The 56,214-nt window shown below is 32.8% G+C and overlaps 1 protein-coding gene across 1 annotated transcript; it reads right to left on the bottom strand.

The window, feature by feature from the left end:
* Positions 1–531: 531 nt before the first annotated feature.
* Positions 532–15,735, bottom strand: LOC132746739 (charged multivesicular body protein 3-like). Its single transcript, XM_060735984.1, has 6 exons — positions 15,583–15,735; positions 11,637–11,697; positions 10,419–10,598; positions 9,334–9,455; positions 7,916–8,030; positions 532–5,666 (listed from the first exon to the last, which is right to left on the bottom strand). The coding sequence occupies exons 1-6, from the start codon at positions 15,625–15,627 to the stop codon at positions 5,533–5,535; spliced, it is 657 nt and encodes a 218-aa protein (XP_060591967.1). The 5' UTR covers positions 15,628–15,735; the 3' UTR covers positions 532–5,532.
* Positions 15,736–56,214: the final 40,479 nt, after the last annotated feature.

Genomic DNA, 56,214 nt, shown 5'->3' with positions numbered 1-56,214 from the left:
GATGCAATTAGCCCTTAAAACCTCCTGAATTTCTTAAATGGATTTTGCCCAGCTTTCATATTTGGGACTGTCCATCAATTTTGGGGATATCTAGATAGACAACAGTGAAGAACTTGGTCTGAGACACCTCATCAATTGAAACAATGGCAGAGAACAAAATTTTGAGCCGCGCCATGACAAAACCAACATAATGGGTTTGCACCAGCTGTTCGCTATCAGTTTCAATACTTGTTATAGGGTTTGTAAGCGATCAGCAAGGATCCTGATCAGACTGCGCGGATGCGCAGGCTGGTCTGGATCCACGCTGGTCGGAGGTTTTGTCGTGACACAGCTCAAATGATATTAGGCATATTATTGCCAAGCAAATCCATACAGGTAAACATCAGCCTTACAGTGGACTTACACACATGACCCAGGAACAGAAGTCCATTTGCTTGCCCTGAACAGATGGCAAAACTTGTATAGTCATATATTCTATACGTATTTCTTATAAAGATAAAGTCTAAGATTATGTTTGCACCAATTTTTATTATAAAAACTCAACAATGATACACAAATATTTCAAGCTTAGAAAGTATATATACAAAAACAAAATATGGAAAAAAATAAAGACATGCAATAACAGAAGAGGACCCAATGTGATTTTTTACTTTGTGTAATTTACTATAGTACTGTGATCATAAATAATAAAATTATTACAAGTCAGGGTCACTGTCACCTTAAACTTTCACCTTACTATCTTCACAAAATTAAAGGTCATTTGCTGATCCCTAGTAAGTGTCCATTTAAGTTAGGCAGTTGAAGGCTAAAACCTTCACCCTTAAATTAGAAAAAATAATAACTTGTGATGGACTTACATAATTTCAGGTCACATTTTTCCATTTAAATATTTTGATCTTTTTAAATTCTTAAAAAATTCCTTAAACTGCAAATTTTGCATAGAATTTTTCTCAAAAATCATTAATGTAAACCATAAACATATACTGGAGGACAATAATCAAGCTAGTTGTTCATCAAATATTTAAAAAGATGACTATTTATATACAAGATTGTGAAATAATTTATTTACAAAAGCTGAAAATAAACTACCATATGCTGGTGATGAAAACACATTCCTTGGTGATTATAAGAAATTCAAGATGCTAATATTTCTACATTAACAACAAAAGGGCCATGATGGCCCTGAGGTCGCTCACCTGTATGAAGTCCCCCGGAGTGGGGCCAGTTTAAACCCCAGGGCTTTTATTTAAACAAACTTGGAAGACACCCATTAGAAGATGTTTCATGATGTTAAGTTTTTACTACACACATATAATGAAAAACAATGACCTTCTCTCCACTCCCCCCCTGGCAGGGCCAATTTTAACCCAAGGGCATTTATTTGAAAAAACATGGTAGACACCCATTAGAAGATGTTTCATGCTAAACATCTAAGCTCTAGCTCATTGGTTTTTTTAAAAGAAGATTTTTAAGTTTTTACTATAAACATAAAGTTAAAAACAATGACACCCCTGGGGCGGGGCCAGTTTTGAGCCTAGGGCTTTTATTTGAACAAACTTTGTAGACACTTACTATAAGATGTTTCATGCTTAATATCTAAGCTCTAGCTCATTGGGGTTTTTAAAAGAAGATTTTTTAATTTTTTACTATACACATATAAGGAAAACCAATGACCCCTGAGGCGGGGCCAATTTTGACCCCAGGGCTTTTATTTGAACAAACTTTGTAGACACTCACTAGAAGATGTTTCATGCTAAATATCTAAACTAGAAGATTTTTAAGTTTTTGCTATACACATATAAGGAAAATCAATGACACCCCTGGGGCGGGGCCAATTTTGACCCCAGGGCTTTTATTTGAACAAACTTTGTAGACACTCACTAGAAGATGTTTCATGCTTAATATCTAAACTATAGCTATTTGGGTTTTTTCAAAGAAGATTTTTAAGTTTTTGCTATACACATATAAGGAAAATCAATGACCCCTGGGGCGGGGCCAATTTTGACCAAAGGCCTTTTATTTGAACAAACTTTGTAGACACTCACTAGAAGATGATTCATGCTAAACATCTAAGCTCTAGCTCATTGGGTTTTTTAAAAGAAGATTTTTTAATTTTTTACTATACACATATAGTTAAAAACAATGACATCCCTGGGGCGGGGCCAGTTATTACCCTAGGGCTTTTATTTGAACAAACTTTGTAGACACTTACTAGAAGATGTTTCATGCTTAATATCTTAGCTCTAGCTCTTTGGGTTCTTTAAAAGAAGATTTTTTAAGTTTTTACTATATGCCTATAGGGAAAATCAATGACCCCCTAGGGCGGGGCCAATTTTGACCCTAGGGCTTTTATTTGAACAAACTTGGTAGACACTCACTAGAAGATGTTTCATGTTAAATATCTAAGCTCTAGCTCTTTGGGTTTTTTAAAAGAAGATATTTAAAGTTTTTTCTTTTGGTTGCCATGGCAACCAGAGTTCTGCATGGAATTAAATTCTTTGAACAATTTTTAAAGGTGACCACCAAAGAAACATTCCTGTGAAGATTGGATGCAATTGGCTTAGTGTTTTATGAGGAGATGTCATTTAAAGTAAAAGTTTATGGCCAGACGGAGGCCGGACGAAAAGCGATCACAAAAGCTCACCCTGTCACTTTGTGACAGGTGAGCTAAAAATGTAGATAAAACAAAATGATCATATAATATCAAAAAGAGGTGGATTCTGGATAAGGTTAACACAACCTATGAACTACCTAAAGATGTCCTTATTTTCAAATAAATAACATTTTAAACATTTGTACATGTATAAACAATGACTTTCTTATATTTCAAGAAGAAAACTATAAAATCGACACAATTTTTTAAAATTATTTTGTAGTGCTGGCTATGACAATATCAGAAATGCTTCACTATACATGCTAGTTTGTCCCGGTAAATAATCCAGACACTTACTGTCTTACCTACAATATAATACTTGATATCCCTCGACTTAACATTGTGATTTGATTTAGTACTTGATATCCTTTAATTAAAAAGACAAGTTTATAACATAAACTTTGCTGGTAAGGCTGAATATTTACCCTGGTTATTTTTTTCTATAGAGCTCTGTAACAGCAATACAATTACCTTCACCTTTCTAGCCATATACATATAAACTGACTATTACTGTCACCAATGTCTGAATATACGAGCTCGTACATATATATATCATTCTTACATATCACTTTTTTTTCAGTCATAGAAAGAAGAAAACATCAAAGTGGAACATCCTCTCATTAAAGTAGATCCCTAAAAATTGTGCATGTTTTGTAGACAACAAAATATAGTCGCAACATTGTGTCAGTTATAGTTGGAATACTACATGGACGTGGTTTAGTAGTTCAGAGATCACACTGACTCATAAAAAAATTCAACATGATACTTTGATTTTACCTTCTTGTTACACTCAGATGGTATAACGAAAATAACTGTATATTCTAGACATAATAGAAGACCTGAATGACTATAATTGTTGAGGAAAAAAAGTTAAAATGTGCATAATTCAACACATAGACTAACACAAGTACATGTAAAACATTTACAGATCAATCAATGTCTACCAGGTACATAAAACAAGTAAGAAAATTACCATGCAATAAAAATTCCCCTATCAATCTGGCAATGTCAAGCCAAACAGAGCCATGATTCGAATATTGACTATAAGTTAGCTGAAATCAATACAAATGATGTTTGTTGTTAATGATAGATGAAGGTTAATTTTATATAACAGATAATAAAAAGATAACATGCCTAATAAGTGGAAGTTATAAATTCAATTATTTCACAACAAATAGAAACATTCTATTTTTTTTAATATAAAGAGCAGAGTAATAAATGCACGTTGCTTTGTCATCTGTGAGACTTCACTAAAGGTTTGTAGATTCTGTTTAAGTTCAAAAGTAAATGGATGAATGTGGGTGCAAGTTAGAAATACTTATTATTTCAATTGGTTTTATAAAGAAATAGAGAGCTTTCAAGAGTAAAAAAACCCTGAATTTCAGACAATTGCCTGAAAACTTGCATCCACGGATGAAACATTTCTGGGAATTAACAATTTGCTATTTTTTGTAAGTAAAAAGGGAAACAATTCTGTTAATACATGTATAAGTAAAAGAGTTAGTACTGTATTGTGTAAACTATTAATTACACCAATAGAGTTTATAAAAAGTCTCAATCAAATGTTTCAACATGTTCCAGAAACATTCAAGGAAATGACGATATTTGGACAATTTGCAATGTGAAAAAGGAGAATAACTTTGTGAAATCAAATATCAGATTTATGGAGCATGACATGTGAATTGGTCTTTTGAATATCAAAATGTGTAGCAATTTACATTGGATATCTATATGGCTTCAAAAGTGTATCACAATTTCTGCCATATTTCAAAATCTATTTGTTGACATAGCAACCAAAATTCTCAACGTTAAAGAACAAAGTAAATGATGATGGTCATATTATCAATATTCCGATTTATCCATGTTGCAAGTTTCATGAAAATTTTTCCAAATGCTTTTTGAATTAGCACAGAATCTAGTTTTCTGTGACTGGACAAATTGAGTTGTATGAGAAAAAATATCACTTACTGATAGAACTTGACAAACAAAAATTATCACTTATTGATAAAACTAAGAATTTGTTTAAAATAAAAACAATATCACTAAAAATATAAAATATTGTCAGCTTAATTAAGTCTTCCAGCAATGTACAAAAGCTAATTATTCAGAAATTGTCATGAATCTTTGAGAAAATATTTAAATAGGATAAATATATTGCAATTTTTAATGATAACATAGGTCACATACAATCACATATATTTTTCTAACTGTTGTTCACTTACAGCTGAAACCAATTGTTTTTAATCTCAATTCTTAACTTACCAGCAGAATTAAGTTTATCAAAAATAAATAAGTTATTACGAAATGCCAAACAAAATGCAGAAATATTGATAGTTGACTGGTACACAAGTGTGCCAAATAAATCTGATAGAATAACATGTAAGCATAAATAAGATTGCTTATAACTAGGCAGTTCAGTCTTAAGTCTGCTTAATATAAAAATATTAAGACATAATGACTATACAAATATACTGTCCAACAGTTATACCCCCACTGTTAGCTGATTTGTTCTGTGATACTTTTGGCATCTTACACTTCATTCTAATAGTTTTCATATAACTATCATGATAACTTATGATTTTATGTTGTTCTTAATCAAATAGATAAAACTAAATTTTCAAATTTGTTCTTTACTTTGTATCAACATGGAGAGCATACAAAATATGCCACATTTTTTTACAAAGTTAAGATGGATGAAGTATCTTAGATAAAAGACTATGGTAACTCCAATGTAACGACCAATTTTGCTACATACACATCCATTTTTATTACCCATATAACTACACCTGTTCTATCACTAACTAATCATCACACCAATGTTCATTTCACATTTAGCACTGTAATATCTGTTTATGTACAAAGTACAATATAAATATCAGCTAGCTCCGCAACGCCTCTAATTTTGCCATGAGATCCTCCGCTTCATCGTCACTAGTTGCTGCAGTGGCGCCCTCTGGCTCTTTCATGGCTGGTAATGTGTCAGTTACAGCAGTAGGTGCTTTACCCAATTCTCCTGAAATTTTAAGAAGTTAATATTCTATCATTATAAGAAACTTAACAGAAAAGTAGATAATATTTGCTTTGATGTCTGAAAACTAAGAAAGAATAAAATAGGAATATTAAATATAATCTTTTCTGAAGACCTGAACCTGTGAAAATGTCTTTTTGTGTTGAAATCATTTATATGAATAGGTATTATACAACATTAAATTATTCCTAACATAGATAATATGGCAAAATGCCAGCAAAACCAATTATAAAATAACGCAAAATTAAAATTATGAGACATTGCATAAAAATATCTATAAATAAAGCTTAAAGTGACATTATGCTCATTTTTTCATGATGAAGTTGAGCTGAATTCATTATATATTTCAACACAATGACTGATATAATGATGATTGGTACAAGGGGATATTGGAAATTTAGAATAAACTAGAACTGCCACTATCATGGCGTGAATACCCCCGCATACCACTTTGTCAGAATCAACAGTGGCCATTTAGAGCTCAAGGACAACCTCCCTGCCAAATCTGAGGTAACTAAGCCAGTGCATTGCTAAGTTATGTATTCTACATGCTTCAAATGTGAAAATGTCAAAATCAATACATTGCGGACAGGACATTCTTTAGCAATTGAGAAGAAAAGCTTTTTTTTTGTCAAGGTCCCTGTGACCTTGACCTTTGACCCAGTGACCTCAAAATCAATAGGGGTCACCTTATAGTCATGATCAACATCCATGCCAAATATGAAGACTGTGGGTCAAAGGAATCTTAAGTTAATGGGTGGACAAACTTTTTGAAGTCACAGTCCCTATGACCTTGACCTTTGATCCAGTGACCTCAAAATCAAAAGGGGTCATCTACTAATCATGATCAACATCCATGCCAAATATGAAGACTGTGGGTCAAAGGAATCTAAAGTTATTGGGCAGACAAACTTTTTGAAGTCAAAGTCCCTGTGACCTTGACCTTTGACCTGGTGACCTCAAAATCAATAGGGGTCATCTACTAATCATGACTAACCTCCATGCCAAATATGAAGACTGTGGGTCAAAGGAATCTTAAGTTATAGGGCGGACAAGCTTTTTGAAGTCAAGGCCCCTGTGACCTTGACCTTTGACCTGGTGACCTCAAATTTAATAGGGGTCATCTATTAATCATGACTAACCTCCATGCCAAATATGAAGACTGTGGGTCAAAGGAATCTTAAGTTATTGGGCGGACAAGCTTTTTGAAGTAAAGGCCCCTGTGACCTTGACCTTTGACCTGGTGACCTCAAAGTCAATAGGGGTCATCAACTTATAATAACAAGCCTCCATGCCAAATATGAAGACTATGGGTCAAAGGAATCTTAAGTTATTGGGCGGACAAGCTTTTTGAAGTCAAGGCCCCTGTGACCTTGACCTTTGACGTAGTGACCTCAAAATCAATAGGGGTCATCTACTAATCATGACTAACCTCCTTGCCAAATATGACGACTGTAGGTCAAAGGAATCTTAAGTTATTGGGCGGACAAGCTTTTTGAAGTCAAGGCCCCTGTGACCTTGACCTTTGACCTAGTGACCTCAAAATCAATAGGGGTCATCTACTAATCATGACTAACCTCCTTGCCAAATATGACGACTGTAGGTCAAAGGAATCTTAAGTTATTGGGCGGACAAGCTTTTTGAAGTCAAGGCCCCTGTGACCTTGACCTTTGACCTAGTGACCTCAAAATCAATAGGGGTCATCTACTAATCATGACTAACCTCCATGCCAAATATGAAGACTAAGGGTCAAAGGAATCTTAAGTTATTGGGCGGACAAGAAAAAACCGCCGGACGGACGGCCGGACGGACAAGCTGATTCCAGTATACCCCCCTTACAACTTTGTTGTGCGGGGGTATAAATATAAATCTGCCTAAAATATATAAAAGACTGCACTACCCCTTCTATAAAATGAACCTAACATGCAAATTACACTGGATATTTACATGAATTTCCTTGAGCTATGTGAGTTATTTATTTAGATGTGAAGTAAATTATCAAACTGAAAAGAATTATGGCAATTATTATTATAACAATTTTTCAATTGTTTACTTACTATATACCCTCGGATTGGCATAATCAATGTAACTTAAAAATCTTGAAGTTCACAAAGGCAGAAAACTCTCCATACACTTTTAAATACAAATCACTTTGAGTTATAATAGCTTTTTTGCAACAAACAGAATAAAATGGCTATTACGATACGGCCAATAAAGTGACAGAGTGTATTTACCAGCAGTTAATTCATATAAGACTTTATCAACTTCTTCCTGTGCAGCCTCCTCCATTTCGTCCGAGTCTTCTAACCCTTCCATTGTATCTTCTAACATCTCCTCAATAATTCCAGCCTGTAATAATAACATATCTGATTAATGTAACCTATAAACATAACATATAACATATGTGAATAATTTAACCTATAATCACAGGTTTTTCCAGGATTTTGAGAACATGCCCATACCAATGGAATTGGAATTTTCAGCCATGTTTTGTTAAAAATTGGGAAAGAATCATGACTTAAATTTTGCAGTGATTAAATGAATGCAAAGAATCACTGTCTAGGATGGCATCTTCAAATATTTAAGCACCATAACAGTGAAGAAGTCCTAATTTTCAAAGATTTTAGAATTTGTTAGTCAATCTTTTTATTTTGTAACTTTCAATTGGGAATTTTTTCCTGTGGATTGGGAAAATAACACACTATTTTCAATTGGGAATATGACCGAAAATATTGGCTATGAAATAAGCCAAAAAAAAATCCCTGAATCATAACATATAACATATCTTAAAAATATATACTATAATCACAACATATATCTGAATAATATAACCTATAATCATAACATATAACATATCTGAATAATATAACCTGTAATCATAATAAATCACAATATGAATAAATAACATGTATTATGACATATAGTGTATCTGAATAATATAACCTGTAATAAAAACATATCTGAACCATAATCTGAAAGTGACAAACTGGTATAACATATAACAAATTAACAAAACTACATTATTCACTTACTAGCAAAATAAAAAACACTCAGAAAAATTTAATGAAGTTTATTTTGTATCACAATTTCAACGTTTTGATAAGTTAATTGAAACTAATTATGTACCTACTTCACATGGAAAATTTTACATGACTGAAGCAAAAGATAATTCTTCTTACCTAAACTGATTTTCAATGATCATGATCAAACATAAGTTAATATGGTACTACATAATTGTCCATGATCAATCTTGGGGATATCATTGAAAATAATAGTCAGCCACCAGTAAAGAGCATGGTATGACCAACATGTATGTAAGGCAAAAATTTCTATTCAACTTCTAGCAGAATAAGGGTTTAACGTAGTCATACTGTAATGCTTTCCCGCCAAAAACATTCTAATATCGGTCAATAGCTTAACAAATCAGTTATTTCTGGAAACTTATTTTTTTCAAAACCTTGGGCAAAGGATTATTTACAATCACTCATCCTTCATCACTTTGTTTTATATTCCTGTTATAAATAGTTAAAAATTATTTCATACCAAAGATTGTGAAAAAAATAATTTCCAGAGATGACCAATTTATTATGATATTGACCAATGTTAAAAATATTTTGGAGGGAAAGCATTACAATAAGACTACCTAAAATACCTTCATCATCTCTTTGGACATCTCCATCATGGTTCTCTGTATTTCAGGTAGTTTGATCAATGCCTGCATTGACTTCATTACATCTGTACTCTTCTCTAGAGCACCTGCTATACGTAATGTTGCTGCAATAATAAATTACATGCTGTCAGTTATACATAATGTTGCTGCAATAATAAATTACAGGTTTGTGTAATGATAAACTGTCAGTTATATGTAATGTTGCTGCAACAATAAATTACATGTTTGTGTAATGAAAACTCTGAGTTTAAGTACATATGTAGAAGATATATAAGACCCTGAAACTTTCACTCTATAACAAAGTAAATGTAATTACCAGGATCCATGAGATATACAAAAGCAAGCTATATTTTTCATGATTAAAGTGAGACATAATGGAAAAATTATTGCCCTTTTTTAAAATGATAGCTTGATTTTAAGTCATTCATGAGAATAAACAAACTTTCAAGAGGGACATCTGAATCCTTTGATAATTTTTATTTTTACAACCTTACCAACCTCCTCCATTATTTTTACAACTTCATGAGAAGAAATTAGCTTAATATACATTTGTATTAGAAAATTATTTTTATCTTAGCTTGACTGCAATGTAAACTTAATGCCTTTTTAAACCACTCAAAGAGTATGATACCTGGTACAAAACCAATACAATGTACTGATGTCATGTGAAGATAATAATTGTGAGTTGTGACCCCAGTTATGCTTGCACCCATGAACCACTAGACACAAGATGATAATACAACTCTACAATTGCATATATAGAATTTATGTAAGTTTAATTGTGATGGAAGCTATAAGATTATGAAAAGATTTTTTTTATCCTTTCCTGAAACCAGCCAGTACAAAGGAATGAGTAAATTCTTGCTTGAAGAAACTGTTTTACAATGACTTGCCCCTGAACACATTTATACCCACTTGGCCAGAAATCCTTAGATTACTAGTTTTATTAAATATGTTAACAACTTAACCATTTGACCATGCAACCACACATAAATTGATGGCATGCATCAAACCAGTTATATTAAAGTCAATCTAAATATGGCCAACCATATTTGTTATGGACTTACCTAATTGGTTTTTCATGTTCATAGATATGGAGTTAAGATGTGCTTTGGAGGCATATAATCTGTTGACAGCTTTCCTTGAATTAAGGATCTCCTTTGCTAAAATACTGCATGCTGCTTTCTCTCCTTTCTTAGCAGAATCCTTCAACTGTCTCTTTGTCTTTTCTTCCTCTCTCTGTATAGCTGATACATAAAGTAATAATCAAATTTTCTTTCAAGTTTCTTAAATATTGCAAACCTAAACTAAGGATTTAATTTGTCACTAACCTAATTGATTGTTACCTTTTTTTTTCTCACAAAAATCGGCTGGAAAAGTGCCGACACATATGTTTGTAATATATAGAACAGAGACATGTTAAGAAGTATTTGTTGGGATAAAATTATGTCGGATCTTAAATTTGTGGATTGACCTACCCACGAAAACCATGAAAATTCATGCCCCACCAATAATAATGATTTTACAGTACAGTAATTCTGAATAAATGACGTATACAATAATTCTGATTGAATAATAAATAAATAAATAAATGTAATATCTCTAATTCTTGCTTACATGGTATATATATCATGTTTGTAAAAATGTTACTATAATTTACACAGGTATATATTATCCAGTTGCTGAAGAGTTTACTTCTCAACCCAACATAAGTCAAAACCATTTATTGTCATTAAAGTGAAGTGATTTAAGCAGATTTGACATTGGGTTAAACATGATAACATCTTTTGTCCAAATGGAACAATTAAAAAAATGAACATTCAAATTTTATTAAAAAAAAACCGAGAACGACCATAAAAAACCCAAACCAAGTTGTTGACAAATAAGTTAAAATTCTACAGTTACACTATCATCAAAACAAGTGTGCAAATATCATAAATCTAAAAATGTGTCCATAGGACATGAACACCCCCAAATTTGACTGTTCTGTCAGTTTATGGACAGACAGTGTGACAGCAGGGCAGTGTGACAGCAGGGCAGTGTGACAGCAGGACAGTGTGACAGCAGGGCAGTGTGACTGACAGACAAGGGTAAATATACATACCCACCAGTGATACCTTAATTAAGTTACAAGTAGGGGCATAAGGAAACACAAAATTATTCCTTCTTTATTTTAAAATACAGAACAGTGCCAGTATCAAGTAATGTAAACCATGGCCGATAAATGTATCATAACTATTCTATGAAAGTTCATTATCAATTTTTACATGTTGTATTTGACATACCTTTAATTTGTCTCTCAAGGACATAGCCTTCTTTTCTCAACTTGTGATTCCATTCATTCACCTGAAACATATTAAATTTTTTTGACAATGTAAAGGGGAAATTCCTTTTATCATATTAACAAAAAGTTTTTAAAAATTAACAAAATTGTCATGATGATCATATAAAACTTCTCATACTTAAATAATTCAAAAAACATGTATCTAAAATATGTGTTTTATGCAATTTTAATGCTAGGTCAAATCAAAGCATATTTTCTACCTTGAATCAACCCTTCAAAACATGTAAGACAGGATTACTCAATCCATGATAATGACAGCTCATGAGGTGTGGCAAGAACAAAGAGAGACTACCATAATAGTGACTTGCAAGAGATTTCCAAGAAATTGATCCACAAATTACCATATAATATACATATTTCCTTGCAACAAAAATGTTAGAAATATTGCCCTCATAGTCATACTCAGTCACCTTTTGGCTAATAGGATATGAAAATGTAACCTTGATTAGCTGTTATTACATTCTAATGTAAACAAATATTCTATCATTGCATTTTGACATAGGCATGCATGTATAGTTATGTTTATGCTGTTTATTTCTTTTTAATAATCTATTAATGGAGGCTTCCATGACAAATAAAAATTCCATCCTTGATTTACTCAGTATTATTTAATAATCAGCCAAATAAGGCCTACATTCCCAGTAGAAAGAAATCTCGATAGATCAAGTACCACCAAGATAATTAAGGACACATTGAACATTGTTATATAATAGCAAGCATTATGTTAACATGAGTATCTCTAAAACTGATGGCTGGAAGTATTTCAAAAATTCAATATGGGTAAATGACTGAAATGAAAGGAATATTACCACAGCATCTCACTTAATAATGAAAACAACTCTATGATAAGTTATATTTCTAATTGAAAACATAAAATTGTATATTGGGACTTTTTACATGTACAACACAATTAGACATACAAACAAGAGCTGTCGGTAGGACAGCAACGCTCGACTATTCTAAGTGCTTGATAGTAAAAAAATGCTTGATACAGTTACCTCCTCCTGTTTACAGGTTGGGGTAATGATGGTGAACAAGTGTGCAAAGTTTCAAAGCCATATGTCAATGGACTTTGAAAATATTTTAACTATTACAAAAACTTTAACGTAAATTCTAAGTCGAAAAAGGGGCATAATTCTGTCAAAATGCTTGATAGAGTTACCTCCTCCTGTCTACAGATTGGGGTCATGATGGTGAACAAGTGTGCAAAGTTTCAAAGCCATATGTCAATGGACTTGGAAAATATTTGAACTATTACAAAAACTTTAACGTAAATTCTAAGTCAAAAAAGGGGCATAATTCTGTCAAAATGCTTGATAGAGTTACCTCCTCCTGTGTACAGGTTGGGTCATGATGGTGAACAAGTGTGCAAAGTTTCAAAGCCATATGTCAATGGACTTTGAAAATATTTAACTATTACAAAAACTTTAACGTAAATTCTAAGTCGAAAAAGGGGCATAATTCTGTCAAAATGCTTGATAGAGTTACCTCCTCCTGTCTACAGATTGGGGTCATGATGGTGAACAAGTGTGCAAAGTTTCAAAGCCATATGTCAATGGACTTTGAAAATATTTGAACTATTACAAAAACTTTAACATAAGTGGTTACGCCGACGCTCGGGTGACTGCAATAGCTCTACTTATTCTTATCGAATAGTCGAGCTAAAAAAGTCCACAAAATTGCACGATATAAGAACATAATTGTATTGTAGGACGTATCAGACAAACATAATACACTCATAAACACTTTTCATATGAACCATGTAAATAGCCAAGGTATATCAAGTGAAAAAATACCAGTTGTTTCCCTTATCTTCGAGTAAAATTGGTATCTCTTTCGCTAAAACAATATATACGATTTATACAGTGAGATACGCAACCGCTTATCTTTACTCGAAAACCTACTGATAGCGAGCTCGACGAGCTGGCCTGAAGGGCCTGCTTGCAAAGCAAGCTTTACGGTAACGTGAGTACCTGCTAAGTGATGGTTTTGAAAACTTTCGTCCGAAGTACCGAATTGGACACATCGCAACTTTTCGAATTTAAAGATAACGATAAAAACTGAGGAATTCTGACTGAAAACGGATGTGTAGACTGGTCACCCGCGCACGTCTATGGGAACCATAATTGGACAGGGAACCAGAACAACGGAAGCTGTGTATAAAATAACGAATGACAGTTTTAAAACGGAAAATGTAATGAAAATCTGATAAATAACAACATTTTTTTGTCGAATTTTGTTGTGAAAACTATTTAGAATGAAAGAAAATGGTCTAACTAAGAAAATGAATCCGGACACCAATATCTTTTATTCAGTCGTTAACGCTGTACAGACGTTTAAAGTATTGTTTACGTGACGTCACAATGTAGCGCCAAACAGCACGTGCAAAACAATCAAATACGCTATTTTAATGTCGCAAACGTTTTAAATGTAACATTTCTTTGACTTTTAATAATCTTTATTTCGCTTGAAAAATTATATGCGGAAAGTCCGAGCGGGGCCAAAGGCCCCGCAAGGGCTGTAGCGCTCTTAGATAACATGTATGACGCCTATTAATTCAAATAAAATCAAATTAAAACTAAATGAAAATTTCAAAAAAGTATATATCCTATACCTAATGAGCTGCGAAAAAATCCTTAGTAAACTGGGCGCCGCCATTTTGAAATCCTTTTGAGCTAAATATAGATATCAGAGCGCTTTTAATGAGCGTCTACATAATTCAGACTATTGCTAGCAGACGCATGCTAAGTAACACTTCCGGTGAAAGAATGATGTACAAAATCAAAAAATAAACCTGCATAATATTGATAAGAATTACAGTAACGAATATAATTATAAAAAGTTACTTTAACATATCCTTTTTGATAAATTAGCACATTAAAAATACCGTTAAAACAACAACTGTGATTAGAGATTAACAAGATGGCAGACGGGATTTTCCAAACGCCGACGCATGCGCAGTGGTCCCCCTTTACGTTCGGAGATTTTCGGAATATTCCGAGCGCTCCGATGATAGGTTGAACACCACCAATTTATTCGTTTTGTTTACAGTACAAAATACATGGTTTTCATGTACACTAAACATGTTATGCTAAAATCATAATTCATAAGAACTTTCCGCCCCATAGGTAGCACCTTATTTCATATTAAAGTGAAATAAAATAAACAAACAAAGTTTTAGCAACGTTTCCAAAACTCGTTATTCATTTAACGACAGGGGTGGAGCCATATTTAACACAGTGCGTGTGATGTCACACGCACAAGTCACTGCATTTGAAATAAAAATGAGCGATTATTTCATACTATTTGACGTTAAAAGTACATCGAGCTCGCTTTGAGGATTTGCCTTTTTCATATAAAGAATAGCCTGTCTTCTGCTAGTTGGGGAAAGTGTTTATTGGTGTATTGTATTGTCGGACGTATCAGACAATGATTTCCTCAAATAAGAGAAGACTATGGAACCATCAGATACGGTACAATACGATACAGTACAGTGCGTCCTGGCTAGTCCTATGTGACTCACATACAGCTAGAACTTTTGGCTAGCTGTACGTGCCGGGCTAGCCACTTCCAACTGACAAACAGCTCACAGCAAAATGAACACATAACAAATAAAAGCGACTAGGCTGTGACATTCTCTTCTACTTGGAGAGAAATGGCTCCTGATATAAGCCTTAGGAACATCAAAAACTGATAATCCCCTCACTCCTTAAAAAGATAAAATCAAAAGAATCTATATCATCTAGATTTATAATTTTGTGAAGGAATTTGACAGCAAATCATGATGACGATGGACTCTTAAACATAAATATGTGCTCTTTTTTAGGGTAACGTTTTATTCTATGATATGTATAGAAACCAAAAATAAATGTTTGTGTAAAATATACCATGTCTTTTGGAGACTTTTGGTTGTCTTTGCCGAAAAGTCCCATTTTCTACAATTTCTCATAGATTTGTGACAAAATGTAAACTTCCGCTAAGGGAGATAATTTGACATTACATTCGTTCCACTGATAATTCGACCCATAAAGTTATTTTATGAATACTTTCCCTTTCTAGCGGTGATTTTCCCGAATCCGTTGTCGAATCATCGGCTCAATATTTCTTTTATCTAAGCATGTTTTATACCATTTTATTTTAATGATAGTTCTAGTTCATATGTTTACATGTTGTACGGCATATACCATTCTCCGGTCCGGTCGCTTCCGGTCTCCGGTCTCTCCCGGTCTATTTTTGCTCGGATTTTCAAGATACCGGCGAATAGTATCATATTTACCGGCCTCCTTTCCAATTGATTGTTTTTATATAACTTTTTTCATTTTTATCAATTTTAATCAAAGATATAAATGTTAAGGCGTATTAATTAAAACTTACAAGATATAAAAATGTATTGCCCCAATTTACAAAAAAGGCCCAAAATGCAAACCCAGCAATTATAGACCAATCTACCTCACATGCATAGCGTCCAAATTGATGGAGCACATCTTAGTGTCCAATATTATGTCCTTTTATGATAATCACAACATCCTTAGCCCCTATCAACATGGCGTCAGGCCAAAACGGAGTTGTGAGTCCCAGCTAGCATAAGCTTCTCCCAGGAAATTCATGGCAATCTTGAAATTGGCCAACAAACTGATGTCTTAGTCATGGATTTCAGTAAGGCATTTGATAAGGTGAACCATTACAAACTTGTGAGTAAACTAGAAAGATTGGGTATAAGCTATGAGGTTACAAATTGGGTCCATTCCTTCCTTAAGTCACGCTCCCAGCAAGTCGTAGTTGATGGTCAAAAATCAGGAATACTACCAGTCCTCTCAGGCGTCCCCAAGGCTCGGCATAAGGTCCCTGCCTTTTCCTTTCTCACATAAATGACCTCCCAGATAGTGTCAAAGGTAAGGTTAGACTCTTTGCAGATGATACTGTTGTCTACCTAACCATCAGATCTAAACAAGATGCCCACACCCTCCAAGATGACCTTCATGCTTTAGAAACATGGGAAAAAGACTGGTCCATGGAATTCAACCCTGACAAATGTGAAGTTCCCAGGATAACAAGAAAAAGAAACCCTGTAATATTTCCTTATACCCTCCATAACATCCAACTAAACTCAATTCAAGTGGCGAAATACTTAAATTAGGAGTCACTATTAGTCAAGACCTTTCATGGACACATCATATAAACAACATTACATCTAAAGCAAATAACTCCCTCAGATTTATTACAAGAAATGTTAAAACCCCAAATAAAAAGATAAAGGAAACTGCATATAAGACCTATGTTAGACTTCAGGTTGAATATTGCTCCATAGTTTGGCATCCTTGGCAGAAATACTTAATTTATAAGATAAAGCAAGTACAAAGATCAGCTGCTATATAGATACATTTTTAATGATTATGACTATACAAGTAGTGTCTCAAAAATGATAAATGATCTAAATTAGCAAACCCTTGAACAGCGTCGAAACATCAGTGCTGTAACCTACTTGTATAAAATCCAAAACAACATTGTTTTTGTTGATCACCAACACCTTACTCAAACAAGAAATCTGAACTACCTGATACCCTACTCAAGGACACAATATCATCAAAATTCTTTCTTTCCTAGGAGCATACGTCTTTGGAATAGCCTTCCTCTAACTGTTCAGTCTAGCCCCAGTTTAAACATCTTTACTGAGAGGCTTGACCCATTCTATAAATTCTAAATTGCACACTACGTCTTTTAAATTAATAGTCTTGTAGTACTTTTATTCTTTTATCTTTTTAATTTGCATACAGATAATTTCTTTTATTAACAGTTCCCTGACAACGCGCCTGCTAGTCATAATCAGAATTGATTGTTAAGCAGTATAATGTAGATGTAGATAATAATGCACTTGTGTTAAATTTTGATTTTTTTTTTGGTGGTGTCACGGTTCAGAACTGTTCACTATATATGCTCAGCAAACATAATTTGTAAACCTATATCCAAGATAGTTAATAATATGATCAACACAAATTTATTTCCACATAGTTTAAAAACGGCTCAAGTCACTCCAGTTTTTAAGAAAGATATGATCTTTTTATCATGAAAAATTATAGGCCTTTTAGTATATTACCATTAATGTCAAAAATTCCGAGAAAATTGTAAATGAACAATTAAGCAACCATTTTGAAAATATATTTCATAATTATCTAGCCGCTTTCAGACCAGGCCACGGATGTCAGACAACTCTTTTGCGTCTGGTTGAGGACTGAAAGATGGCGTTAGACAGAAATGAGCATGTGGCAGCAATCCTAATGGTTCTGTCCAAGGCTGTTAACTGTCTACCGCATTGTCTTACAGTCCAAAAGCTAGAGGCATATGAGTTGTCTGAAAATGCATGTGCTCTAGTTTCAAATTATCTATCAAACAGAAAACAAAAAGTTAAAATAGGAGAATATCATAGCACTTGGCTTGAAACAATTAAGGGGGTGCCTCAAGGCTCTATTCTTGGACCTTTGATCTTCAACATCTTCATGAATGATATTTTTTACTTTATAGATGAATCCATCCTCTACAATTATGCAGATGACAATACTCTAGCCTTCTCCAGCTCAAAAATAGACATACTGTAAAATGTGAAGATTGTGTAAAACTGCAAGGGGTAGACATATACTTTTACTTAACTTTGTAAACAGGTCACCAGAATGTGTAAAAAAGCTGCCAATCAATTAAATGTGCTCTTACGAATAAGGAAATTTTTTAATTCAGAATGTCTTCTTCTTATTTAAAAATATTTTATCAGATCTAATTTTAACTACTGTCCCCTTGTTTGGCATTTTCGCTCTAAAAACACAGAAAAGCTTAAAAACTCCAGCATAGAGCTCTAAGAATAGTATTCAATGATTTTAATTCTTCATATGACACATTATTAAAAAAGTAAATATGCCTATTTTACATTTATCAAGAATTAAAACTATAACCAAAGAAAGTGTTTAAATGCCTGTATGGAAAATCACCACCACATATAAATGATTAACCTATAGCTCTTCAGCGCTTCTTATGTTAAATTCTTCCAAGTATAATTTCCAGTAACCGTAAATTATACCATACCTAGACTATGGTATAATTTTCAGTTTTGAAGATCGAAGGAGTAAGTGTTTCTGGGCGGAGCTATAGGTTAAAACAGATACACCATTGGTGCGTTGACGATTTCTGGGTTTGCGTAAATTAAACCATAATCACGTGACCTTTCTTATGCCTTAACCTCACGAGACGAAGTCGAGTGAGGTTGCATAAGAAAGGTCACGTGATTATGGTTTAATTTACGCAAACCCAGAAATCCTCAACGCAGCAATGGTATATCTATTACTTAAGTTCAATTTAAAAAATCTGATTGTTCTTTTAGGTATCAAAAAAGGGTAAATATTACAAGGGTCAAAACAGTAACATACGGTAAGAATCCTTTTAGGTTTGAAGGCGTTCAGATATGGAACAGTCTTCTTAATGACATCCGCAAGGTTGAAAACTACAGAGTTTGGGAGACTGATCCAGGTCTGGAGTGGCCCAAATTGTAAATGTGCTATGTGTCTGTAAATTTGCTATGTGTTTGTTATTTTGCTTAGTTTTTAATTTATGTAAAATGCTTAGACTGCATGTTTGTTTGTTTTTGTGCATCCCTTTTTAGTTTGCTATGATGCTTTGATTATATGCTGTGTGTTATTTTCCTTAAACCATGTATTTTTATGCTAGTTGTATCTCTGCTGTCGGATTTGTATGTTTTGTTCTTATTAAAACTCCTTAATTTCCCTTCCATTAGGCTGTGCATGCAACACTTTTAGTTTACTTTGTTTGTTACCCTGTATGTGCATAATTTTTTTTTATTTTTTATGCTGTTTTAGTTCTATCATAAATTTTTATGTACTTTTTTTATAAGTAAGTCATTTTTTTTTTAGAAAATCTCCATTATGTATAAATTCTAGATGTTAACTAATAACTATTTTATTAATTTTCCAATTTTATTATAATTATTTTTATTTATTTCACATTGCTACATGTATCATACTTAAATTTCTATTCTACAGTCATTTATTATTTTAAAAAAAACTTTTCGTAACTTTAATACAATATCATAAAATGCGAAAACACGAAGGGACGACGTCTCTTCGTGTTTTCGTTTTTTTTCGCATTTTCGAAAAAATAGAGAAAATAAGAATCCCCTAAAGAAAGCCCAACACGGCATAATTGAAAATGTTGCAGGCTCGGTTTGATTGAGCCTGTTCATGGACGGCACTGGAAAGTGCAAGTTACCGTCCACGCCCCCTAGCACCGGCTTAAAGCAGAATTCAACATTTACTATGAACTGGTACAATTTTGAATTTTGAAACATCCGCAGATGTATTCATATGGCGTTTATCATGGAACCTTCAATGTGGCACGTAAGTGCCACTCCATGAAAAGCGGCATATGGTCCCCAAGTAAAAAAATGCATGTGCCCTAAATGAGAAAACAATGGGCTGAACTAAATAAAATGGAATTTTGAAAGGGGATCAGAGGTTATGAAGCCTGCATATCACAGATAAGACGTCAAAAGAGAAATTTAAAAAGCAGGCCACATATCCTAAGGGTGATTCAACAGTATTCAAGTGAGGAATACTGGAACCACCCAACAAGAAAAAAAGCCGAATAGAAAGAACTAAATTACCACAAGCACAATGATAATATCGTGCTGAACGATCTTTAAGGATCGGAAATATAACACAAAGCGAAAATACGACAGAAGAAGGGCGACAATACGACACATAAAATCTGTCACATAAAAACATGCTGTGCGTTTGATTCCTCTGTGGTGAACCACAGGAGATTGACATTCTATCAATAATTGAAAAATATAAGCAAATAATTGAAAAATAACGGCAAATGTACCCCTCTATACTATAAATAAGCGCTTATTTATATTATAGAGGGGTACTGTCGATTCAAATATGATCGAGAATGGGAAATCTTAAATAAAAAAGTACATAGGGGGGCAGGAAAAAGCTATTTACGGAAACACATAACCAGGAAAACAGAAAATTGATTATCATATGGCCTGATAGTGTAATGGTTATGGTGCTTGTTTTGCATGCGGGAGGTCGTAAGTTCAAATCCAACAAGGAGTAATACTTGTACTAGGCCTTTTGTATTTTATTATTTATTTATTCAATTTCTATTTTAGTTATTTTCTATTTTCATTTTTATACATGTTTAAACTGTATATTGTCCATGTTTTTTTATTCACAAGAATGCTATAGCATATATTATAAGTTAATTTAAACATTAATCAATCAATGCCTTCAACCTCTGTGTCACTCAAGTCGTGCTGGCACTGGCGTGTTCAACTCCAAGAGAGTACCCCAATAGGTGATTACCACGGAGAATGAATATCAAGGTTTTAACCAAGTATAAACAGTTTGATGACGTCCTTCTAACAGCGCCACAACATACACCTCAACCAAACAGCCCAGGACTCGCGTGCTCAAAATAAATAAATGATTTTCGTTGCAAGCCATTAAGTGAAAATAGCACAAAATAGCACTTGTAGCACAAAAGCTCCATTGAATACAAGTAAATTGGAAAAAAATAACAAAAGAATGAAATGCTGGGAATTGAACCCACACCTGTATAGTTGATAGACCAGCGCGCTACCACTACACTACAATATCTCGTTGTAAGAATTATGGCCAATAAGTATTACAATACTATCCATAAACACATGACTTACCTTTTCTAAAGTGCACTGATCCATGCTATGTTTACAACGGTTCCGAAATAAATAAAATTCAACAGTACATTTGCCGTTATTTTTCAATTATTGATAGAATGTCAATCTTCTGTGGGTGAACGTTATAGTTTTGTGAAAAGCAATGGCCCTGTAAAGGAAATCTTGTATAGCTTCTTCCCTGTGACACGATTGCATGTCAATGTCATCTATAAAGTACAGCCAACTGAATGGTTTTATTTTAACTGCAGCTAGCAATTGTTCTTCTAATTTGTCCATAAACACACGTGCCAGTTTGGGCAACATAGCCGGGCCTTATATCTGCAGGAAATGTTTATCATAGAAAATAAAGCTGTTGCATTTCAGAATAAGCACGAGAAGTTCGATCAGTGTTTTTGTAGTAGGTTCTTTATATAGACGTTATTTTAGAAGAGAACTATGTGCTTAGGATGACGTCATTTCGCTGTTGTAATATTAAAGTTATTGTAGATGAATTGAATTATTTTCTATGAACAAGTATCTTATTGAGGTAAACCAATTTATATATGAAATAATATGGCAGAATATGCAAGAAAAAATATTTGACATATGAATGCGGTTTGGATTGGAATATGTTACTAGGGAACCCGCCTATTGTGTTTATGTTAACGCAGAAATCATTCACCCTGAATGGTAGGAGAGGTAATTAATCTTAATAAGTAGGTTCACCTTTTGAAATACATGTACATGTATTATAGGATATCGAGTACGAGTACGATGTCTTTCTGTTTAGGAAAGACCTGGTCACGAATTTCATGTGACACCGAGAGCGCGTAGCGCTCGATGTGTTACATGAAATTCGTGAAACAGAAAGATCGATGTACGAGGCCGATATCCAACTTACACGCCGTAAAACAATATTGGCTTGAGAAATGTCTGATGTATTTGATGTAAAGCACAAATATTATTTTTAACACAACGCATATACAGGTAAGCTTTTATCAACGTTCTGCTTAAGTACAAGTTATATTTTGCATTTATCTTTGCCTTTCCCTTAATCAAAAAAGTTAAATGTGCATTTTGTCAATAATAAAGTGAATAGGTCTGTAATGGAAAGTATGTTAAAGAATGGATAATTATTTTGATAGTATTTCGTATCAGACAATGCAGATTCTAGGACATTTGTCCCCGGAAAATTGCCCCCGGACGTTTGCCCGCTTTTTCCTTTACTGTTGTGACTTTTCACTTGTCATCTCGTGTATAGATTTTTGTATGTTAATGGAAACATAATAGTTCATTTATTTATGGATTTATTTATGGATGCTATTTTTACTTTCACAAATATGCACTAGAGTTTTTATGTATTAAAGCACAATAAAATTTTTAAAACAGGGAGGGAGGGGGGGGGGCAAATGTCCGCCCCTTCCAAAGATATGAGGGGCAAATGACGCCACTGGAAAAAGGCGGCAATTGTCCGAAGGGCAATGTCCGGATACCCAGCAGACCACGACAGACTTACATATGTATTTTGATGGCAAGTGTGAGATATATGAACCGAAACTATATTTTATACAGCAGATTATAAAAGGTTCTAGAATAAAAAAAAGTTCATCATAATTTTTTTATACGAAATCACTAATAACTTTATTTACATTTTTATTTTCATTAATTTTTTAATAATATCCGAATAATATATTTCTTTCGTTTCTATCGATATTTGAAATGCTAATGGAAGATGTGCCCATTGTAGACCAATCCACTTTAAATACTTGTATTTTGTCAATACAAAATTCCTTTAACGTTGTTGTGTAGCATTCTTTGAAACTAAGCCCTGACTTCGAAGGTTTTCAGGGGAAATCAATTTTGATTTTTCTCTGGTTATATATATAGAAAAATAGGATAAAGCCTAAATGAAAGAGAGATGCGGGGGGATGGTTAACGGAGATATAATAATCTGATTGATCCCGCGGGTGGGAATGCTACCACGCAGGGACTTTGGTATTAATATTAATTATTATTATATGAAATGGTGAAAAGTTTTGAAAAGGACATTTTTTGGCATATTTTTTATTTGAATTTTTGGTAAATTTTTTATGTACTGTGAATTTTCTAGAACGTTAAAGCAGCATACTTCCAGATTCATGTTACTTTTTATGAAAATTTTGGACTCAAAAGCTCATGTAAACATTATTAAGATGGTGATTATACAAGAAATTAATATGTTGAATCCTAGGATAGGTAACAATTAAGAGAGATAAGAATAGTTATATATTCAATTAAGGATAACGAAGCTAGCAGTTAAGTGTTTATGGCAACTGTTATAATTGATAATGTTAGAAGGTGGGGCTTTGTGGAGACATAACTCGCCTGAATAAGTCATATTGTATATTTTAGAACGACTTTATCTCAAACGAGTTAAAAAAGCAAAGGGGGGGGGGGGCGTCCGTGGCTGATGGGTTACACACTGCTCACTTCTCAAATTCCGACAGACAGGGCACTTTGGATTATTTCATGTGAGGAAGTTTATCCAGCTAGCTTACGGGACGTCGTGGGTTCTACTCGCATGTCCGATCGTACCTGAAATAATGCATGGAAGAACACCTGAGGTTTCCACCACCAGTAAAACTGAAACGTCGCCATATGATTTATACTGTGTCGGTGTGACGTAAAACCCAATCAAAGAAACAAACAAAATCCCCATAAACCAAAGAACAGCCTATTAGCATGCATGTACTGTATATCGTAATCCGTTATACAGTAAACATCAATATTCCCTTATAATATAAATTTAAGGTATATATAATTACAAGAAGACGTCAGTGATGTATCTGAGAGTATACATTTTGAGATTGCACAGAAGATGTGTGTCAGAAATTGTTATTATAACCTGACACTTGTGCATATTTACTCTAATGGAATATCTCAAAAACAGGGAACACTTCACTATTTTCAAGAATAATGTATTAAACTTTAAAAGAAATTTCTGTGGCGCATAGTACTACCACCTTTTACTGTTTGATATATTGTTATTTTATTTTTACAAAATGCACCGCCCATTTATTTACATATAGCTATTTTCCTGTCAGCCAATGTACCGCCCATTTATTCATAACGGTTATAAGGCAGTTCCTGGTATTTTCCGATCAGATGAATTGCCAGTTCATGACAATGAACAAAGGATTTTGGATTTTGTGGTTCTTCGTTTTTATTCTGTTAAAAGGTAATACAAATATTTTTATGTGACAACGATCTTAAAGTTTATCCTTTAGAACTTTTGATAACTTACTTATCGTTCAAATTAGTGCATATCCAAAGAGTATATGTCGTGACGCAGAAATTTGAAAATAGAGACGAGTTGAGCAAAAGATAAAGTAGAATTTGTGTTTATCTATGAACGACTGAGCAACAAGACAAGTAAACGGACCATTTGTAATAAATCAAATGGAGACAAAAATGATAAGCACGCACGGCTGCTGAGACATTTTAACCTGCATTACTAATATTAAAAATGTGTAAATTATGATCTGGCTACATACGTTAGTGTTTCATTGTTATTTATTTATAAGTACAATACGATATACTTGGCACATTTGTTAACAGTGAAGAAAGGGGACTGTTTACAATGGAGAAAGGGGCAGATAAATTGTGATGCAAACACTACAATGTATTTATGAGGTAACCTGCGATGTCCTTAAGTACATCATGCCAGAACTAAGCGTTACCTTATAACATGCATATATGACAAAACGTGTGTCTATCTAAAACATTATGTTTTTATAAACATCGGCGAAACCCAAACGTCGCATTTAATACGGTAGCCAGGTCGCCATTCATACAAATGACCGTGAAAAGCAAAGTTAACACTTACCTGGAAATATTTTATTTAATGTTAAAAGAATAATACCTGTCTTTCTTTCTATTACAACAAGTTAAACTTACAATGGTGCTCGTTTTGACCATAGATTTGCGCATATTCGGCGTTACTACTCCATATTTAGTGCAGTTTTTATTTGTTTGGGTCGTCAGACCAAACAAATAATGGTAGCGAAATTTCAGAGTCTAATGTTCTTAATTGCAAATGCCGAAAGTAGTCCACTTTTTTGAAGCGGTTACTTCCCTTTTGTATGTACACTAAAGCCGAAAAATTCAGGGGAGATCACTGCGTAAAGATGGTCAAAGACAGGCGCATCAATTTTCAAGCAAAGTAATTCCCGAACGGTCGAAGATTTCTAATATTGTTTTCTGGTATTTTCTGATCGAAAATAACTAAATACAAAGCGGACATTCAATCTCTGACACAGAAGTTTATGACAAACCTAACAACAAGTAGTTCTCAAAACAGCTTAAAACTAGCGATTTAAAAGAAAGAAATATTTTATTTTGTTACAAGTATCCAACAAATTTCAACGCATTTAAAGTTAAACAATAGCGTTGGCTTATAGAATTGTCAATAAATGCACAATCACAAATTACGCGGATGAATATGATTTTATCAATGAAAATACTATTTTTAGCCATGTAGATTACCGAATACTACACAAACCGAGTAGTGGAATATAAAGATTCTACATGTCGGACTGTTTGGGCGAGAGGATTTTCGCTAAAATATTTACTTCAATTTTAAACAACAGGTTTACCCTGAACAAAATACCTCGAAATTAATAAGGATTACAAACCTGAATGCAATGGAAGTTCTAAATTTAGAATGACTTGATATTATTCAGACAATCTGTGTATAACTTCTCCGTGGTACAGTGGTAACGCGCTCGCTTAGTGAGTGATAGGTCTCGAGTTCGAATTCCAGTCGAGGAAATTTTTTTTTGTTAAATTCTTTTTTTAATTGTTTTTGTTAAGGAAGTAGCCATGATTTACAAGGATAAAGTGTGGCTGTCGTAAAAAAAGTACATAAATGATTTTTTGATGCAACTCTAGTTATGCAGAATTCCTGCCTTACAAAATGAATTATAATACATAAAAATAAACTTATACAGGAAAATGCATACAGATATACAGTACGATTTAGATTGCAAAGATCAGAAAATACCAAAGAACTTGAAGCCCTTTGATTCTTTATAAATATACATGCTTATAGTAAGCTTCAGGATTATTTACATCTGTGTTAAACAACAGTTAAAAGTCGTTACAAGCCCTAATTTAGAATAATATGGTTTTCTTCAGGCCGTTCACATATAAATTTAACCGTGGCTGAAGGGTTTTCGGGCTCGCTTAGGAAGCGAGAGGTCTGGAGTTCAAATCCCAGTAAAGGTAACTCATTTTTTTAAATTGTTAAAGTCAAATAACATTGGATTGAATATCAGTGTTGCAATTAGTCTTTTAGCCAATTTACTACAATTAAAACGCTGGAAAGCATTGGTGGCACTAAACATATAATCTCACAACCTGCACCTTTCTTACATTCTGAGACCCAAACAAATTCAGCGCCTTCTGTGCTTTGATTTCATATTCCTGCGTTACGGGATATACAAGCTGATATTGTCGTTTAAGTTATCCAGCTAGATTCACAACAACTGAACTGGATTAAATTTCCATTGCTTTATAATTACGAATGTACAATAAACAGCTATCAAAATCGAGATCTTAGTCGGAGAAAAATGCCTTAGGCTTGATTTAAATGATATTTTTTGTAGAATGAAAATTTGTTTTGTACTCTCTAAAACGGTTTTTTCAAAATCTTTTTATTCGATTCATTAATTTATTTTTAATAATCGCCAAAAGCGATAGCGAAAAGTTTAAACTACTAGTATTATATAGATCATGACAAACTTGCACTTTTGTGAAATCTGACTACACCAAAATAAAGAAATCTCAATAGTTAACACTAAAGTGATGTTAAATAAAAGTAAATTTAATTTTAACCAGTGTTTAATAATACATAATTACTTTAAACAAATATTCTCTTTTTATTAATACTTTATACTTTTTACTGAGATACAAGCGCTAAAAACCTTTTTTGATGTTGGAAACTTTCGTAACATATCCAAAATTATTTCTACAACGCGATAATATTAGTCTATATTAAAATTAACGAAATTTATAATTTTAGTTCACAAGCATGACAAGTAACAATATTATTGCATTTTTCACTTCATATATAGTCTGATTATATTGAACTGTCTATTATGAATACATTACAGCACTTATTTAAAAATTCGATCCCGTTTCGGTTCTATCCGTATAGTTTACTAGAATTAATATCAAGTATATAACTAATGTTAGGAAAAGTCACACTTGCGTAATGTATATGTTCTCGTCACATACACAATAGCACAGTCGGTAAAGTGATAATCACGTATGTGATAGGTCTGTGGTTCGATCCTTACTTTTGCCATTGTTTTTTAGACCTTTCCTTTCTGAAATATATTTTAATGAAAGTGGCAAAGTGCTAGAAAAGTATTTTCATGGATATACAAATGTAAAACAACTTAGCAGTACTGACTTGTCACATTTTGCATTGTATTTTACAGCACTGAAATGACATTTGTTGATTTTAATCCGAATTCAAATATTAAATCATGTTATTTTAAAGAGTCTTTACCAAAATAAGTGCAAAACATATTAAAAAACAAAATGAATATCTTAAAAAGTCTAGCTTCAACATTGTAGAAAATGGTTATAAATAAGACAAATCATACGCGGTCTCGACCTTGCAACACGTAGGACATTCAGAAGTTATACCACTACAGATTACACTATAGTGGCCAGGTTAACTTTTCGTAGAAATAAAAAATAAATATTTAATCAGATCCTAGGTAAATCTCATGAAATTTACCGAGCATTTATCAAAGATTAATATACGAGGGACGGTCAGAAAATATCCGGACTTTTCATGCTCCTCTCTTTCCACGTGCAGCTATATACACATATTATATATTGGTGAAAACTACATTCATTCGCCAATAACGTGGTCAGTTTATTTTCAATGATAGTTGTGTATACACAGTATTATGCCCTCTGATATATGATAGGCGTTTCGTCTATTATGGACTCTTTGTTAGAGGAACAACGCTCTGTAATTAAGTTTCTGGTTGCAGAAGGTGAAAAGCCCTGTAACATCTTTCAGAGGCTTAAAAAAAGATTTTCTGAGAAATGTGTATCACGTTCAATCTTCTACAACTGGGTTTCTCAGATTTCTCAGTTTCGTGAAGGCAGAACAAGTGTTTGTTGACAGGCCTAGGACTGGGCGGTCAGCTGAGGCGGTGACCCCAACAATGGTAGCAAATGTTAAAGCTTTTGTAAACAAAAATCGTCGAGTAACTTTGGAGGAGGTAGCCAACAAGTTTAGCATCGGAAGGCATCGGCACACAAGATTTTACACGAACACCTAGGCATGAGCAAGGTAAGTGCCATGTGGGTGCCTAGACAGCTGTCCGCAGATCAAAAGGCAATCAGAGTAACCAATGCGAAAGAACATTTAAGTCGTTTTAATCGTGAAAGAGAATAAGTTTTTGAACCGCATTATCACTAGAGATGAGACGTGGGTTCATTATTTTCGAACCTGAGACAAAAGCTCGGTCAAAGCAGTGGAAACGAGCTGGTTCCCCACCTCCTAAAAAGTTTAAGCTGTCTCCTTCAGCTGGCAAAGTCATGCTTGTTGCCTTTTGGGATTCACGAGGAATGATACTTACTCAATTCATGCCAAAAGGTCAAACTTTCACCGCCAAGTACTATTCTGAAGTAATTCTGAAAAATCTCAAAGAAAAGCTGAAGCAAATGCGTCCCAGGTTAGCACAGAAAAATGTCCTCCTTCTTTACGATAACGCCCCCTCCCATACCGCCGCAGCTACAGTGGAGGTTATCAACTCTTACAAATGGCAATTGTTGTCTCACTCTCCTTATAGCCCAGACCACGCCCCCTATGACTTTTATTTGTTTCCAGAACTGAAAAAATGCTTGTTGGTAAGAAATATAAGACCAGGGCGGCTTTGATATCTGCTGTTACACAGTACCTAAAACCAAAGGGGTCCGACACACTTGGGTGTGTTCATATATAGTGTAATTAAGCTACACAAGCAATTTGACAAAAAATATGTAGACAAATATTTTATATAGAGACAAGGGATTTAACTCTAACATTACCCTATCACTGACAGTCTGTGAAAAACAGTCCACAATTAAAACAAATATCACTTTAATCTTTTCATTTCTCTGCTAATCACAATGTAATACCATGCTGATCATTATAAATACAACTTCAAATAATTCATGCAAACGGTAGTGTTTTATAAATGTTTACCTTTCCAAAATTGTCCAAAAATGAAGATCATTTACACGAGTGTGTCCACACACACTTTCCCCGTAAGCATACGTTTCCGTGATTATTTCCAGCTATTGACCGATACAGTTAGTTGAATAAACTTGTTTGCGATATATTTCCACCTATAGTCTTACACAAAACACTAAACACATGCGATAAATCAACTTAACATCAGTTTCTGAAAAATTTACACTTGCCACTGTCATTTTGGATTTCTTGTGACTGTAATGTATCACGCTTTTTGATTGGTCTTTGTGAATGTACACAAAAGTAGTTTCCCTTGATATCTGGTATCAAGCCAATCGGATTATAGCTTTCATCGGCGGATATGTCAAAGTCACGTGACTTCCAATATGTCTGCTGCCAGTGTAAATTTTTCAGAAACTGATGTTTAGTTGATTTATCGCATGTGTTTAGTGTTTTGTGAAAGACTATAGGTGGAAATATATCGCAAACAAGTTTATTCAACTAACTGTATCGGTCAATAGCTGGAAATAATCACGGAAACGTATGCTTACGGGGAAAGTGTGTGTGGACACACTCGTGTAAGTGATCTTCATTTTGGACAATTTTGGGAAAGGTAAACATTTATAAAACACTACCGGTTTGCATGAATTATTTGAAGTTGTATTTATAATGATCAGCATGGTATTACATTGTGATTAGCAGAGAAATGAAAAGATTAAAGTGATATTTGTTTTAATTGTGGACTGTTTTTCACAGACTGTCAGTGATAGGGTAATGTTAGAGTTAAATCCCTTGTCTCTATATAAAATATTTGTCCATATATTTTTTGTCAAATTACTTGTGTAGCTTAATTACACTATATATGAACACACCCAAGTGTGTCGGACCCCTTTGCCTAAAACATAGGTCTACGTCATGCTTCACAGCAGGAATACAAACGCTCCCACGAAGATGGCAAAAGTGCGTAGACGTAGGTGGAGAATATTTTGAAAAAGAGTAGAAAGATTTTTTTTTTTAATGTTGAATGGTTTTCGAGAACGAGTCAAAAGTCCGGATATTTTCTGACTTCACCTCGTATTGTGTCAATTGACCGTATAATCAGTAGGAAATTGACAGGTTAATAAAATAAAATCAAACAATACAGAATATTAACGGTTATAACGGGGGGAAAATTTGTATACTCTTGAGAATCTGTGTGTCACAAGGCACACATGATAAATTGTATGATAGCAAACACATTCAAACAGAACTTTATATATCTATATGACAAGGGAATATTTGTTTAATTGATTATTCAAATAAATTGACAAAACGTGTAATGTGTATAATTAGAATAAATCTAATAAAATTATGTTGTTTAATATCCATTATGGCCTGTTTTAAAATAGGTTATCTCCGCCGATGCTTCTTTTAGCTAAAAAAAAATAAATTAAAAATTAAAAACACAAAAATATCTTTTTGAAGATCACCGTACTTATTTTAAAATCAAATTTTTAAAGCTGGTTTACCAAACATACGGTTAGAAAATACGTTATTTTGTCAACAAGTTCTTCTTCTTTCTAATTAGGGACAGAAGGTGAAAAATATGGCAGTGGATTTGAGTTTATCAAAGGTATATGGGAGGAAACGAAATATAAATCTGTTGAAAAATTCGTCTATAAACCAGGTATCCATTCATTTATTTTGACAATTGAATGTTGTCAGTCTTATTAAAACAATATGTTTTGAAAATGTCTATGCAAAATAATGTTTTGAAATATATAGACCGGTCGTTGTATATCATTTAATAGTGTTGTTAGTCAGCTGGCGACAATTTGTTCTCCCTTGGCGACCAGCAAAGCAGACCAAATTGAGTCATCAGTCAGTAAATATTTTGAAATTTGTCCAAAAAATGGTAAATTTTCTTGTACAAATTTAAAAACGGACAAATCTTTCTATGTATTAGAATGGAATAAAATATAAAATCAACCAACACGTAATACAAAGCAGCAAATGTTTTTTTGTTGTTGTTTGATTCGATTAATCTGCTTTAAACGTCCGTCATAGTTATGCACATTTTGCATGGATGTATAAAGTTAAATTAATTATGTGTACTACAAATGTATCTTTAACTGTCAAAATTCAACAATTTGCATGTATGTAAATGAAAAGAAAAATCATTTCTAAGAATGACCTATGCTTGATCAATTCATTATTACCATTGACAATTTTAGTGAAGTTTAAAATAAACGAATGCATTGATAAAATAAATTGTTTACATGTGATAGATGAATCAAGTTATTGATGTCCATGCATATACATATAGCAATGCAATATATTTTCATTTTAGTAAAGATCTCTAATTCAACATTATGAACTTACATTCAAAGAATCGAACTGTATTTCCGTGATCTAATAAATACATTGCAGAAAGGAGGGAATATTTGAACGAATGAAACGCACTTCTATGTTTTTGTTCTGTTATGAATTACATAAAGACTTAAAACCCTGGTAAAGGGATGCATGTCCTCCTGCTTATTCTGGAAGAAATTCAAACCACACCTCCTATTTATTGTGGGTACTTTCATTAGAAAGCTAAACTAAAGTCCTTTTGTATTGTTATGATTTTCAATTAGAATTTATATTACATACGTATATCTAACTCTTTCTTGAATGTAAAACCCTCATGTGCAGATGAACGAGAATTTGTAAGTGATTGGCCCCCTGGACCATACAGTATACCACAGCCGGTAGATGGTTGTCCAGAAACTAGACTAAAGGGATGGGAAGAGGGTTATATAGATATCACATGGCAACAACCTCATGCTGTTCTTTCCCGAACCGAGTCAACAGCAGATACCAGTCATGATCAGAGAGAGCCTAAAGATATCACACAAACAGAGCTGCCTTATCTACAAAGCTTACTTATTGGACCATATACTTCATACAGAATGAAACTTAATTTCTGTACTAAAACCAGACATAATGAATCACTAGATATTGGATCTTGGTTAGATGGAAACTACGTTATATAATGGTGATATAAGTGGCTGTCCCAAAAGGTAAATGAGGGGTTAAAATAGTTATTTGTTTGCAGTCCGAAACGTTCATTTAATATAAAGGTTAAAACTTAACAAATAAATTCCATAGCCCCTAAATGTCTTTTATGAAAAATAGAAATATAAATTAAATAATTTAAACGTACATATTGTGCATGCTACATATATCATATTATGATAAAATATTGACAGAAATTTTTTATTAGTTTTGATTTTATGATATCTATCATTAATCATTTAAAACAATCAATACAATTACAACATTATATACCAGTTTGGTGAATATACATCTTTAATTTCTGAATACTTTCTACAATGAAAATAGAATGATATATATAGTCAGTGTAAAAGTAATTTACTTGCTATTAAGTAATATTTTGAGACAAAAGTTGCAAAAATGTTGTATAATCAAATGCCAACCGATTTCAACATTTTGAAGGTAATAAAAAAACGAAATGTTGATAATACGTTTAATGTGTTGAATGATATTCCTATTAAAAGCTGGTGTTGTAGCCAAGGTATAAAAATTTGAAAACAAGTTAATTTTAAAAAAAAGTGAATAATGTTTAAAAAAAAATGATTATATTTAATGAAGACATTTATTTAAATAGATTGACAGAAATTTTAAAAAATTTCGGTTTTCTTTTTGGGGGAAAATCAGTGGGCAAATACTAAATTATATGTACATATATGCTGCAAGAAATTTCAAAAAGGGAACTTTTAAAGTATAAAAATAAGATTAACATAAAAAATTAGACAAATTAATTGCAATATTCAACAATTTCCCTTAAAAGTACGACAGATAATTTAAAAACCAAAAGTAAATAAATTTAGCGTAAAGGCAATTTGTCTTTTCAAAGCACATTACTTAAAAATTCAAATTTTTAAAATTTAAAGAAAACTAAAAAAATTTTTCTTTTTAAAAATTAATTTTTTAAGTGAAGTTCCTAGACAATCAATAGTAGAGGATATATATCCTACTTCTCGTATGATGGATACCTCCCACAGTTTTACTGTTCAAAGAGGGAACAAGACATCAGGTTAGTTTAATGTTATCATCTTTTTTTATCATCTGATCCCGTTTTTAATAAGGTTTAAAGATTATGATCATAATCTAAAGAAAGGGTATAGAATAGCATAAGTCACAACAAAATTAAATAAAACTGCCGTCTCAAATTTCATAGAATCTGTACATGAGGATAAAAGACGAATAGTGAAAAGTGCAACATTCCTTATGCCTCTGAGCACCAGCCTTAGCGGTTTTTTAGTTTTAGATACTTCAAAATGCTGCAATCAATGATCCAAAAGGACCATAAAAAATATAACAAAAACTGACAGGAAGGAAGAGGCAATTTTTTACAACTGCCACTCAGCTGTTGTGATGTTTAAACGTGTGGAGAAAGGGTGACCCATCAGAAGCATAAATCACAAAAATGAAAATAGCAGACCCGGTTTGATTTCATTGAACGTCGCCTTTCCTTTTATTTGATTCAGTCTGTCTGTCATGAGGGATTTGAAAAGGTGCATCCCCCACGCCCCCTAGCGCCGGTTTGATCGGTAGTCAATATTCATCACTTAAACTTCATGGAATTAAAGAACAGGATCAAAATTCAAAACGTCAACATTCTCTATTGTTTATTCTTATTGATTTAATATTTCCCACCTTATCTACATGATATTATTAAACTGAAAAGTCCATTTGAAATAGCATGTTTATGACATTGTAGAAAAATATTATTAATTAACAAGATATACGCGTTTTACAGCTGACCCAAATATTCAAGTGATAAATTTTATCCTCAAATTCTCCATTATTTTAACACCGTTATTCTTGTATTCGTATTTCTCAAAATTGGTCCCAAAAATAGCTTTTGTTTCTTTTTACAAAGAGCAATCTGTTACATTTTGTTCTATTTCATGTGAGCCAAAATATCCGGGGGGTTAAAGGGAAAAGGTTTAAACTGCCTTTTCCGAAATGGACTTTATTGTTTTTTTTATAACTGTACCTATTTCCTTTTAGTTGACAAAATATTATATAAATATTCAATCCTTATAAGGACATAAACACTTTAAAAAGTATTTTGTTATATGTTCTTTCTACAAATATGTAGGCTGGTAAGAGTTCTATCTGACTTATAGTGTTGTAATTTTATTCCACATGTGTGAATTGAGTCTGTAGTGGAAAAAGTATAACTATTTTATCACCTTTTCTCTGGACAAACTATGCATTCATACAGTTCAAGCACCTATCTGTTATCTCTTTTCCCCAAGAGATTTATCTTGTAGATTTTATACTGCAAGCGGAATACTAATCGAAGATGAAAAATAAAAATCATACATACTTTTAATTGGGGGAACACAAGTCAAGCAACATTTGTTCCCTTTGCCCAAAAAAAGCCCGAGAGTATATAACAAAGAAAAATTTCGAATTCGTTTTTTCACAGTTGGTGCAAAGAGGTGCAAAATTTTTTTCTAAAAACTCTCATGTCGGGGTTTCCAAAAAAGTTTTCAAACGCAGTTAAACACAAGGGCAGGTTGGGGAAAAAGAGGGGAAAGCTGTGCCCGGAAATAAACCACGGGAAAATTTCCCGATCATTTGAAAGAAACACAAAAGTAAGCTTTTCCCCTTTGAACCACACACACAAAAGATCCAACAGGGAATATCTAACACAAATTTAAATTAAAACAAAATACTCACTGTATTTTGAAAAAACAAAACAAAAAAAGAAGGTTGTTTCAAGGCTGTGTACAAAACTTCCTTAAAAATAAATTGTCTTTCTTCCATCCTAATGTCCTCTCTGCAATCTGTATGACACTTTGAGAATAGAGAAGATAGACTAGATGAGGCAACAAAAGCAAAATATCAGGCACACCAAGAAAGGAAAAACAATGCTAGAATGGAAAATATCAGCCGATAAAGAACGCGCAAAGAATGATCCAAAGTTTGTGTCGGCATTTGATATCAAGTCTGTATTGACAACACCATGCAATTTAATTGATGAACTTTATGACAAAAAAAACTGTGTTGTTACAATTTGTCATTCTATGAACTGGGAAATCGTAACGGGGCTTGTTACCTGTGGGATGAGTCACAGGGGAAACGAGACGAGGCTCCTTCGAATTAGGAACTTGTGTGTACTTGTTTGTAACTTCTGTTGCAAGTAAGACATCTGGTATTGAAGAAGTGACATTATATAGTGATACATGTTGGGGACAGAATTGCAAACAGTTTGTTGCAAGTTGCTTAGTTCACTGTGTCCAAGATATTCCTCACATCAAGTGTATAAACCACAAATTTCTCGAAAGTGGCCATTCAGAAATGGAATGTAATTCCATACACGTATCTATCGAGCATGCAAAAAGCCTCACAAAAGTACATGTTCCATCTTAGTGGGAAACAGTTATATCATTAGCACGCCGGAAGAAACCATATATTGTCGTTCTAATCAAGTACACTGACATACTAGATTACAAGTTGTACAAAGAACAAAACTTTGGCTCAATGAAAATCGATGTTGATGGAGAACGTGTTATTTGACTGAATATAAAATGGATTCAAGTTCATAAAGACAAAGAATACAGTATTTTTGTGAACTATGGTTTTGATGCTAGTGAGTTCAAGGAAGTTAATGCAAAAGAAGAGCAAAATCAAAGAAAAGTCTCTTAAGGCTCCACGAAAGGCTTATATAGAGAAGCTTCCAATGCAAAAGAGGCTGATTTGATGTCACGTGTTGCCTCTGGGACAATTCCGAAGGAGTAAGAATCAAACTATGAGTCATTGCCATGCAGCAAATCTATAAAAGACAAACTTCCAGTGCCTTCTGATAGTGAGAGTTTAGAAGATGAGTGAAGGTCATGGAATAATTAATGACAAACATTCACATTTTGTGACATGAAACAGTAGTCTTCATTTATTTAAATTTGCAACAGTAACAATAACTGCAACATCTAAATTCTTTTCAGAGGAACAAGGTTATAACTGCACTTATAACCTTTTACCACAATTTAACTGGAGCCTTTATTGCTAAACCTTCAGAAGTAAAAGGTCGTAAGTGCAGTTATTACCTTTTACCTCCCAACCTTGTTGTCTTGACAGGAGCTAAGTACATATATTACCTTTTACTGCTGTAAAATGATATTATTTTGATCTTAGAACTTTTAAACAAACTATAATTGCAGTGTTTTATCAGCACCAAGCAAGGTAAACTTAACAAAATATGATCTAATGTAGTCAACAAATATGGGAGAATCAAAATTGTTATAAAAATATTACGTACAATAAAGTTGTATTAAAATATATGTGTTTGCGTTTTTCTCGAAATATAGAAAATTTATTACCTTTTACCTTTGAACCTTCGATATGATACATTTCTGTACTCAACAATGTATAATATATTTCTATAGAATATAGGTCGAAAATACATCTTTGGTCAGAGATTTCTGCTTTGACCATTTACCATTAAGTTATGATTAAATAAAAGGGACAATTTAACATCTATATATATAATTGTGAAGGATAGGAGCCTATGTTTAATTTAATGACTTTAATAGAACTTGATACAGATATAGATATGTATTACATGCACTGGTTGTTATGCTTATCTTTCCGAATATTCACAGATTACCTTGAATTACGTTTATGTGCCCATTCAAAGAGTAACATCCGAGAAACTTTCACAAATGTGATGTCACCAGCTGAACCTTTTATATTTTTACACTCTAACATTATACAGGTAAATCAAATGTGTAACTATGATTTAATCTTTGCTTTTTTCCCTCAAAGACAATCATCATGTATGTGAATCATGTCCACGCTTGTACTGATGGATAGTTATGTCTTAAAAGCGCCTGTATGGTGTCGAGTAGACAAAGAATGAGCTTTACCATTATTAGAAGCGTGTCTCACTTCGTGAAGCCGGGTCTGCGCTTAAATATATTAAAAACACTTACATAACATAATGCCTCTACTCGTGCATGAACATTTAAATACAATTGTATGTCAGGTGCAAGTGAACATACTATTTCCTTTAATCAGTTTGCCCATATCAGCTCAAATCCGATGTTATTGATATGTTTGGCTGTGTTTGACCCTATAGAAAAACCCATGACTGCTGAGCATAATCATTAAGTATAATGAGCCCATGCTAAATATTTTAGAATATAATAGGCATTAAAATATGAACTTTGGGTCGTCTATATAGTTTCTTGTTTCCATTGAAAAATAGTAAAATTACTTGTACCGAATATTGAACCGAAAAACTATGGAAACGTGGTCTCGTGCAATTTACTACGATACTTATGCATAGAATCGTCACAACATATTGTTTGAATAAATGCTTCAGGACATTTTGCAAAATTTGGATAAAGAAAATGTAAAAATTGTTATGTGTATGATGGATTCCCGTCATTCATTATATTAGCATGATTAGGTTAATAAGCAACTTTCTAGTATAATACTTATTTCATTACTGTTCAATATACTTGATTTTCATATGTTTTATTAAAAAAAGAAAAGATTTAATAATCGGTACCAACATATGGTTACTACTAAAAATCTTTAGAATCATATCAGTGCTTTCAAAAAACGAAAAATATATTTGAAAATCCCAACAAGTAGTATAGGGGTCGGTTTAACGCCACGACTGCGCATGCGCGGTGCCATATTGGATTCTATATTTAGAATTAAATCATCGTTCTATTTTTAGAATGACATCATCCTTCTATTTCTAGAATGTTATCATCCATCTATTTTTAGATTGACATCATCGTTCTATTTTTAATCTCCCGGAAATATACGGAGCTGTCTCGTATACTCGATCTAGGGCGTGAATCGCGGACATTGAAGGTCAGGTCCTCAGCCCTAGACGGGGAGATAACATTTCAAGTGAAAATTATACACATGTATCCATAAAAAATATGAATGAATAAAATTGCTTACCTTTCAAAGGACATTTTGTTTTTGAATAATAGTCTATATTATTCATATAACATTATTAATAAGCATAGTATAAAAAATTGATTAAATATTAATATATTTTTTCAAATGTGTTTTTCTATAAACATTCCAAATAAAAGAAAATGCGTTAGTAATAAGATATAATTGAAAACTGACTGACTAATTGACTCTCTATAATACAATGAATAAGACAATTAATTTATTAATTTAAATGTGTTTCTTTATAAACTTTTTAACATATAACACAATATATGAAATTAATTTTCAATTTAATTCGATATTATGACTCTGTCAAATAATGTTTCTATATAAAATAATTATAAGGACTTTTACTGTAAAATAATTTAATAAATATCTGCGTAAAATACATACATACGATGTTGACTCCTCGGCGTTTCGCAACGAAATGACTCATTCAAGTTTTTTCCAATCATTAATACGCATGACCGGTTCGAATGACCTCTTCAGCTTATTTAAAAACGGACAATAGGCTATTCAGGTGTCAAAATTAATCCATTCAGAATGTCCACAATGTCAGGCGTATGCTGATTTAAGAGCAGATGTGCGGACTATGGTCCATTCAACTGTCAAAATTAATCTCTCTGTCTTGCGTCTATTTATTCAGGGACGGATATGCGCACAATGGTCCATTCAACTGTCAAAGTTAATCTCTTTAAAGTCGCCACTTGGTCTGGCGTGTGTTGATTTAAGAGCGGATGAGCGGACAATAAAATGTAAACATGTCAAAGTTAATCTCCTGCGAATGTTTATTTAAGACCAGATGGTTTAACAATAGCCTATTCAATTGTCAAAGTTAATCCCCTTAAAGTCGTCGCAATGTTTGGTATGTGTTTATTTAGGGACAGATACACTAACAAAGGACTATTGAGATGCCAAAGTTAATCCCTTGCAATTACGTCTAGTGTGTGTTGATTTAAGGACGAATGGGTTAACAATGCGCCATTGAGATGTCAAGTTAATCCCTTTGCATGTATCAATTTAGAACAGGAAGAAAAAATCCCTAATGCCTAGTATGTGGTTTCCCCGACCTGCATTATACGAATGAAAATATTTTTCTTTTTATTTGATTGATATATTAACTCGTCAAAATGAACACTAAATAGACTCAGTTGGATAAATTATACATTATGTATCGAGAAAAAAACGCCTTTTTGTCTTTTATGCAACACTTTACGATATCGATTTTCAAGATATTTGTTTCATTTGATAGATCTGTTAAAATGCTTTGAAATAAAACCTAGGTTCTCGATTTGATTTTCAGCCGTTCTCGAGTTATGGCCCTGTAGCGATTTAAAAACCAATTTTTCAAAGTCCATAAAACACTTCATATACCATTGGAAAGATCTCGGTGAGTAGATACAGAAAATGTATAATTTTACAACCTCACTCCTTTATTACTGGAGATAACCTAGTCATGTTGGATCTCTAACAAAAGGTCCTGACAAGCTCTATATGACTACAGATTCAAACCGGAAGTAAAGTCCCTAATGCGTTAAAGACCATCAAAAATAACTAAAATTAGCGTACCCCCAGTCTTTACTCCTCGCTATCCTAATTAGGAATGTCAGAGGCTATGTACAAAAATGACTTTTAAACCATTTATGCGTGATTATGCGTGAAATTCTTTTAGTCACCGCCGCCACCGCCGCCGCCGCCACCGCCACCGCCGCCACCGCCGCCATCCTACAGCAAACTTTCTACAGCGTAAGAAGGATGAGCATATCAATAGATGGGAGAATACCGCAGTGTACTTCTGTGACCATTTTAATAATGAATCAGTGTTCTATTTGCCAGCAATCTTTCTCAATACGTGACGTCATGCTGAGACATCAACGTTATGTACATGGGAGTGATGACACTGTAAAAAGTGATTCTTTATCGCAACAAATCACTCATTTGGACACTTCAGAAAAGATGAATTTTCAACAACCATTTTCCATGGTCGTCTCCGCGCCTAGTGGTAGTGAAAAAACTGAATGGACTTAAACAATGCTTTTATCCAATCTAGTAAATCCACCACCAGAGCGCATAATATGATGGACAATGGCAGCCTCTGTACGATGAACTTCAGCGTAGAATACCCTGGAGGTATCCCCGACTACTTGAAAAGTCAAAACTACATCAATACCCGTAAAAGGAACTTGATTGTTTTTGACGATTTGGTGACAGAAGCCAAATGCGATCAAAGAATTGCTGATCTTTTTACCAAGGGCAGTCACCACAGAAACATATCTATTATCTATCTCACAAAAAATTATTCCCTCAAGGAAAAGCCTGCAGGGATATCGCTTTAAATACACAGTACCTGATATTGTTCAATAATCCTATTGACAGACAGCAAGTGGCAACGCTAGCAAGAAGAATTGACCCCACCTCAAGTTCCAACTTTATGAAACGGTTCAAACAGGCAACATCAAACCACATGGCTTTTTAGTAATACACCTGAAATCGAGTACTCCAGAGCAAAATCGTTTACGCGATACCATGGATGATGAATATAACTACTTAAGTGGCGATGGACACTCGTCTGAGGATAATTTTGAAAATGCTACCGTTGTAGATGATGATGATGATGATGATGATGATGAAGAAGATGATGATGATGATGTTGATGATAGATATACTCAGAACGAAAAAGTGAAGAAAAGTCTTTTATTCCTTGGACCCCCAGGCAAGCGTAGAAGGGAGGAGCTAAAAGAAAAACGCATGCGTCTTGACATATGGGAAAAACGGTTTGAAGAACCTATTAGACAATCTCATATGGAGCAATTTAAAAGTACAGTACAGGAGTATATAGATGAAGGCCATACTTTTAAAGAGGCTTACCATCGCGCTGCTAATGACGAATTACCTCAATTAAGAAAGAGGCTGAGACAAAAGTACGGTCAATTTCTAATAGACTTTTACGAGTTGCAAGAAGATCATACCCAACAACATATTCTCTAGTCGGCTAAGAGACTCAGACGTGAACACGATATGAGTTTCAAAGAATTTACTCGACAAGCCATTATGTTACGTAAAGAGCTATTTGATATAATATGGCCCGATCATGACATCAAAGAAGAGGATCCAATGCAGGGTGACAATAATGACGATTATGATCAAGACGAGGAAGAAACGTTGTAAGAAGGATTGCCATTTATATGTTTTCAATGTCACATTGGGTTCTATAGTGTACGATGCTAAACAGCAAAAATGGGTATCATATATTTCAGATCCAGAGAAATGGTATCAACATTTCAAAGATATAAGGGACGGGTACGCTGAACGTGATTTTCAGGGTCGTTACATCGTAGGCAGTGGCGCTAAGCATAGGAGAATGGTTGAAATGGAAACACTTAAAAAAACTGAAGACACACCCGAAGTTCAACTAGTGACACCTGTAGCTCAAGCCGTTGAAATGGCCATGTCAGAATTAAAGCTGTTACAAAAGGAAAGTAATGCAAAGCGAAAAAGATTCGATATCAATATTCCAATACTTAAGAAACATTGTGCAACACAAGCGCTTAATGACTGAAACAAATTCAATTTTGAAAATTAATAACTATGATTTGGAAGAGATGCTAAATGAATATCCCGTAACCGTGTGTACAGCAGATAAAATGCAAATACGTAGAGGAGAATTTGTCATTTCAAATACAGGCACGAGTGAAGGATCTGGAAAACATTAGGTCGTGGACCAGACGAGTTTTTTGATTCATTGGGTAAACGATCCAGTCAGTATAATGTTCACTTTGAGCAATCGTTGAAAAAAGCCTTACTGGATGAATTGCAGTCAAATACAGGATTCAAATTCGAAGATGTGCGGACTATAATGTGTATTTTACATCATGTATAGAAACATGAAAGACGTTTTAACACATTTTGATGTGCAATGCAGGAAATGGAATGACGATTTTATTCGATTTTATTTTAGTTTCATGTATAATGAATGTAAAGGTACCCAATAAAAGGTTATAAACAAAAATATTGCCTTGTTATTTATAATGATCTAATGTAAATGTAATTGATTGATACGCTTAAAATATAAAGAAGACAAATACTACTTCAAGTCATACATGTTTATTTTCTATATGGTAACATATCTAATTACAAATTTATATATCATTTTACATAACGGGCTTTTTCAAAAACGAGATAGTCATGAGTCCAATCATATTATGGCGGTGGCGGCGGCGGTGGTGGCGGTGGTGGCGGTGGTGGCGCTGACTAAAAGAATTACACTCATAATCACTAAGTGACACTGGTTGTAAATCACCGCCGCGTATAGCTTAAACAAATCACATTGCACAATTAAAATGGTTTCAAAGTCATTTTTGTACATAGCCTCTGACATTACTAATTCGGATAGCGAGGAGTAAAGACTGGGGGTACGCTAATTTTAGTTATTTTTGATGGTCTTTAACGCATTAGGGAATTTACTTCCGGTTTGAGTCTGTAGTCATATAGAGCTCATCATGACCTTTTGTTAGAGATCCAACATGACTAGGTTATCTCCAGTAATAAAGGAGTGATGTTGTATTTTATGCATGAGTAATTTCACTTCCGGTTTGACAGAACGATCTGATAGCATTTGTCAATACCTTCGTTTGATATGCAAAATGTCTATGTTTTGTTCGTAAACGAAAAAGTTATACGTATTTTAGGCATGAGTGATTTTGTTTGCAATATTGAAACTCTCCTATCTCAGAAACGGTAAAAGATAGATCCATAAAATTATACGTTTTCTGTATCTACTCACCGAGAATTTTCCAATGGTATATGAACCTAAGTGTTTTATGGACTTTGAAAAATTGGTTTAAAAATCGCTACAGGGCCATAACTCGAGAACGGCTGAAAATCAAATCGAGAACCTAGGGTTTATTTCAAAGCATTTTAACAGATCTATCAAATGAAACAAATATCTTGACAATCGATATCGTAAAGTGTTGCATAAAAGACAAAAAGGCGTTTTTTTTCTCGATACATAATGTAAAATTTATCCGACTGAGTCTATTTAGTGTTCATTTTGAAGAGTTAATATATCAATCAAATAAAAAGAAAAATATTTTCATTCGTATAATGCAGGTCGGGGAAACCATATCCTAGGCACTAGGGCGTCTTTCTTCCTGTTTTAAACTAATACACGCACAGGGATTAACTTGACATCTCAATGGCGCATTGTTAACTCATTCGTCCTTAAATCAACACACGCTAGACGTAATGAGAACTTTAAAGGCAATAGTCCTTTGTTAGTGTATCCGTCCCTAAATAAATACACGCCAAATATTGCGACGACTTTAAGGGGATTAACTTTGACAATTGAATAGGCTATTGTTAAACCATCTGGTCTTAAATAAACATACGCAGGAGATTAACTTTGACATGTTTACCTTTTATTGTCCGCCCATCCGCTGTTAAATCAACACACGCCAGACCAAGTGGCGACTTTAAAGAGATTATTTTTGACAGTTGAATGGACCATTGTCCGCATATCCGTCCCTAAATAAATAGACGCAAGACAAAGTGGCGACTTTAAAGAGATTAACTTTGACAGTTGAATGGACCATTGTCCGCACATCTGCTCTTAAATCAACATACGCCTGACATTATGGACATACTGAATGGATTAATTTTGACACCTGAATAGCCTATTGTCCGTTTTAAATTAGCTGAAGAGGTCATTCGAACCGGTCATGCGTATTAAGGAATGCAAAAAACTTGAATGAGTCATTTCGTTGCGAAACGCCGAGGAGTCAACATCGTATGTATGTATTTTACGCAGATATTTGTTAAATTATTTTACAGTAAAAGTCATTATTATTATTTTATATAGAAATATTATTTGACAGAGTCATGATATCGAATTAAATTGAAAATTAATTTCATATATTTTGTTACATGTTAAAAAAGTTTATAAAGAATCACATTTAAATCAATAAATTAATTGTCTTATTCATTGTATTATAGAGAGTCAATTAGTCAGTCAGTTTTCAATTATATCTTATTACTAACGCATTTTCTTATATTTGGAATGTTTATAGAAAAACACATTTGAAATAATTTATTAATATTTAATCAGTTTTTAATACCATTTTTATTAATAATGTAATATGAATAATACAGACTATTATTCAAATACAAAATGTCCTAATTGAAAGGTAAGTCATTTTTATTCATTCATATATTTTATGGATACATGTGTATAATTTTCACTTGAAATGTTATCTCCCCGTCTAGGGCCGAGGACCTGACCTTCAATGTCTGCGATTCACGCCCTAGATCGAGTATACGAGACAGCTCCGTATACTTCCGGGAGATTAAAAATAGAACGATGATGTCATTCTAAAAATAGTTGGATGATAACATTCTAAAAATAGAAGGATGATGTCATTCTAAAAATAGAACGATGATTTTATTCTTAATATAGAATCCAATATGGCGCTGCGCATGCGCAGTGGTGGCGTTTGACCGAGTCCTATACTACTCCAACAGACTTTTCAACATCTAAATATAATTAGTAGCTTAAACCTTAAACAAAAAGTAAATTATTCTAAATTAATACCTTAATATAATTATTTGTGTACATCTAGCTCTCAAAGAATAATATCTGAGATAACTACTAGTTTATTGCTGGTAAAATTCAAATTTTAGCCATAATATCAGATGGTAAGTAAGATTTTTAATTATTGATAAATCGAAAAGTTAATTAATTAATTTATTTATTAATTAATTATTCAGTTAATCAATCAATTATTTATTTATGTTTTAATGTATTCTTTTTATTTATTAATGATTAATGTATTTATTCATTGTTCATAGTCCTATAAGCAATATAAATTTTATTGCATAATACATTTAACAAAAGGAAAGGATGAGGTAAAATAAATTGTTAATCTATATTATTCATATCTTTCCATTTAAATTTTCATCCCAATCATATTCCCTTTCTTTACCTACAGTCGAGGAATCAAAGCTATAGTTGTCCCGAAATACAAGGCACTAGTGTCACTGAAGAATCACTGTATTTATATCTGAAGGGAAACAACTCGAGATTACTTCGCTTCTGTTATTATCAGCCGAATACTTGGCAACTAGGTAACTATCATGTTTGAAGTGAAACACAATTACAGAAAGGATACCATATCTTTTCCTTAAAAAATATGTGTCTTATTTTCTTCATACCTTGGGCATAATATATGATCTAGTATATACAGGTTTTAGACAATGCATTATGCATGGGACAGATATATTAAAATTTTTACCTGCCAGTCAATTTAGTAACAGTAAATAAATAAGGATTCTAAGCAAATGTTGTTTTGGAAAAAATTCTTTCTTGAATATCGCAGCTATGTTTCGCGGTTATCCTATCGTCCTTCACCATCGGAGTTTGTAATCTCATAAAACGGATATGCCAATAAAATGGTACGTGGTGCGTATAAGGATTATTTATAACATAATTCTACCAATTTTGTAATCATAATATGATGCAAAAAACATGTCTGTATAACAATGTTTATTGTTTTCAAGAGAACAGTTTGTTTAATGTTCACGTAGATATGAATGAATTATCATCTATTACATGTTTTCTCGTTTCCAGATCATGTGGTGACAAGTTTGTATGGCGAAAATGTGCCGTTACTTAAAGGTACATTATGAATGTATGGTAAAGCTTCATTCAAAGAAGTAGTCTACTCATAGAATATTCAAAAGAACTGATTTCACTTTGATTTTAATTTCAAACTGGATTTAGATTAAAAACTTTACCCTAGTGGCTGACGGGTTGCCATTTGTTGTTGAGGCCATTGTTTATCCGATCGTAAAATATCGACTTAATTGGTTTGATTAATGGGAGTCTATGCATCCCTAAGCTCCACCTAGAGGGGTAGTTTTGACGTCTGACCCCGTGTTCACAAAGATTCAGGACAAGGATCAAATTTAAAAACTCAGATATTCTTCATTGTTTATTCTCATAGATTAAATATGTAATATCAACTTGATAAAATTGGACTTGAAATAGCATATTCATGAAATATGAAATAAATTTATTGTTTTCTTTTTTTTTATTTGGCATTTTACAGTTGTTCTAAATATTGACCTTGATCTTTTTGTTATCCGATTACTTTGTATTTGTATTGGTATTCGTCGATTTTATCTCAAACTAGGTTTATATCTTTGCACATCAGATTTTGTTTTACACTTTGAATAAGTTCCATTTATATCTAAGAAATTACGATTGACTTTAGTTTTATAAAAACAATGATGATAAAATCAGCATCATTTGATCATCTTAGTGAACACAGGGCCAAGTGTTGCTTAGAAGTCTATAACACCCGAGGTTAGCCGGCCAAAATTATCTTTCCTGTTTCGACGCCATGTATGACCTATATTGTGTTGTGTGAAAACAAACAAAAGAATCGAAATATATTGATCATTTAACAAGAATCGAGTAGGAATGCCTAAAAGTTAAAGAATTGAAAATTAAAAAAGAACCAACAAAAAAACAAAAAAAACATTGGTAGTTCTTACGGAGGTTAACAAGTATAAGTTGTATAAAATTACTATATCTAAATATTCAAAACATTACTAGTTACCATACTCTATAATGCTGTAATAATTAAATAGTATAGGTGTTCTCTATATACGCCCCTTCTTTCCCACAAGCCTGGAAAAGTATTATAGGACATTTGCCTCTCCCCGCTAAAAATTTTAAAGTGTCCCCCTGGTGAAATACAAAATGGACATTTGCTATTTCTAAGCAAATTTCCAGGCAGCAAATGTCCGTACATAAGGAATCTCCGATATGGCATTCAGAAATATTAATAGCTCACAGATACGAGATAATAAAAAACAAAACGAAATAAAAAAAAACGCAAAAATCTCGTAGCAACGAGCTAATAAAACAGTTCCCGTATCCCGTATTTATACTTAGGTCCTAATTAGTTAACACAATCATAAGTATGCAGAACTAAGTACTACATGATACGATAACACTAGAGATTTGAAGGTGAAGTAATGTCCATTTTGAAAAACAAATCTCTACTTTCTAGTGCATGAATACCTAAGATACGTTGTTATGAATTTTGTATTTTTGTAGCTTTTTTTTTTTAAAGAATATTATTCGTTTTCTCTTTTTTAAGACATATTATTTGTTTTCTCTCTATAACTTTTAATTAGGAAAGTATGTTGTTAGAAGTACTGCAACAACTGGGGAACTTTCTCAGAAAAAAAGATTTCATCGAAACAATCATGCTAATAAATATTATGGTAAGTCAAAAGATTTTAAAATGTTTGTTTTAAATAAAGGCTTATAAAATTATAATTAAATATTTCACATTACTACTGAATATTCAATACGTTTGGCATTCTAATCTATTTTTGCTTATTACGACGTTATATTTTCATTTATTTATCTATGATATTTGGTTAATACAGAATTCATTTTAGTTCGATTATGTAGAAAGCTATAAGCGTATAAACACTTTCGAATCCGTTACTGGAACCAATCAGTACTGAGCAATGAGTGTAAGTTTCTTGCTCAAGGAAATAACGACTTGCCCCTGACGGGGTCATCTATGATGTTTGCTTTTTTATGCATAATTTTGATAGAATGTATAATTATATTCTAGATGTTGCAGAGATTCTGTCCAATGACTTTAGTCAGTCAGTTGAATTGCACTGGAAGATACTGGATGTAGGTAGAAGAATGTTTATTTCTGGAATAGTTGTACCAGGTACGAAACATTATCGTTAAAAATGGAATTGTATGGATATAAAAACGCTCCAAATTGCAACTCTGACCTTAAGGCTAAAAATATTTTATTCTTTCTATAAGCACTTTGGCAGTAAGAATCAAATGCGAAAATCTCAGATGAATTCACGTTGCTTATTTGTTAAAATGTACATATATCGTGTTTCGTCGAAAACAGTTTGAAGCGACATGCCTACATATAGTCCTAATATATCAAATATTTCGTTATAGAAAAACACACAGTAAAATGAGAAAGTAGCAAATAAAGTTTGAAGCCTATATTCTAACATATATCTTACAATTACCAGTTACTGTTGTACTAAAAGTCTTCAATACAAAAGTGTTTTATTTGGAAATGAATAAGAACCATAAATAAAGTGTCGTTATATTACAAAACAGTCAGTCAGTAAGTCGGTGCAATCTTTTGGTTCATATTTAATTTACTTAAATATAGAATTAACATTACAGTAGAATGGATACATATGTATTTGAGACTTTCAAGTAAAAAAACTACAAAAACAAAAACACGTTCTCTTTTCATCATGTTTATTTTTCGTAGTTCCTAAATGGACAAGTACTCTTGACATAGATGAAGGTTTTCTAAGGTGCTTTTATAGCAACAAAAAGTGGGACTTTCTGCACTTTGCTGCATCTGTTTGCAATTATAAGGTCAAAGTGTCCATTGGAAATTTTTTTCCGGTCAATATTGGCCATGTCTTGCTTATGCAAAGGTAAGCTCTTTGTTAATTATTTCAAAAATTGACTTTTTTTCGGTAGTAACACTTCAAAATACAACAAATAAATTACAATAGCTAATAAGGCGTAACCTTTTGCCATGAAGAGGAAATGTTTAATCAAGTGTTGATAATTAAATTTCAACAAGCGTTGAAAACTATATCATAACCCAGTTGTTATCCTTTTAATTGTAAACGAAATATGAGTTTTTCTCTCTTTACTCCTTTTAGGGTATATGAGGGACGGTATGTCACGCTGATGAGTGTTTCCCATTTAATGACAGAGACAGTTCTTTCTAAAGAAATTGAAATGGTTATATTTATAACCAACAACACACTTTGTAAGTATTTAAACAATTTCAATTAGAAAGGTAATGGACACAGCTTCGCTCTTTTGCGTATGGTCCCGCCGTGTGTTCAACCGATGTTTGGAAGAGTTGATAGCGGGAAAGAATACCTATTAAAATTCATTTCTTTGTTTCATTTTAAAATTCACCCTTTCATTATAACTCTAAAAATGATATTTTATAGTGAGCGACGATGGAGCTAAATGTAACATCGACTTGGGTATGACTGATTACGGTATCGACAACTTACAGATACTAGCTTCAAGCTTTCTTCCTGGATTCCCAGCATACAATGCGCGACCTTTTCATTCTAGTTGGTGTGCCGAGGTGAACGATAATGACCCTTTTATACAGGTATGCTTAAAGATATGCTATGCTCAAAATGATATAAACAAATATTAATAATTGCTACACTGTCTCTTTGTAAATATGAAATAAACATGTTTTGACTTCACAACTTCAGAGAAAGTAGATATGTTCTTCGAAAATCCTACACACTATAGCTGGCCACAATTTGAATATATAGTGTAATACAAAAATGGCAGTTTTTTTTAAAGAAAATACCAACTTTACTTTAGCTGTAATAGAAAACGCAGCTTCCCATACCTATTTCACATAAGATATATTCAGTAAGAATTTAAAAGATTTAAATAAATTAATGTGATTAAAATATATTACTCAAGGGTGAGCATAGTATATATTTAATTGACAAGTTAGATACAAAATCAGTTCATTGCCTGGACGTGGTCTTTCTAAATTAGAAGTAAGAGACAATTCAGTGCACATTTCATATTATCCCATGAACAGTATCAAGCAAAACAAGTCTACAATATTGATCATTTGAATTCATTCATTGCCTAAGAGGAGGCGAAATTATTAAAATTCCGATTTCAAGTACAATTGCATATACGAATGACAAAAGATATTTCATTTTCTTCAACAGATCTTTCATTTCATATTTAGAGACCTTTCTCGTTTTCTTAACTCACTTGAATTAACCCTAAGAAATGGTCAAAATTGGAAGAACTAAGGGAACATAAAACATTTCTGAAGTGACTTTATAGCCTACGGAAATGGAATTCAACACCTGAAACACTAACTATTACAAATTTCACAAATATAATCTCTCTAACTGTAAAGTTATTCATATTTTGAATTATTTCCAACAGGTTGACTTAAACATTATAATTAAAATCGAGGGTATAACAATATGGAATTGGGAACACGTAACCGAAATTCTTACCAATGGTTCCATACACAAACAGTTTCTCCAAATAGGAGCTAGCGCATTCACTGTTTACTATGGCGAAACAATGGGAAATTATACTTTATATAATAACCAGGTATGTAAATCATCTAAATCATCACCGTTACTTTAACTATGTTTAAATCGTGAAGTTCTGAATCGTTTGTCAGAATATGAGTTGAATTTGTACTGTTTATTTACTGTATCAAAATATAATAGACGAAATAACATGGCCCAAAGTCTGAACAGCTGTAACTAAAACAAAAACAATGTTAACGATTTTCAAAAGTTAGTGGTTGCTCGCTTCGTTTTTTATTGACCATGTTGTTTATTTTGTTGTGCATTTAACAGTGGTGTCATTATAAATGCTTTAATTATTTCGAGGTTGAAATCTAAGCAATAGTAATACGCTGATAAGGACAAAAATTACTTAATTTACTCGGACATTTTTATATACCTAGTGACTGATGGCGTCAAAACTATGTCAATCAGAACAAGACATATACTTGTTCCTAAGTATTTGTATTATCAGTTTCTCAGTAAAGATATCGTGTTAAAAGTTCACTATTCAGTTTCTTAACTAAAGTTACATTTTATCATTTTAAAGGTTTTTAGACTGACGTCTATTTATCCAGTTGACGAGCCCCAAACATTCCATTTCATGTTCCCATTCTATGCTCGTTTTGTAAAGATACATGTTGAAGAATCATTGACCAAAAACCTGTCCTGCCTTAGGTTTGAATTACATGGATGCCGCAAAACTGGTAATATAATCTGCTTTAATGTTTCTATATAAGACATTACATGCTAATGTTTAACTGAACAAAGTACTATAAAGCAAAGGTCTTATGAAAGATTTCACAAAACCCATGTAACAAATCAAATACCTACCTAACTAGGGATCGGATACATAACGAAACTTAGCAGGACATTGTAAATGTCTTTGGCAAGGCATAGTACAAATCAATTCTTAGCAAATCATTGTATCCTCATGAATAATGAATATAAATATTTCGAAAACACTTATTAAAGTGTACTTTATAAGGTTACACCGCTTCAAAATTGAATTAAAATTATTAGAGAATACATACATGTAAAACTATGAATACACAAACAGTATTACGCAACATCATATAAGTGATCTTGTAATGCATAATTATAATAATAAGAACTATTTTATTTCAGATTCTAGATTTTTGAAATGCAAGACATCAGACTCAATGAAGCATGTACCTGCACTTTACAATAATTTTACTAAGCCTATAAACGAATTTGAAAACTTGACAGAAACAGAATGCGTATCATTATGTTTGAAAAGCGTGCATTGCAGTATAACAAAATCTTCTTCAGATGGTTATTGTTCTCACTTTGAAGCAAATTTGGATGGAACATGGAAATTAGCAACAACATTGGTTGAATCTGATGATTGGTCGGCTAAGTATTGCAATCCAGGTATCATTTGTTAGTTCATATTTTCGTATATGAAACACATACATGCAAGCACACACATACATGCAATCAGAAAGAAAAACAACATTGAAATGCTCACTTGAAAGGGATAAGCTACGTAGCATGTTAGAAATCCATATTGCATCGTTTTGTAGATTCGGTCATATTGTTCTTGTTTTTTTTTTTTTTTTTTTTTTTTTTTTTTTTTTTTTTTTTTTTTGTGTTTTTCGTCGTCCGTCTGTTTCTTTCTGAAGATGAATTAATTTTACCATCTTTAGATAGAGCTTTTATACTAGGATAAAAGTTACTTCTAGACCAAGGCTTTTCTGACATATCAATCACTCATTTACTTATTTGAAAAATTGTACTTAATTTATCTTAAAGATCCTGTAACACATTTTTTTCATGGTTTTATTTCATAAATATGATGCTCAAATTAAGATTTGTCAATCTTGTAAGTTCAAATAAGCATTATTTATAAAGATATTACCCAATTTAACATTTTGCGTAAATAAAGGGAGGTAATTAGAAATTTATTTTCTATAAATTCCAAGTCAAATTTTCCAATAAGAAATGAATGCATGTAACTTATTGATTAAATATAATGTGCACAAATATTTGCAGTACACATTTTACATATTCTTGGATGTTTGAAAATTGTTTTATTTGCATAATTATATACATATATAATATTTTGCAAGTGTGTGATACATACAGTAACAATATCAATCACAAAACATACAGGATCTTTAACGACTTTGTTTATAAAACTTGAAAGGGAACTTTGACTATAATATTAATGTAATTACTTATTTAGAAGATATTAATCGATAAGCATAAGAAGGAAAGAAAATTTATTTCTGATAATAAAAAATGAACAATTTCAGACTACATTGAATATCCATTCGTGGCATACACGGTGATAACATATGATAACAAAATCTTTATGATTGACACCGAAGTTTTGACTTTCGCGTTGATCATTGAAGATTCTTCAGTTCTAACGAGTTTAGGTTATCCTGTAAACTTTGGTGGAGGCGAAAGCTACAAATGGTTGATACAGTTTGAGGAATCGAAATTCATAAAGCTTGCTTTTACAGATGTAAATTTTAATACTTATAAGGTAATATCAAGAAAAAATTGATAAACATATGTTGAAACTATTGTTCTTTTTTATTTTTAAAAGCAATGTCAGCTTTTATTACTACCACTCACTGTTTTATGTTAAATGTATTAGAACAAGGTCTTTTATTAGTTTTGTTACTGATACAATGACAAAAGCCAAATCAAACTCTAATTCTTTCTAAAATCGTATCAGTCTTTTTTCCCACAGGTACAGAAAAATTGTTTAAATATCTTAAGTTTAATGGTAAACTTGAAACGTATAACAACATTAAGTTAATGTATTCAAACAAACTATGGAAATGTCTTAATTTTTCCTGTATTCCAAATCCTTCAGAGGATGGTTTTCCTTGATAACCGACTTCATAGTTCTGATTTATTTTGAGTTTAGGACAATGGGGAGACACAAGGCTGTCAGGACCATGTGGCCCTGAACGAGGAGAAAAGTCGATATATCGAAGACAGAACATCATATGTTAGATTTTACAGTCTTGATTTCAATACCTTTAAAAGGCGCAGTGATGCATTTATTGTTGACAGCACATACAATGAAAATATGTTTACAGTAGCAACAGAGTTGACACATTTGACAATTAGTTTCGTTGGCTGTCAGCCGAATAGTCAGATATTACAAAAAGGAACAGGGTTTAGAGTAATTGTACTAAAAGAAGGTAAATAATTACCTTTAAATTTTAATGGGGGTGGAACTCGATATGGATATATAAATTGAGCATCGGTAAAGAATATATGTGAATTTGGATCTGGATGAGCGGAAATTCACATATAGTTTTTACTGATGCTCAATTTTGAAATCCATATGTGGCTCCAATCCCGTGATTGTTAAATGATCAATAATGACAATCTTAATCAAAACAATTCAATTTTAATAGCTGAATTTCGAAATGGAGTTAAGCTTACTATGATTACCCTTCTGTTTATTTTTTAATTAAGGTTGCAATTTTGTTGAGCGAAATGTATTAAATACTATTTTTTATACATGAAGATGTATAGGTAAATACGTTATGAACTGTTGATATTTTGATTTTTTTATGTTTTTAGACATACCAGCATGTACTTCCCTTGCACATTTTGCTCGATCTTATGTTGAAACACATTTTACCTATTGCGACAAACCTTCAATGACATTGTCTTCAATGTCTTATTTTAACATGCCATTTGCCATACGAACGGAGCAGTGGAATGTTTATAGAAAGAAAGGATTTTTACATGTCAAACTAGTCCATTTCAATGTCGTATGCAACACAGGTAAACATAACTTTTGGTGCCTTAATAAAACCACATAATTTTGAGCTGTTAGAATTTAATATTCGCGGCTAAATTGGCTTCGCATTGAGTTATTGTCAGTTAAATCGAAAACCGATTTTTTTTCTCTTACCTTAAACATTTAGTATTTATAAGAAAACGCGAAATATCTTAAAGCAATTCCAGAAACGCAAACTTTTAGATATTCATTTGTGTAAAAAATAAAGGCAACACATTTGGCACTTTATATTATTTAAATATAATTTATCATGCTTGAAGATTTTTAAGATTTGAAAACAATTGGAAAGACCTCTGAAAATAAATCTAAAATGAATAATTCGTAATTTCAAACATAAATGTTGTGAAAATAACAAATCCGAGTCTGGGATATAATAGCAATTACAAACTAGATAAGCGGTCTAATGATGATGCCTTTGTAAATAATAGCATTATTGAATTTTCATAACACTATGTTAAGGTCATTTTGAATCAAATTGACTGTTAACATCTTACGCCTTTGGCATATCTTTATTTAAACACCGTTTTTTAACGGACAAACTATAACTTTTAACAACGATATGGAAATTAATGGCGCCGTGTTAGACGTGTTGGACCGAAAAGCTAACATGACGCTTATCTTGTCCCGTTATATCATGTTGCAACGGAAAAGTTGGATTCTATTTTAGAAACTATATTCGACATAAACGGGGAGAATTACTGCAATCTAAACAGGCTTGATAAAGATTATATAACATCATCAAGTGTGATGACGGTGACATTTAAAACGAAAAATCCGAGTGACATGTTTCATTTGATATACACAAATGTATATGACAAGGCTCTTCCCACAATTACACAAAAAGCAGGAGATATTATTGGTATTACTTTTGACTTTTAAATTAATCGTGATATTTTTTATAAAATTAAGTTTTTAATAGCATGAACTTAAAAATGAATAATTGTAATTTTTTCGTACAACAAATGTTTTTTTTTAAGATTAGTAGACCCTTTTAATTCTTTTTTTGAATATAAAATTCATAAAAGTTCACTTCAATTATGCCTATTTTAAATACTTAAATGATTTTGTTTTATCTATAGCTATTCATGAGAGTATATTGTCTGAGGCAATTATGACGTCAGACCAAGAGATGAGTAAGTATACGAATATAGCTATATATAGAGTATAAAGCAATGCCTACTGATATATTTTTTGGAAATTTGTAAACCGAAGTATTATGTTGTTTTCATAACCTTATCATCGATATTCTAAAGAGCTGTAGCATAGAATGTCTCTGTTAATTAACAATGTTGAATTTTGTACCTAAACAGAATAAAATGTTCCGAAACAAAACGTTATTCTGCTGCCTCAAGACAGGTTTTAACCGTTTAGAAATAATTTCGCACATGCGACATTCGCTTTTATGGGTATATACAAACATATTACAGTAATACTTTTGTAAAGATAATTTTGATTTTGTATTTAATTAGAATATGGAATAAACTGCAGACATATCGATTTAAACATTTAATAAAGACTTGTAAATCATTTCAATATTGTCAAGTTTTACTTGTTTGTTTGTTTCATTTTACGCCTTTTCCCAACAGTATTTCAGTCATATAGGCGGATAGTTTCCTAACCATCGTTCCTGGAGAGTTACACCAGTACTTGACTAC

This window comes from Ruditapes philippinarum, unplaced genomic scaffold, assembly GCF_026571515.1.
Source record: "Ruditapes philippinarum isolate M1 unplaced genomic scaffold, ASM2657151v2 ctg4900_1_1_1_1, whole genome shotgun sequence".
Lineage (NCBI taxonomy): Eukaryota > Metazoa > Mollusca > Bivalvia > Venerida > Veneridae > Ruditapes > Ruditapes philippinarum.
This window is presented reverse-complemented; position numbering and strand designations above follow the sequence as displayed.

Excerpts from the sequence above, each read along its gene's own strand:
- LOC132746739 (XM_060735984.1), bottom strand. The coding sequence starts at position 15,627 with ATGGGACTTTTCGGCAAAGACAACCAAAAGTCTCCAAAAGACATG. Across the intron at positions 8,031-9,333 it reads TGTCCAAAGAGATGATGAAG|GCTGGAATTATTGAGGAGAT; the intron begins GTATTTTAGGTA and ends TTATTATTACAG. Across the intron at positions 5,667-7,915 it reads CTTATATGAATTAACTGCTG|GAGAATTGGGTAAAGCACCT; the intron begins GTAAATACACTC and ends TTAAAATTTCAG.